Source organism: Gekko japonicus, unplaced genomic scaffold, assembly GCF_001447785.1.
Source record: "Gekko japonicus isolate JY-2015 unplaced genomic scaffold, Gekko_japonicus_V1.1 scaffold299, whole genome shotgun sequence".
Lineage (NCBI taxonomy): Eukaryota > Metazoa > Chordata > Lepidosauria > Squamata > Gekkonidae > Gekko > Gekko japonicus.
Genome location: NW_015170896.1, coordinates 953,493 through 1,023,861, shown reverse-complemented (window position 1 = coordinate 1,023,861; position 70,369 = coordinate 953,493). Strand labels below are relative to the sequence as shown.

General features: G+C 49.3%; 2 protein-coding genes across 2 annotated transcripts in view; both read right to left on the bottom strand.

Annotated features, from left to right (window-relative positions):
- LOC107116602 (trans-1,2-dihydrobenzene-1,2-diol dehydrogenase-like) overlaps positions 1-1,026 on the bottom strand; it is a 9,987-nt gene extending 8,961 nt beyond the window's left edge. The window contains exon 1 of the mRNA XM_015418542.1: positions 934-1,026. Within this exon, the coding sequence (XP_015274028.1) occupies positions 934-1,026 (93 nt within the window). The remainder of the gene's footprint in view (positions 1-933) is intronic.
- An 8,840-nt stretch (positions 1,027-9,866) lies between these two features.
- SLC17A7 (solute carrier family 17 (vesicular glutamate transporter), member 7) lies at positions 9,867-41,457 on the bottom strand (the record flags this gene model as incomplete). The annotated part of the gene is made up of 12 exons (XM_015418548.1): positions 9,867-10,223; positions 18,012-18,139; positions 19,494-19,604; positions 21,717-21,849; positions 22,876-23,025; positions 23,174-23,316; positions 23,442-23,528; positions 26,168-26,255; positions 26,476-26,590; positions 27,963-28,081; positions 33,918-34,177; positions 41,409-41,457. Coding segments are annotated over 12 exons (1,740 nt in total), but the record flags the coding sequence as incomplete, so codon positions are not given.
- Positions 41,458-70,369: the final 28,912 nt, after the last annotated feature.

Below are 70,369 nucleotides of genomic sequence, written 5' to 3'. Positions count from 1 at the left end.
GCAGGGGTCATTTCCTGCAGGAGCGCACAGGAGCGGAGCTCCGGCAGTATAGAGCCCAGGGGGCGGGCATATGCAGCAAGCCCCACCCCCTGCTCCCAGCAGCCCTCAGTCAGAGCAAGAAGCAGCCAGGTAAGTTGCAGAGCTCCCCCTGGCCCCACCCGATCCAAAACAGTCCAGTGGCACCTGTAAGACCAAGTTTTTTTCAGGTACAAGCTCTCCCTCCTCTAGGAGGGCAGATCTGCACGTTCCCCCCCCCCCAATAGCTAGCAATCCAAAGCAGTCCAGTGGAGCCAGAGCAGTGGGTGTTGCCTTCTGACACACTTTCGGTGATGTCAGGGGGTGTGGCATATGCAAATGAGTTGTGCTAATGAGTTATGCTAATGAGCTCCTGCACTTCTTTTTCTACGAAATGATCCCTGCATGGCACCAAAGCTCTGGAACTGTCTCCCCAGGTAGATTCGTCTGTGACCTTCTGTTGCCGTCTTCCGCCAGAGGGTGAAGCCTTTTTTTGTTTCATTTGGCATCCCCTCAGCTGTTTTATGTCTTGGTTCATATTTTAGCCATTCTCATTTGTTTTAATGATGTGTGTTCGGGGTATATGTGTGATTTTAATGGCTTTAAAATGTGATTTTATCTTGTGTGTTTTATATTTTTAGCTTCCTTGATGACTGTTGTGAGGGCAGAAAGGTGGGATATAAATTTTGTTGATAGGGAGGCCAGCCTCCAGGTGGGACCTGGGGATCCCCCAGAATTGCAGCTCGTCTCCAAACTACAGAGGTCAGTTCCCCTGGAGAAGATGGATGCTTTGGAGGGTGGACTCTGTGGCCTTGTACCCCACTGAGGTCCCTGTCCTCCCCAGGCTCCATCCCCAAATCTCCAAGAGTTTCCCAACCTGGATCTGGCTACCCTATCAGATAACAACAACAACAATACCTTATGATCCTCAGGTGGCAGAGTCTTCAGGACCACTAGGAAATCGTGGCTGATCTTCCCGGCAGAGCAGATCCCCCAGCGTGTGGCCCCCATGAGAGAAGGGAATAGAGAGTGCCGCTGCCTGCTCGGAAGTCACAGTTCGTCAGAAGCAGCCGTCTCTGCTTTGGACTTTGAACCTGGACATCAAGCCTTTTTTATAGGGGAAGAGAACTGGCTGTAGGCAGTGAAGCCTCAGGGACGAGGAATGGAATCATGTACCGAGGGTACGCAGGTATGTGGCTCTCACTCACCTTGTCATAAGAACATAAGAGACGCCAATGTTGGATCAAGCCAAAGGCCCATCCAGTCCAACACTGTCACACAGTGGCCAAAAATACCAGGTGCCATCAGGAGGTCCACCAGTGGGGCCAGGACACTAGAGGCTCTCCCACTGTTGACCCCCCCCCAAGCACCAAGAATACAATGCATCACTTGCCCCACCTTGTCCTCTCCTGCCAGTGGGGCCAGGATATTAGAAGCCCTCCCACTGTTGACCCCCCTCCAAGCACCAAGATGACAGAGCATCACTTGCCCCACCTTGTCCTCTCCTGCCTCCACCAGCTAGTAATCTATGGGGCAGAGATCTAAGAACATAGAAAAGGGATTGGGATCCACCTGGTTCAATTCATAGGTTCAATCTGAGCAAGGGAGAAAAAAACAGGGGTCATCAAGAACAAAGAACAGGGCTGCAAAATCAGTTACTCATTTATCCCTAACCTATGGCCACAATTATTGGGGGTGGGGACAATCCCTACTGTCTGGCACCCAGTGGAGGGGTTTTTCTCCCAGGTCAGCTACGTCGACTTCAGCATCACTCGGCTTCTGGCTCCTTTCTGGCGGTCTTTCAGTGGCGGATCGGTCGGGCCCTTCTGTCGCGCAGCATGCTCCGGCTCGGCCTTGGCTCAGTCCTCGAGGTCCACCAGTGGGGCCAGGACACTAGAGGCTCTCCCACTGTTGACCCCCCCCCAAGCACCAAGAATACAATGCATCACTTGCCCCACCTTGTCCTCTCCTGCCTCCACCAGCTAGTAATCTATGGGGCAGAGATCTAAGAACATAGAAAAGGGATTGGGATCCACCTGGTTCAATTCATAGGTTCAATCTGAACAGGGGAGAAAAAAACAGGGGTGATCAAGAACAAAGAACAGGGCTGCAAAATCTGGTAGCATCCCTGGGATTAACTAGGCACACTCCTTATTTTCCATCAGTACAATTAAGTTTTTTCCGGCAGGGAAAATCGTGGTTCTCCAGGGCAGTTTCAGGTCCGGAAAATGGCATGGGTAGAAGCCTTACTCCCTTCTCCCTGTGCACTGAAGCCCTGATCCAAATTGGGGGCCTGAGCTCCTGCGCATTAAGTTCTGAGCACAGAACTCTCAGGGTTGCCAGGGCCCCTGCTAGTATGGTATGTGGTAAAACCATAGAGTTTCTGCTGAATCCCAGAGTGGCGGGACATCACTTCTGGGTTCACACTGGAAATGACATCACACCGTCAATGCAACAGTTCCCCCCATGTTACTGTCCCCTCATCAACTGCTGGGTGCCAGCCACTGGCTGTCAATCCTACTCCCAGACTACATCAGTCAACTGGAACAAGGGACAGGCCCTAGAGAAACATATTGTGTAGTCTCAGAGGCCACAATCTGTCTTTGAGATGCCTACATGACTACAAAGAATGTCGCCCAGAAGGATGCAGTCCGCCCTAAAGCTGCCCATTCTGACAGCAAATGTTGCAGAATGTACTAGTTTTAAAGGCCTTGTCTAATAAGTACCAACCGATCTATTATAAGACTAAAGGGTGGATTAAGTACTTAGGATATTTTCAAACACAATTCACCGTCTGGACTGTTTACTAACAATTTCTGCTTCGGTGCAGGAGTGATGATTGTAGGGTCCAGGAACAGAGAGTTCTGCTGCTGAAAAAGAGCCTTGGGTGACATGCAAAGAAGGGTGTGGCTCAGGAGTAATCCTCGGTGTAAGATGTGTTCCAATTATAGACACATTCTGGTTTTCATCTGTGAAATGTTGGAATGTATGTATAGGAGTTACATTCTGAACTGCTGTGAAAACTGATTCAGGTGGGTAGCTCTGTTGGTCTGAAGCAAGTCCCCCCCCTCCACAGGTACTACCCAAATCTCCTGGAATTTCCCAGGCCAGAGTTGGCAACCCTGGTCACTCACACAACCCTATCCCACTGATCTCCAGATCCCGTTCCTTCCCCATGGGTCCTTGGCTCCCAGGTAGATATAGTGCCAGGCTTTGCTATGGCAAACATCTTCATAAACACCAACACAGCAGAAACTGCAGTGCCCCTGAGAAACTGTGGGTCTGGAAGAGGGGGAGGCCCAGTGACTGAGAGGGACCGAGGGGCCACGCCACAGATTTACGCATTCCCCAGTACTTCCTTTTGTTTCTCTGATCCGCCCTCCCGATAATCCTTGAGCCAACTGTCTATTCCGGGCTTAATCCCGCTGCAGCTGGCCAGGCCACGTGCAAAGCCGGCTCCCCCGCCACACCCAGGCTGCCTGCTTAGGGAGGGCTATCAGGGACCGGTAGTCTTCTCCCTGAATTAAATGTTGAGTTTTAGGAAGCCCTCGTGGTAATCACACATACACACACATTAGGGTGGCCAAGTTTTTCTTGTATTTTGCATTGTGTGTGCACCCACGTGCATATGTGTGTGTGTGTGCCCGTGCCTGGAAGTCATGGCGACCTCTGGTGACTCCTATTGGGGCCCGGAGGACATTAAGAGAAGTGGCTGGATCGCCTGCCTCTGGCCTCCCGGCCCTGGTATTCTCCAGAGGTCTCTCCTCTAAGTACTTGCCAGGGTCAGCCCTGCTTTTCTTTCGAGATCTGATGAGATGGGGCTTGCCTGGGCTATCCAAGCCAGGACCTGGTTGCCAAGTTTCGAATCAGTTCCCGTAATTGTCCTTCCAGAAGTGCTTTGGTTGGCAGCAATCAGCACGTGGCTCCAAGGCACTAAAAACTTCCTCTCTGCATATCGATGCATGGGACCAAGCCACTGGTCTTGGTATTCCCTGGTCCTTTGGCCACCCTGTCTACTATTGCATTTCCTGATCCTTCCCTCTCCCCCTCGCCAGATCAACAAAGAAGTGTGGTTGCTTTGTTCATTCTTCTGTGTAGTGATGTTTGGAACAAAACGAGCACGTTGTGTGTTTAGCAGAGGCCAGCCCTTGCTTGGATCCTGAGGCAAATCTCCACTGACAGAAGCGGGGCCAGCCCAAAGATTTTTGGCCTCCTCCCTAGGTGAATGACTTCGCTGCCTCCCCCCCAGAACTGTGGGGAAGCCACCACCTGCCCTTCTACTTCACCACGCTGTAGAAAAACCACCACTGCCGCTCTCATCCCCAGGGCTTATGGTTGCCAGCTCCAGGTTGGCAAATCCCTGACGATTTGGGGATGGAGCCTGGGGAGGGTAGTGGGAGGGGCCTCAAAAGGCTATAATCCTGTGCTCCCCCTTAATGGTGGAGAAGCTGCTCCCACTCACTCACTGGGGGCAGGGCTTTGGTTTGCCACAGTGCCTTGCCTCCTAACAGGGTCAGACCAGGAGGGGAAAATATAGGGTATTGTCCTGCAAACATTTTTAGAGCCTGCGGCTAATGCTGTGGTGTCTTCAAAGGGTCAGTCAGATTCAGGATGCTTATTTGGGGAGTAGAGCATTCACAGGTACACGTTACCTCCCCAAGGCTATTCTATGTTCTCATCTAGCCATGTAAACCAAACAGGCAAAGGGGGGGGGGAACTGATGTTGAAACTGACCAGACTTTCTTTTGAAACTGACAAGTAACTATGCTGACCACTAGGGGATTCTCTGTTGTGTTGCTGATCACTGAAAAATGAGAGTCACACGCTCTCATAATATGGGGGAATATGCTGAGTGTACAATGCACGGTAGAACACACTGACACTGGCATTGCAAGCTGTAATTGTTAGCCGTGTGCGTGCCTGTGCCTGTGCAACATCCACTGCAACTCCACCAGCCTTTTCACAGGGGTACAGTTTGTATTGGGAGCTGCGGTGGCTCAAGGGAATAAGAAGCTGAACTGCAGGCTGTGGTAGGTCAGTAGTTCAACAGTTCGAGACCTGGGTGCCGCATGATGGAGTGAGCTCCCATTTCTAGTTCCAGCCCCTGCCAACCTAGCAGTTTAAAAGCAAGAAATTGCAAGTAGATAAATAGGTACCACTTTGGTGGGAAGGTAACAGCGTTCCGTGCGCCTTGGTGTTTAGTCATGCCGGCCACATGACCACGGAAATGTCTTCGGACAGCGCTGGCTCTTCGGCTTTGAAACGGAGATGAGCACCGCAACCCTAGAGTCGGATTCGACTGGCTATCGAGCAAGGGAACCTTTACCTTTTACTTTACAGTTTGTATGGGGGAGGAGTCCTCTAGTAGAAGCTCTAAAGAGCTTCTTTAGTCTTGTGGCACTAAATTGAAAAAAAATGGGGGCAGGTATTTTCACCAGTGTCTAGCACAGCTACATATTAACACTAATTCCCTGCCCTTCCTTGCAAATTTGCATGGTTTTCTCTTTGTGATTCTCTAATTTGATCTTGCACACTGGTTGTGATGTTGGCAGCTTTTTAGAGTCTGTCCTGTGCAGATTGCCCTCTTCTTCCAAATGGATCAATCCCAAGCGATTCTTAAGTTCAGTGGTTTGCAGAAGGTCCATGTAGCTCAGCTGCCATTTTAATGTTAGGCTTCCAGAGAAAGCCAAAATGGTTCCTTTGTTCACTAAAGCATTAAAGGAGAAAATGCTTTCCAAGCCTTTGGCTTCCCATCCCAGTGTCTCTCTCTCATGTCAATTTCAATCTGCACTGACAATTCCCCCCCCCCTCAAATTTGTTTGCTTGCAGCACTGAAATCCTTTTTTCTTTTTGCACTGGGGACGCTGCCATTTGCCTCCTCTCCGATCCCCCTTTCAAGTCAATACCAGCAGGGAACGAAAACCTCGCACAGCTCCTTTTACACTCCCCCCCCCCTATTTTAATTTTTTTATTCAGCGATCCAAGACAAGGGGGAAATGGAGCTTGTACATCGATGAAGGGGGGAGGGTGGCAGAAGGTGCAGAGTGGGCCGAACGACCTTGATGTGGGCAAGGGAGTGACCTTTGAGGGGCGGCAAAAGGGCAGGGGGGGGGATCCGAGGGAATCTGTACGCTTCTGAATTACCTCCAGCTTGGAAGTGAAACAAGGGGGAAATCGGCACAAAATCACTCTCAGAAAACCTGGGAAAACAGTAACCAGAAAGCAAACTGAGCACTGAGGGGAGGGAAATCAATGCAGCATGGCAAAGAAAACTCGACAGACATGCACGGTGGAAGCGAGGGAAAACACCCGCGCATAATTGGCCAAAGGCAGATGATTGCTTAGCCCCCAGCTCCATGCCCCTTCCCAAGGCTGACAAACCATGTTTGGTTTCATATATAATATTTATATTTATATATTTACACAAGAACAGGGTCTTTATTCCAACTGTTGGGGTAATCCAAGGAGGGAGGTTACATGAACAGAGCAAACGCCAGACAGACCAACCAACCCACGGAGGGAACTATTGGGAGGGAACCACTGAGAGGGTAGGGCTAACGGGAAAGTCCCTCCATAGTTGGGGGCTTGCCCCACCATTCGATCGCTATTGTCGGAGGGAAGGTTCCATGAGTTTTGAGGGCGAGACCGCAGACTCTGGCTGTGGGGATAAAGGGGTGCTCTGGAACAATCCAAACCACTCATACCCAGTTTATATCAGGCAAGCTGATTTCTGATATAAAAGCTGTATGTCAGTGTGTGTACATGTGTGCATATTGTGGAGCAGTGTAATCAGAAACAGTTCCATAGACCCAGGCATTGCCGTTACCATGATTAATCATTCGCTTTAACTGTGCAGAGTGCTTTACAATCCTATTGCATTCATCCTCACAACAACCCTATGAGGTAGGCCACTATCATTCCATTTTCTTTTCTTCTTTTTTTTTACAACTGAGGGAACTGAATTCCTGAAAGCAATTTACGCAAGGACTCCCAGAGCATCCTTGCCTAAAAAAACACAAAGCCCCTCAGTTCCTAGAACAACATTCTTATGTCCACTGGGTAATGCGTGCTGGGCTGCCAGTTTCTGAGCAGACCTCTTATAGCTCTTTCTTTAAGAGTAGTTTTGATCTGCAGCAAATAGCAGATTAAAATGTTTTCAATCCATGTTATGAGAAACTGAGATTTTGGCATCTCAGGCTTCCATTCAATAGGCTGGAGTATGCCAGGGCTGATTTTATTCTAGGAATTTGGCACCCTAACACTGACTCATGTTAAGATTTAAAAATCAAAGCTGTGTCCACACTAGAGCCATTAAAGCACTTTAAATATCTTGTGGATTTAAAAAACAACAACTAATTCGTTAAAACTTTTTTTTTTGCCGCCAAATCACAGCTTGTTAAAACCGATTGGGTTTTCAAGGCAAGCGATGTTTGGAGACGGTTTGCTATTGCCTGCCTCAGCATCACGACACTGGTATTCTCTGGAGGTCTCCCCTATCAAATACTAACCAGGGCTGAACCTGCTTAGCAGCCCAGATTTCATCACATTGGGCTAGCCTGGGCAGTCCAGGTCAGGACTTAAAACATGTTTAGCTGATATGATTCTTAAAACAAAGATATCTTGAAACTGATTTAATCAGGAATTAGGGATTCTTTTTAAGCACCCACCCCCCCAAGAAAAACCCTATAATTCCCAGGATTCTTGAAAAGCTGCTAGAACAGCTAAAAGTGGTTTCTACAAGCTTTAAATCTGCAGTGTAGATGTGACCATGGTTCAAAATGTTTTAGGGACATTCAAAACAGCAGTTTAAAGTGCTTTAACAGACACCATTATAAGGACAGTGTGAAAACTTAACACATTTTAAATATGAAAGGCTTTGCTTTCAGGCCTCACAGACAAAAGTTTCCATGGACCATAGGCCTATATTGTGTTTGGATAGCCAAAAGCCACCTCCTGATGCCACATGTAGGAAAAGTTTGAATTCTTACTACTTTGGTTTCAATTTAAAGTGTTTGAAATAATTTTGAAGCACTGTATATGAAAAACCAATGAGTGTGATAACACACCAACAGGTTTCTTTCTTGTTTTCGGGGTTGGAGGGAGTGATTTCCAAAAGCGCCAGTGGCGTGTATTTTGGAGGCACGGGACACTCCCACGTAGATTGTGGCTTGTCAGGTGAAAATATCTACCCACAAAGCGTTTGTGCCTCAGAACTGTCCTTCAGAGTGAAAAACACAGACAGAGTATTTAGAAACTGTCAGGGAGCGGCTGTACTTTTAAGGAGCAGCTTGAGTTCTGACGCCGAGCTTGGAAACAGGAAGCCTGTGGTATTTCGCAGCGTGCAAGCGAGCCTTACAACTGAGGAGAGACACCCTCCCCCCCCTGCAGCGCAGGCTGATTTTGGTGCTTAGATGCCGGGGGTATTAAGATCTCCCTGCCCCTCACTTGTCACACCTCCCAGTTACATTCCCAGGAGGAAAGGGTTACTTATTTCTGTGGGCCAAACTAGAGGTTATGAGGGGCACAAGTCAGGACAAGGGTACCTGACTCGCTATCACATGTAAAGACTTGTATAAAGCGGATTTACTCACCTAAAAAGGGTTCTGTTGTTCCTAGGGTGGAATGTGGAGCCAGAGAAAGGGGGTAGGGAAACGGAAAGATCCTCCTCCCCTCTCACAGGGCTCCAGAAAGCAACACGGTGCTCTTTAGGTGAGTAAATCTACTTCCTACAAGTTGTTGCATGTAACACCGAGCCAGGTCAGACACCCGTGTCCCGACTCACGTCACTCGTAACATCTCGTCGGTCTTTGGCTTTGAGCCAAAAGGGGTATCTAAGGTGCAAAAGTTATGAGATGCGGGATGGAGCTGTTGAAAGGTTCGTTTAGCTGTTATAATTTTGGCGCGCCAACCTCATGTGCTGGGAAAGTGTGCTACCTGCAGTCCTCCCGATGCACACATTTTGTGGCAATGAGCATATTTCCCAGCTTTGGTACACACAGCTGGAAATCCAGAGCTTTGAAGGTATGCATTCACACATATCAAAGCTGGAAAATGCATGCATTGGCCTGTTCACACAAAAAGGAGACCGTGCGTGTCGGGAGGATCACAGGTAACGCATTCTCCTGTAATGAAGGTTGGAATATCAAAATCATAATGACATAATGGGATCCCATAAGGGACAAAACAGGTGAATTTAGCACCACCCCCTGCCTTACACTGAGTCAGATCCATCAGTCCATCAGATCTAAGTTGGTCTACCTGAATTAATTTGGGACCAGCTCTCCAAGGCCTCTGGCTTGGGTTTTTCCCAGTTCTGCTGCTTGAGATCCTTGAACCTGAGATGCCAGGGATTGAATCTGGGACTTCTGTGCATACAACGCATGGGCTCTACTGTTGAGCTGCATCCCCTAACAATCTGTAGTCAACAAGTCACGCTACAGCACTGTAGTGGCATGGAGGGAGCGATTCCTCTGGGCCAGGGAAGTCCTTTAAGTCCGCCCCTTGGTTCCAGGGGCCATACCAGTGCACTACAGCTGGAAGGATAAGAGCAGATGGTGAGTGAGGCCTGCTTGCTGTCATGGCAACGCACTGAAGCGTGTGGGAAAGGAAAGAGGAGGGCTTGGAGTATGGGGGGCTCGGACATATCAACTCAGTAGGAGGCTGGGGTGGGGAGGGCAATTTTCTGTGGGTCCAAACAGTTGTACCAATGCACCAGAACTGAGGTGGGAGGGGAGGAAAGGTTACGTGAAGAAGGTGGGGAGAAGCAATCTGAATGTAGGCCTTTCCCCCTCGCTCCAGTGGATTGATCCAAGGCCCCCACATCCCGCAAGGGAGGAGGAATGAGGACAACTCTATGATAAGTCCCGTTCTCCTGCCTTTCCATACAGGTATGGATCTTTGCCGGGCTCTTGTACATATTCTTCCTTTTTGTCCCAATCAGCTGTCCAGCCCCCGTTGGCAAAACTGGTGCTCTTGGTGGCGCCGTAGCCACCGCCTCCCCCGACGCCTGCTCCCGTCGCCATGCGGGCCGCTTCGTCCTCCTCATCGGCCAGTTCGTCCTCGTTGATAAAGCCGCATTTCTCCTCGTGCAGTTCTTCAGGCTCGGCCCACGGCTGCTTCTCACCAGAGGCAAAGATCCCATAGAAGACGACGCCACCGTAATGCACCATCGAGGCGATAAGGAAGACATATTGCCACTCCTCTCGCGTCTGTGAAAAAGGTACGGGAAGAGGCAAGAGGGAAAACTGGGTCATTCAGAACGTATCTTGAGGGCAGGATGGAGCCCCCATTCGCCAAAACAGACCATTGGCTCAAACACTAAGCAAAGGGATTATGGGAAATCTGCACGGTATTTCATTTTCTGAGGAGCGCTGGTTCACAGCCTAAAAAGGTCAAGGTCATGGTTGTATCTGCAGCTGTAGCAAACATATGTTGCTTTTATTCCAGTTTAACTATCCCTGCTTCTCTCAAAGAATTTTGGGAATTGTAGTTTGGTGAGGGAATTCAGAAGTCCCTCTCATAGAACTACAATTTCCAGGGTTTCCCTGGAATTCACACAAGACAAAGCCTTCACAAATGCCACAAGCACCTTGTATCACATACGCAATGGGAGTTCTGTGTCTACGTAGGGTTGCCAACTTCAGGTTGGGAAATTCCTGGAGGATTGGGGGGTGGAGTTTTGAGAGGGGAGGTTGCTCAGCAGAGATGTGATACCATACAGTCCACCCTCCAAAGCCACCATTTTCTTCAGGGGACCTGATCTCTGTAGTCAGCTGTAAGTCTGGGAGAACTCTAACCCCCACGTAGAGTTTGGCAACTCTACCAGGCATGTAGGAAACATATTCTCGCTGCTGAAAAATGTTGCATGTAAGTTTGAAAATAGAACCAGCAGCGGCTCCCTGGGGCCATTTCAGTTCACAAAAATGGTGCAGGGGGCGATTCTCCATAGGTACCACATGGTCACAATTGGAATATAGCCTCTGTGGACCTGAGAGGCATGCAGATATGATTGGTGCATGACAGAATGACTATTAAATAGGCTTGCCCATCTCCCGGAAATCCAAATGGTCTCCAGGTTACAGAGATCCAGGGCTATTTTGGGGCAGGAACGGAGTTCTGGCTGGCTCCCAAGTTGGCCATGCCCATTTTTAGGAACACATTAGCATAATAGGCCACACCCAACAGCAGAAACTCATTAGGATTGGTTACATTAGGGGTGTGTGGCCTAACATGCAAAGGAGTTCCTGCTACAAAAAAAGGCCCTGGGTTTTGACCACAAACAAGGTCAACAGAATAAGAAGCAAAAGGTGGGTGTGGCTAGATAACTACACTTCTGGTAACATGGGGGTGTGACCTAATATGCTAATGAGCTGTGCTGTCAGGGCTGTGGCCTAATATGCTAATGAGTTCCTGCTGTTGGGTGTGGCCTATTATGCTAATGAGTTCCTGCTGGGCTTTTTCGACAAAAAAAGCCCTGCGAGAGATCAGTTCCCTTGGAGAAAATGGATGCTTTGGAAGATGGACTCAATGGCATTATACCCCGCTGAGGTCCCTCCCCTCCCCAAACCTGCCCTCCCCAGGCTCCACCTCCCCTCCAAATCTCCAAGAATTTCCCAACCCAGAGCTGGCAACCCTATTAAATCAATTTTAATTGGTAGTGACATGTGAAAACATCTCCGCCCAGTGCACACCTGCTCAGCTTGTGATTCCTGCCCCTAAAACCAGGCCTGCGCTGTGATCGCTTGTTCTCACAATGAGAATAGGAATGCAGAACTGGGGCTCAGCATCTCTGGTCTTCATTGTCTGAAGACCACACGTTTCCCAACCCAGAGCTGGCAACCCTATACTATTAAATCAATTTTAATTGGTAGTGTGACATGTGAAAACATCTCCGCCCAGTGCACACCTGCTCAGCTCATGATTCCTGCCCCTAAAACCAGGCCTACGCTGTGATCGCTTGTTCTCACAATTAGAATAGGAATGCAGAAATGGGGCTCAGCATCTCTGGTCTTCACTGTCTGAAGACCACACGTTCGGTTTACATTGCCTCTCTAGGGAAGGAAATCTTTTCCAGTGGAGGTCCTCTCAAGAATCCTCGTACAACCCAAACAAAACCTGAAACGGTGATCCTAAATAAGAAAGGAACTAGAAGAGGCACTAGCGCAGTGTTCCCTATAAGCTGAGTTAGTGTGAGCTAGCTCACAGAGTTTTATCCTCCAGCTCACACAATTTTCGTCTTAGCTCAGGAAGGATGGCTCCAGAGCAATGTTCCCTCTAAGCTGTGGAGTCTTCTGAGCAAAAATTCTACTTTGTCAGCTGCTGGCATTAAACTTATGAGCGAGCGATTTGGCTACTGCATAAATTAGTTTGCTCTTGAGCCCTCCTTCCTGAGCGAAGACAAAAATGTGTGAGCCAGAGGCTAATAAACTGTGAGCTAGCTCACACTAACTCAGCTTAGAGGGGACACCGCTCCAGAGCAAACTAACTTATGCTGTAGCCAAATTGCTCGCTCACAACTTTAATGCCAGTAGCTCACAAAGTAGAAGTTTTGCTCATAAGACTCCACAGCTTAGAGGGAGCACTGGTTTAAATGAGATCCCAGACTTTTTTTTTTTTTTTAGGCCGGGCTCTGATTCAGTTCAGGACTGTGGCAAGGGGTGTCAGGGTCTACAGAAAGGCTCTAAAACTAGGAAATGTTTTGTTATGAACTGTGGAGCTTGCATCAGTGACCCTGTTTAGGATTAAAGTAGCAGCAAGACTCTAGTTCGGGAAAAACCCTTAGGAGAGATAAGCAGAAAGTTCTGTGCCCAGGACAGAATCTGAGCTGATAATCAGCAGAGAAAGACAATGAGCCACCGATCCAATAGCCAAAAGCATCAAGAAGGGGACAATATTTGGGCTGGATCCAGACTCTATTTTCCAATGGCAGGATGGAGTTTTCCTGCCTCCCCCATCCCACTGCAGCCCACTGATCTCCACAAAATGCTTCCTCTGGGGGATAGGGATTCATGAGGAATTACATGGGGGTTTTCCTGCAGGAAGAAGGGATTGTCAGAAATTTCCAGTTTAGTCTGGCTCCAATAGAGTTGCCATCCCTGGTGGGGGCAAGGTTTTCCCTGATTTCAGAGGCTCCACTCCGCCACTGGCCAGCTGGCCAGTGGGGGAAGCCTCACCCCCGAACAGCCCCCTTCCTCGTCGGTATCCCAGGTGCAATGTCACCTGGAAGTGACGTCATCGTGTTGCCGATGTTAGGGGGTGACACTCTAGTTTTGGGCCAAACTATGGTTTTGAGGGCAAAAAACCATAGAGTTTTGCCAAAAAAACTAGAGGATCACACACCCCCTCTGAAGTGCGCACAGCAGAATATCCCAACAAGGAGCCAGGAGCCCCCCCGGGATCAGAGAGAGGACCTGGCAATCCTAGGACCCAGCCCTTTGTGTGCTAATTAATTATCGTATGGCAGTAGGTGCAGTATAAGCCAGGAGATCCGAAGATTGTCTGGAAGCCTGAAACTCTAGCTCTTTTTGTGGCGAGCTAGGTTTATTTTGTGGGCTGAGAGGACTGTGACTGACCCAAGGTCACCCAGCTGGCTTTAAGTGGAGGAGTGGGGAATCGAACCCGGTTCTCCAGATTAGAGTCTGCTGCTGTTAATCACTGCACCAAACTGGTGTGCTAAGAGTGGCTGAGATCCTACACCTTGTTTCTGCTTGCACCTCTCTTAGTCTGTGGTGGGGATAGTCCTCCTCTTCTGAGCGCATTCCTCCAGCTCTAGACACTTTTCAGCTCACTGAAAGACACCAACCTTGCATGAGCAGTTGCTCCTGGCACCAGAGGAACATTCTCTGCAAGCAGAAGGCTGCCCCCGCAACAGAAAACGGAAGCAAAGGTTGCCACACAAGCCAGTATATGAATACTTAAAGACTCAGGGACAAAATTAAGGGCAAACTAGCTGCTTGTATTTACCCAGAGACTACCGTCTTCATATATGAAATGTGTGTATGTGGCGGTCAGTTTTCACACGAAAAGCAGCATTTACCTCTGACTGAGGGGGAGTGGAAACATCCCGTTCCCCTCCCCGCTTCATCTTACCTCATGGTGCTCTGTTACCTCATGCTCTTTCCTGCCCAGCCTGGCTCATTCAGAGTATCAGAGCTGGGCTGGAGGAAAAAGTGGTTGAAACAGAGGAGAAATGGGAGGCAGCCCGAGCAAAGTGAGTGGGGGAAGTTGAGCTCCCCCCAGCCAGACCTTTCTCCTCAGGTAAAAAACAAACCCCCCCCCCCGCCTCTGCTTTATATGGGAATATGGGAATGGTTGCCCTGTCACATTGTCTGGACTACAGGTATGTCTATCCGAAACCTGGGAGAACGGTGATCAATAGCACTTGTGTTCCTAAAATATACTTAATGGGCCAGAAACAGTATTGTGACACCTTAAAGACTAACAGTTTTGGGGCGAGGGGTCAGAGCCCGATTTGTCAAACCACATGACAGATTTTCAGTGGCAAATACACACGCAAGCTGGGAAGGAATCACAGGAAGAGGTACACAATTTGGAAACCCTATCCCCCCCCCCTCTCTTAGCTTTCAGGGCTCTGAGCGGGTTGGCTTCTCTTTCCTTTTTTACTTCTAGCTGACTCCCATCTGCTCTCAACATGCTGTCCCTTCAGGAGCATTTTCAGACTTTGTCAGGCCATTTGAAAGCATCCCCCCCACCCCCATTTTGGTTAATTGACAGTCATATTTTCCTGCATACCTGGGGAGTCCCCATGTAGGTGAAGACCCCTACCTTGTCTGTGGGTGTCCCCATTATGTGGCTTTCCTCATCCACACAGGGGCCAGCCAGTTTACTGTGAGGCAGAGTGCCAAGCTGGGAGCCACATGGGGAATTGTGGGAAGGGAGAACAATCAGGAAATCTTCTGTACACCCCCCCCCAAAAAAAATCTCCCCTTCTGGGATTCCAGAAGTTTCAGCAGGCTGATTCCCGCCCCCGCCAATTCTCCCTTAATTCCACTATTTCAACAACTTCCCTTCTCAACATTTCATGATCCTGATGCGTATTTTGTCCTCACTGGGTGATTCCCCCTCCCCCTTTTGCTAAATTTACAAAGTTATATTTTTTTCTGCATACCTGGGAAGCTCACTGAGTAAGGCGAGACCCCTGCATCATCTGCAGGTGGTCCTTTTGTGTTGCTTTCCTCATTCTCACAAGGGCCAGCCAGTTTACTATTAGATTGCATGTGCAATTATTAAATACACCCTACTGTAAGAGGGATGAAGTCATGGTGGAATGTGATTACTAAGGGAGGTCAGAATGCCCAGCAATAGGTACCAAGCAGATTGCAAGAGCAAACAAGGACAGGAGGTTGCGCTGGCAGTGGCACTCTTGGTAAATGGAACATTCTGAACAATAAATTAGAAACCTCAGCCACAGAATCACAGCAGGGAGGGAAAAAAAGCAGGGGTCATTTCCTCCAGGAGCGCACAGGAGTGGAGCTCCGGCAGTAAAGAGCCCAGGGGGGGGGCACATGCAACAAGCCCCACCCCCTGCTCCCAGCAGCCCTCAGTCAGAGCAAGAAGCAGCCAGGTAAGCTGCAGAGCCCCCCCCCCAGCCCCCCAGTCCAAAACAGTCCAGTGGCACCTTTAAGACCAAGTTTTATTCAGGTACAAGCTCTCCCTCCTCTGCGAGGACAGATCTGCACGTCCCCCCCCAATAGCTAGCAATCCAAAACAGTCCAATGGAGCCTGAGCGATGGGTGTTGCCTTCTGACACACTTCCGGTGATGTCAGAGGGTGTGGCATATGCAAATAAGTTGTGCTAATGAGCTCCTGCACCTCTTTCTCTACAAAATGACCCCTGAAAAAAAGTATTCTATCAGTCTGTAAAGGGTAGATTATATTAATAAACCTGAGTGGATCTTGAAGGGTTAAATTGCTTCTTCCTTTCTGATGTGTCCTTGGTCCAAATCACAGCTGCACACATGTACAATTTACATTTTACAGACTGATGTGAGATCTGTAATCTCCATCCTGTCTGGTTTCACCCTCAGTGAGCTTCGTGGTTGAATTCCTGCTTTCCTGTTAAAGACTCTGGCCACCACACCATACTGGCTTTTATCAGTCAGGGACATATCTACTGGCACAGCAGAATGCCACCTACTATCCAATCCTGAATGTGAAACTGCTGAACTTTTTAAAAAGTAACTTATTAAAATTCATTCACCAGAATATTGGAAGACAGCCATTTTAACATATTTTTAAAGGATCTGGGAAACTCTTGAAATATCAGCTTCTGTCCGTGGTAAACTGGAAGAAAGCATTTGTTAATGACAGAACGTAAGAATAAGCCTTGCTGAGAAAGAATCAGCATGGCTTCTGCAACAGGAAGTCCTGCCTTACCAACCTTTTAGATTCTTTGAGAGTGTCAACAAGGGGGAATCTGCCAGATACTATATGAACTGTACTTCCAAAAAGGTTTTGGCAGTCCTTCACCAAAGGCTCCAGTAAATTTAGTCATGACCATCAGAGAGGGCGCATCCTCTTATGGAGCAGTAAGTGATTAAAGAACAGGATGCAGAGGGCTGAAGGAAACTGATACTTTGTGCGATGGAAGGAAGCAAGCAGTAGTCAGGGGCAGTGTTCCCTCTAAGCTGAGTTAGAGAGAGCTAGCTCACAGTTTTTTAGCCTCTGGCTCACACATTTTTATCTCAGCTCAGGAATGATGGCTCCAGAGCAAACTAATTTATGCAGCAGCCAAATTGCTCGCTCACAACTTTAATGCCAGCAGCTCACAAAGTAGAATTTTTGCTCACAAGACTCCACAGCTTAGAGGGAACATTGGTCAGGGGTCTGCAGGTTTTTCCAGTTAAAGAGCCAAACGCAAAATGCAGAGCAAGAGATCAGATCAACAAAGAGCCAGTATAAAAAAAATCCATTTGCATAACTGAAACTACTTGAAAATTATCACTTTCTTGAGTTTTCAGTTACTCTTGTCCGATGAGAGTCCACACAAGACCTTTGCAACAGAGACACACCTACTGACACATCTGAAACTATACAGCTTTTAACATTACATCGACTGATTGATTAATAATCCATAAAGTTTCCGCAATTCAAATACTGGCTGTTGCGAGCCCTTTATTAGGAAGTGGCACACGCATGGTCAAACAACAAAGTGATAAACACACACAGGAGCACCCAAGACAATTTTTTAAGGGTGCTGGCATAAGCCTGGACCAAACCCCCCCTAAACCTAAGCATATATCTGCTGATGGGTGAGCCTGTGCCGCTCATTGGTCCTTTCTGCATTTGCCTGCCACTCTGGATTTTCTCAGTGTTCGAGTCAAGGCAATTTAAGTCCATAGTAAAATAGCATCCAAATAACCTGGGGCAACAGCAGGCTGAAACTGGGCTGACCACTGAAGGGAGGTAACGTAATGCGGAATGGGGCAAAAACCCAGAATAAAAAGAAGGCTGAACTCGATTTTAGTGAAGAATGGGGGGGGGGGCACCATGGTTCAGGATGAATTTGATTTTAGTGCAGATTTGCTTGGAGGGACACCACAGTAACCATGGATTAAAAGGAGAGGGCAGAAAGGGCCATTGTCACTGCTGGCTGGGTCTGAGCTAAGCATCCCTGTGGAATTGCCAGCACAGCACAAAAGTCACTTGTTCAGCTGGCACCTGAGTCATTTTAATGTACTAATCTATACCTGCCCTCAACAACAAAAACAACGAAACAGGAATTATGGAGACAAAATATGCTCAGGGACGCACGAAGCAGCCTTATACTGAGTCTGTCAAGGTCAGTGTTTCTACTCTTGACTGGCCACAGCTCTCTAGGCTAGAAGGTAAAGGGTCTCTCGGATCACACACTGCCCAATCCTTTAAACCGGAGGTGTCGGGGGTTGAACTTGGGACCTTCTGCATGCAAAGCAAATGCTCTGTCCCCCAAGCCACAAGTACAAGCATTCCTCACTTTCCGGACCTCTGGTTCCTACCTTGTGTTTTGTCATAGCTCCAACGATGAGCGGGCACACCATCCCTGACAAGGTCCCCACGCCATTGGAGATCCCCATGAGAATGCTGGCATATCGGGGGGCAATGTCTAAGTGGTTGACATTAAACCCTAGAAGGGAGGCCCAATAAAAAGAGAGAGAGAGAGAGAGAGATCTGCTTGGTTTGTTTCTTATATTTCCATCCTGCCTTTCAGACAACACTGGCTCTCACAACAACTAAAATTACTGTTTTCATTTGCACAATGACATGGGCTTTTTCTACAAAAAGAGCCATGAAAATTACTATTTTCATTTGCACAATGCTCCAGGTGGGACATTGGACAGAAATGAAAACAAAGGCCAAATTAGATACTATGGCACTCGTGGGTCTGACCCTTGGATGCCAACACCATTTTAGAGAAGAATTCAGCCACTTAAAAATGCTGCAAGGGCCAATCCTGATCAGGCCCATGGCACAGCAGGATAAGGTGATGTCCCTCCACCACCACACCACCCCCGACGCATCTTTTCAAGTGCTGAAACAGTGGAAGAAAAAAAGGATAGGAAAATAACGGGGCTTTTTCTTAAAGGGCTGATAACTGTACTGGGTGTGGGTGAATGATGAATGAAACTGTGCAAGAATGGAAAAGTTTAACCCTTTTTCTTTCCATGCTGTAATCCTAATCCAGACTGAACCCCTGTGCAGCTGCCGTGGTCCTTTAAAGATCAATGGGAAGAGCCCAGGATTAGTCTACCAGCATCTCAGCTATTCTGACCTTTATACTACCCTTATTGGAATTGTGCATTCTCCCCAGTTGTTTTCTAGCAGTCCAGGTGTGTCATCTAGCCCACTAAATTCTTTCCACACATGATTCCTGTCGGTTTGGGCACAGCTGCCCTAGGTGAGTAAAACTCCAGGATACTGGGCAAGTCATTAAATTTGCTTTCATGTTGCATTTTGGGTCAGGCAGCTCAGGTCTGGATGGTGAAAGTGGGGGGCAGAGGAAACATTCACCTAGAACTGCGGTTCTCAGCTTAGTTAAGTTTTTGCAAAGAATACTGTACCTTTATGTTCAATTCCCCTGAAAAGCTCTTGTTTTAGCTATTATGGTCACAAGCATGACAAAGAGAATAGTGGGAATCAGTGATAACTCAAGGAAGTCTATTATTTATTTAAAGTAGTATTGTTAATGATAAAGTAGGCAAAAGGTTCCCGTTGTAAAAGTAATTGATCTTACTCATCTTAAACCTGTTTCATGCTGAGAAGCCACAGACACTAAAGTGCATAGAGACACCTGGAGCTTGGCAGCTACAGAAGACTATTACTCGTGAGGAAATCATTAATTTCTTTAAGGCTCCATCTGGTGAGGAAGGGCTGTCTATGAGCTTGCTAGAGCCCTGGGGTCTGCTTTGGGGAGGAAAGAGGGAATTTTTGTCTGTAGTGCTACCATGCCTGAACATCAACCTAGTGGCTTGAGAACTCACCCGAAATAGCAAAGCCACTGAAGCCGACAGCCATGACGAGGAACGAGATCGCGACACCTTTGCTATGGGAATAACCAACCACTAAGAGCAGCGTGGCTTCCATGCCAAACCCTGGTAAAGCAGCAATGGAGAAAGAGGTCTCAGAAATGCAGGCGCCAACCTGTTTTGCCACAACCACCATTTTCATGCTTCTAACCACATTCATGCCACAGGAGGACTAGAGCAGGGTAGCGTAGGTCCATCGAGGCCGTATTTCCACTGGGGTGTAACAGGTCTGTTGAACTAGGACTCAGAAAGCCTGGATTCAAATCTCCTCTCTGGGCCTAACTACCAGCTATGTTTTTCTTCCATTCTGTCCCGGTCTGCCCAGGTTCTGAGATTCAGTTGTATGCTGTTTCCCAGGCACGTGAGGGCCCAATCCAGGTCAGGAACATGGAAGGAGAGAGAGGCGTAAGTCTTCATCCCTGTGCCATTTTCCCAAACTGGGAGTCACCATTTGCTCCACTGGGGAAGCTTACCTATAGTCAGGGCTATTTTTGGGCAGGAACGCACAGGAACGGAGTTCCGGCTGGCTCCCGAGTTGGCCACGCCCAGCAGGAACTCATTAGCATAATAGGCCACACCCAACAGCAGAAACGCATTAGGATTGGCTACATTAGGGGTGTGTGGCCTAACATGCAAAGGAGTTCCTGCTACAAAAAAAGCCCTGGTTTTGACCACAAACAAGGTAAACAGAATAAGAAGCAAAAGGTGGGTATGGCTGGATGACCACACTTCTGGCAACACGGGTCTGCGGCCTAATATGCTAATGAGCTGTGGTGTCAGGGTGTGGCATAATATGCTAATGAGTTCCAGCTGTTGGGTGTGGCCTATTATGCTAATGAGTTCCTGCTGGGCTTTTTGTACAAAAAAAGCCCTGCTTATAGTACACTTGTAGTCATCTGTACACATGAAGTTTCCTCACCAGGGCAAATGGGGGCTCCCTGGGGACATTTCAGGTCAGGAAAGTGGTGTGGGGAAAAGCTTCGCCCCTCTCCCTATACTCCACAAGCCCCCATAAGACTCAGGCTCTCTCTGAGCAGAGTTCCAAGCATTGATCTTGCACATCTGACCACCAGCACCTCGGTCAGGTCCAGGCAGGACACAAGGATCCTCAGCTGATTGGATGACCTGGAGCCAGGAGCTCTCAGCCTCACCCACCTTATAAGGTTGGTGTGAGGATAAAGTGGAGGAGGGAAGAACCACGCACACTGACCAAGGCTCCTCAGAGGAACAGTGGAATAAAAATATGATACTTCTGGTCTATTGTTGGGAGGAGGGAAGACAGAAACAGGGGGAAGCTTGGATTCTTATGCCCTTGCTGTGGACCTTCTGGGACATCTAGTTGGTCACTGTGAGAAACAGGATACTGGACTAACCAAACTATCGGTCTGATCCATCAGGACTCTTTTTATGTTCTTAGAGTACACATAAAAGAAGTTTGTATGGGTGATGCTGAAATCTTTTCTGGAGGGATTAGGAAGATCTTGAGATTTCCTGGGAAGATGTCGGAGGAGACATCCCCGAAGGAAAGGAGCTATCACAATCCATGGGCATAGGAAATGGATCTCTGACAGATGAAGGTTTTCGCACCCAGGCTATTGGAAATTCCGCTCCAAAGCCAACCTTGACATTTTGTACTATAGTCCTCTTTTCTATTTGGGATGTGCTACTTTCCCTCCATTTTCATAGTACTTGTTATTATTCTCATAACTTTCATAACCATTGGTTTCAATGAGAAAATCTCTGAGGTCAGTTTCATATCTCCTGCTCTCTCCTCTGGCTTCCTCTTGAACCTTTTCTGTTGCAACATGTGTTTGACTATATTGGTCGGAGACCTTCAATGTCAGTTCCATATCTCCCACTGTCTCTTAACTCTGTTCCCATCCTGCCTCTCTCTGACCTCCTTGAACTCTGAGCAGGTTGTGAGGCACCAGGAAACGAATCACTGGATGAAATCAGTTCATTCCCATTTTCATTTCCCTAACGAATTAGGATTTTTTGGTTTGTTTTGTCAGTTGTTTTGAAATGAATGCACAGTCCAAATGTCTATACAGATTTTGAGAACTGTTTACTACCAGACCAGGCTTTAGACTCTCATCCCAGTTATGATGTCATTGAATTCCAGCCTTCATCCCTGCATCATAGCTCTTATTATGTCCCCCAACTTTCTTTCTTTCTCACCCCCGCAGTTCATCATCTTGCGGACATTTGTGGTAGACATGATCCTCCGTGATCGCAGAAAGTCAGCAATTTGGCCCCCAATAGGTACGATGATTGTCATGACCAGGTGAGGTAAGGCTGAAAGCATACCAACCTGCGCAGAAGAAAAAGAATGTAAATAGGCACTGAGGAGACCCAAATATTGGGGGGGGGGGGCGTTAAATAAAAAGCAGTCTAGCTAATTTTGAGAAGGGGAACATTTAAGGAAGAGACCGAAGTTCTATCTCCTCATTGCAATTTGTCCTTTACAAGATGTCAAAATTATTTCTGAGTCAGAAACCTGTTTCCCAGAGGATCTTGGGTTGGATCCAAAGATTCTGTCCCACTAAGGGTGGAATCTTTCTCCAGGGCAAGCAGCCTGACTGCTGGAATGCCCATCTTCCTTTGGACATGGCCTCTTTGTACCCAAGGAAGGCTCTATCCTTAGCGGAATAGAACCATTTGCATTCAGCACTGTGGTTTTCAGTGATCTTGTTTAGTTTAGTTTTGGAATGTTTGGATTTGGTTCTTCACAATTACAATGTTCTTCATTTTTACTCTTTCAGAGTTCAGTATCGGAAATTACCCTGACCTGGATAGCCCAGGCAAGCTCGATCTCGTCAGATCTCGGAAGCTAAGCAGGGCTGACCCCGGCAAGTACTTGGAAGGGAGACCTCCAAGGAATACCAGGACTGGGATACAGAGGCAGGCGATCAAGCCACCTCTCTGAAATGTCCAAGTCCCACTAGGGGTCACCGGGAGTCAACCATAACTTCCAGGCGCATGCGCATGCACGCGCACACACACACAGGCACACACAAAAAGTTCTGTATTGGAAATTTTGGGTTTGAGGCCCCCTTTCACAGAAAGAGTCTTCGGATCCAGTCTTTTGATTTCTGCTATCCACTTGACAGTTTGGTTTTTTTTTTAAGTTTTCAGATTTGGGGAGCCTGAATTCTTTGGGCTAAGATTTCCATCAACCCTGACTCAAGTGATGCAGGAGGCAACTTCGTGCATGCCTAGAGACACTCTTCTTTCCAACCAATATAGCAGTACCAAATAAGGCAGTCTCTGCTACTGAATGGTAGGAAAGATTCCCCCAGAGTCTTAGCCAAACACAGATAGAAACACCATTTCTTACCTTACTGATTTCAAATCCAAAAACTTCTTCAAAATAGGCTGGTTGGCTGATTAAGAGCAAATAGAAGGTCCAGCTCCGGCAAAAATTGGCCACTATGATGGCATAGACAGGCATGGACGTGAAAAACTTGCGCCATGGGGCTTTGAATTTCTGCCAGAAGGGAGCAAGAAAGCAGCTGTGAATATTTCCACGGGCCCCCCCCCCCCCCCGTGTTTGCAGGACTCCCCTCTAGCAGTGGGCCAGAGAAGCAGTCCAAAGTCCTCTGGAGTGAGCTTCTCTGTTGCTCCAAGTCTCTTACCACAAGTGGATTCATAAGACTGCAGCCTTCACCAATGGTTTCTTCGATGTATTTCCTCTCTTCTTCTGAGATGGTCGGGTGCTGTGCAGGACTTTCGTAGGAAACCAGCAGCCAAAATATGTACCAGAAGATACCAAAACTGCCTGCCAAGGAACAGAACGAAGGATGCATTGAGGGCGGGGAGGAATCTTTGTTACAATCCAACAAGGCTTGGACAGGGGAGAGACCTGTCATCAAAGTTAGGTTGACTGGTCTCCAGTTTTCTTACCGTAAACATAAAACACAGAGCTCCACCCAGTATACTGGACTAGAATCCCAGCCAGGGGCATGGCCACCACAGCCCCCGCATAGGACCCTGCAAAGATACATCAAAAAGGTTAGCCAAGTATAAAAGCAGAAGACCCCAGCATCCTTTGCTCTAAGTTGACTTTCTCAGCGGATTTGGGCAGTCATTCTCAAACTGTGGACTGGGACCCAAAATGGGTTGTGTGATTCTAGCATGGATGGGACTCATGAGGCAGGGGATGAGGAGGTGAGAGAGGAGGTTCTGGGAAGGTCAATGGCAAATTAGGGTTAGCCTCTACATAATGTGTGAAATGGCCATGGAGTACAACTGCAATGCTTGATAATGCTCTGGGTTTGGATACTGTGGATAGGTTCCATGTGTGCTAGATGGCCTCTGTCATGGAATATGCTTCCTGTTCTGTGCTCACTCACTGAAAACCTTCAATCTTGCACAAATGGAACTGCTAGGGGAAGAAGAAGGAGTGTGCAGCATGCATGGAATATGTCCCTAAGCATTATTGAGCATGAAAAGGTATTTCATGGCCATTTCACATACTATGCAGAGGCCAACCCAAATTTGCCATTGGGCTTCCCAGACCTCATTGATGGGATCCAAGCCTTACTATTCATATTAAGTATTTACAAGCGGGGTCCCGCAAGACTCACAGGGGGGATCCTATCCTCCCACTCCGTGCCCACTGAGCCCAGGTGCACCTCCCTTCCAACCCCCAACCCCCCGTCCACCATTGCCAAGCCCAGCTTGGCTCCAGGCTTTTGCAGCTGCCTCCGCCCCAGAGTGGTTCTTGGACAGACCTGCCATCATGGCCTGGCCCAGAGTTCTTCCAGGACACTGCGCCGGAGTGGCTCCTGGACTCCACTGCAGCTGTGCTGGGAGTGGCTCCCAGACTCTACCCTGGCCGCTTCTCCAGGACACAGGTAAGTTTGTTGTCTCTATTTTGAGCAAATTTAAGCCCCCCCCTGTAATATTTGTAGGGTTTCAGGTTTTTCTGCACACTTAGGGAGTCCCCCAAGTTTGCCTGTCTATTTATGTCACTGTGCCCTGATCCGTAGATTTGAGTATCCACAGATTAGGCCACACTTGACTATTAGATATAATATAAATCTGGAAAATAAAATATATACTTGTTCACTGATGCGCGATCCCTGCATTCTTCAAAAGGGCAGGGGGAAAGTGATGTCCTGTTACTTTGCAAATGAGTCCCCAGAAATACAATAAGTTTAGAGGTGGATTCCACTTAAATTTGAGACTCACTTGGCTCAACTGGTCATGATAGGTCCAGACTGTGAGTTACCCAATCTCTGTTCAACTCACTTACTAAAAAAAAAAAAAAAGGTCAAGATGTGACTCTAAAGTAGAGTTCTGGACTCCGTTGGACAAGAACAGAAGATTCAATTGGGGGAAAACGTGGCAGCTTGATTGCCAGCCAGGATAAGGACCATTTACAGTGCAATCCTAAACAGAGTTTCTCCTTTCTAAGTCTACTGAAGTCACTGCTAAGCCTTCCATATGAACCTGCATAGCAGTTAAGGTCCTTGTCAAAGGTCCTGCACTTTGTGTCTCCGTCATTTGAGGTAAAGAGGATTGCTACCAAAGGCAGGGCCTTCTCTACAGGAGCACCCTGACTTTGGACCTTCCTTCCCTCAGCTACTCACCTAGTGCTTAGTCCCAAGAACCTCAGGTGCCATGTTAAACTTTTCTCATTTTTTTCAGGCCTTGTGTTCGTTCTTTTCCTCCTCTTCCCCTTCCCATTAATTGAACTAGGTTCCCATTCACGTTTAATCGCTACAACCTGCCTTTAAAAGAGATCTAGCTCCATTCTTGATTGTATTACCTTAGAGCTGGTCTCTTTCTTCAGGATATTGCGGCCAGCCCAAAGTTAGGGCACCCAAACAGCCCGCCCCGTGGCAGGGCTGGTTGCCACCCTCCATCACTGACTCCCTAGGCAATTGCCTAGGGCCACCTAGTGGACAGGATGGCCCTCTACTTATATTATAATACTGTTAATTGTTATTTGGAAGCAGTCTTGTCATGAGCCTTCACAGGGGTCGTTTCGTAGAAAAAGAGCTAGGGGAACTCATTAGCATATGCCACACCCCCTGACATCAGGGGCCCGGCGGTGGACCTGCAAGGCCGACGGGAATGCGAGGAAGCCCCGCCAAGGCCCTCCCTGGCCCCAAACGGGCAGGGGTGGGGAGAGGCGGGGAGGAAGCAACTTACCCTCCCTTTTCTTCTGCCTCCTCCTGGCCGAATGAGGGCTGGAAGCAGGGGGCGGGGCTTCGTCGTGTGCACCTCACCCGGGGGAACTGCGATCCCCCGCGAACCCCCCCCCCGAAATGACCTCTGAGCCTTCAGAGTGGAGAGTGTTGAAGATGAACATTTCAGCAAATCAATAAATAAGATCCGGTGTGCCAGGAGTCCTCAGGGACAACTGTTTGGCCGCTGTGTGAAACAGAATGCTGGACTAGATGAACTACTGGCCTGACCCTTCTTATGTTCTTATATTCTCTTATATGTCCTGCGATTCCCTTAAGAGTTAAATCAACTTGTATCAAGCGCAAGTTCTTCTATTCCTTATATGTTAAGTCAACTTGTATCAAGTTCAAGACACGGGACAGAGCTTGATGAGGTTTATCCCTCAGACTCCTCCATCTGACACAGTTTCCTTCCCTGACGAAGGGTTACCTTACCGCAGAAGGCCGTTGTTGCCAGGCGGCTACGTTCCAATGGGGGCGCCCATTTGCTCCAGATACCATGGCATGCTGGGTATGTGACCCCCTGGAGGGAGGAGGGCACAGGGTATTACATAAAGACCAGAGCAACATTTCATCCGGAGAAGAAGATGCAGGGCCGTAAACCTCTGACCCATAACTCTGACCCACCTTCCCTAGGAGAGGGTTATGTGGCCGGAGAGTGGGGGTACCGTGCCAAAGGAAGAGGGACAGGGGTTAACTGCTAGATATGGTGGGGTGTCCAGGGATCACGACCCAGGGCTTACCTCCACAAGGCCTTGCAGGATCCTCACAAAGATGACACAGCCGTAGTGGACTCGGGCAGCTGATGGGATGAGCATATTCAGGGTGGACGTTGCCACGATAGCAAAGCCAAAGACCCTGTGAGCCGGAAAGCGGGTGTTAATAGGAACTACAAGACTAGTACTCATTAGCCCCGTCTCTCCTCATTGAGAAGCATCCATCTTGTTTGGCAAATGGGAACTCATGTTGTGTAAGTGACCAAGCTGTGAAACAGGAAGGTCTTGGTTCACATCTCCCTTGTGTACAGACAGGCCTAGAAACAGAAGCCAGCATAGTTAATTTATAAATATATAAATACATACTTAAATGGCTAATCAGATGCCTTGGGAAAGTCTACAAGCAGGGTATGACGGCCAGGCCTGCCACAACTGATATCTAGAAGTACTAGGGTTACCAACCTCCAGGTGGGGCCTCAAGATCTCCTGGAATTACAACTGACCTCCAGACTCCAGGGATCAGTTCCCCTGGAGAAAATGGCTGTTTTGGAGGGTGGGCTGTATGGAATCATATCTCGCTGAGGTTCCTTCCTCTCCCTGAAACCTCAGCTTAGCCTGTTCTTCTGCTTTTAACCGTGTGCCGAAATTGGTCTGCAAAGCTTTTCATGGGCCTACATTTAAATATAGTCACCAGCTACGCCTTGCTGTTGAAACCACTCTGTCCACTCTGTGGGAAAAAAGTACATCAATTGTGTTCATGACTCCCAACCAATTCCAACTGTCACCCACGAAATCCATTATTTGTGGTGGGAAAAAATTAACGGTCCATGATACCCAAACTGCGGACCCAAAATATTATACAACCAACATCAACTGTAAAAGGTAACAAGTATCATTATTAATAACTGACATATTTGGTATTTGTCGAGTCATTCTACCTCAAAAACATGTCTGTCTCTGGTGAGGTAAATGTTCTCTATTATAGCAATGCAATACACTGGGCTGGGGTAAAAAGGCTCCTTGGTAGAGCAGTACACAGATTTCTGGAATTGTTTTATGTTCACAGAAAGAAATCTGCAAGTGTGCCCCCAGCTTGGGGAGATTATTTACCTAATCTGTAAAAAGGTAAAGGTTCCCTTGCTTGAAAGCCAGTCGAATCCGACTCTAGGGTTGCGGTACTCATCTCTGTTTCAAAGCCAAAGAGCCAGCGCTGTCTGAAGACGTTTCCATGGTCATGTGGCCGGCATGACTAAACACCGAGGCGCACGGAATATTACCGTCCCACGGAAGTAGTACCTATTTATCTACTTGCAATCTCTTGCTTTTGAACTGCTAGGTTGGCAGGAGCTGGAACTAGAGACGGGAGCTCACTCCGTCACGCGGCACACTCGGGTCTCAAACTGCTGAACTACTGACCTTCCACAGCCTGCAGTTCAGCGTCTTAATCACTTGAGCCACCGCAGCTTCCACCTGTAGGTGAGCCATAAATTACAACACCCCCACTTAGTTCTTACCTGTTAGCTGCAAATTTCTGTGCTATGAATCCGCCGGGGATCTGGGTGACAATGTAACCCCAGAAGAAGGACCCATGAATCATGCCCACTGTCTCTGGATCCCAGCTGAACTCAGCTTTCTGAAAGGAAGGGAAAGGAGGAACAATATCGGTAGAGAAGGGCAGCGAGCAGAGCCAACATCCCCAGGGGAGAAACTAGGACTTAATTTGAGAATCCCGGTCCTGTGTCAATTACTCTGGAATGTGTGAAGTAATAATCAAGCAGAGAGTATCTAAGGATATGCAAAGTTCATAGCCTTCCACAGTACATTTGGAGTAAGAGAGGAGAGTTTCCAGGTCAACGGTCAGGCCCCCAAGTGCTTCCGGGAAAGCTCAGCATTCCATTATCTGCACAAGCTGTTTTGAACCAGCCATGCCTGACTTGGAGGGCTGGCAGCTACCTGGAAGGGGGGGGGGGATGTCCTGTCCCTTTAAAGAAGGTTTCATGCGCAGGTTTTCATGGCATGGAGGTAAGCAACATCATTTGGAGAATAACAGCCCATTAAACCTCTGTTTCCTCCAGGCTGTTGGCAACTTTATGCCCGAGACACTTGGTCTGCCACAACTTTCATGGACAAAAGGTCAGTAACGTTAACCAGCATAAATGCAACAGGTGAAGCTTTCTTCCGTCTACTGTATCTCTGTGTCACTAAATGGTCTGAGATTAGGGTATCTGAAAGACCTCCTCCTTCCATAGAAATGGGACTGTGTACTCAGACTCCACGGGAATTTTTGCCTGCCCTTTAGGAATCCCTGCCTGGGACAGGCCCTTTCCCGTGAAGCTGTCCCACCAGTAAAACCCATCTCGATGGCTTTCTATTTTATTTGTTGTCTGTACTGTTTTTGCAACCGGAGTCACAAACAGCAAACCCTCGTCCCACAATAAACCTTCTTCCGCTGGAAAACAAGGAAGAATTTAAAGGTTGCTACTGCAAAAGTCGTTATGTGATTAAAGATGCCGAGCTTACTCATATAAAGGACCTGCCCCCTGCTGAGAATGAGTCTCGACAAAACACCTTGAAATAGATTTGCCCTCTAAAACAGAGGTGTTGAACTCATTTGTTACGAGGGCTGGATCTGACATAAATGTCACGTTGTCGGACCAGGCCGTGTGTGCCAGAAAACATAATGCCAGGTACCAGAGATAGAAACTGTATAAAGGACAGCAGCTGGTAAGCTTCGAGTTGTATCCTCACCGCAAGTCCCCATGGGCTGGGAGGGGGCTACAAAGGAAAACCCACACGGGCAGACTGGAAAGCCAGCGGTGCAGCACTAGGCAGACACTCCCACGCTGCTTGACTGCTGCAGATGAGGCTGTTCTGCCATGCTGAAGCCACAATTGGAGTGGCCCACTCCCCCCCCCTTGCACTAGTGGCTTGTGGGTCACATAAGAGCCCTGGATGGGCCAGTTCTGGCCCCCGGGCCTTGTGTTTGACACCCCTGCTCTAATACCATCAATACCGAAAGGGAATGGTCACTTGAACCCATTTTAGCAACACTACTTCATGGAACAGGCCACGATCCTTCAACCTTCATCCAAAGTTAATGAGTTTGATCCCGATGCCACCCCATTTGAGAAGAGGAATGCCTGACTCAGTGTCAGCATGTGGAAACTGAAATTCCTCTCTCATGGAATATGGGAGGATGTGGAAACAGAGTAGGATCCCAAGAAACCAAGAAGTTCCTACCTAACTATGACCAGGGCTATTTTTGGGCAGGAACGCGCAGGAACGGAGTTCCAGCTGGCTTCCAAGTTGGCCACACCCAGCAGGGACTCATTATCATAATAGGCCACACTCAACAGCAGGAACTCATTAGGATTGGCTACATTAGGGGTGTGTGGCCTAACATGCAAAGGAGTTCCTGCTACAAAAAAGGCCCTGGGTTTTGACAACAAACAAGGTAAACGGAATAAGAAGCAAAAGGTGGGTGTGGCTGGATGAGCACACTTCTGGTAACATGGGGGTGTGGCCTATAATGCCAATGAGCTGTGCTGTCAGGGGTGTGGCCTAATATGCTAATGAGTTTCTGCTGTTGGGTGTGGCCTATTATGCTAATGAGTTCCTGCTGGGCTTTTTCCACAAAAAAAGCCCTGACTATGACATAGTCTTGCTTCAGGAAACTTGGCAGCTTAGTAAAGTCTATCTTTCTGGCTTCACCACTTATTCTCTTGAGGCTTTTGAAAGAAATAAACTAAGTCGCCCCTCTGCAGGAATTGCTTGCTTGATCTCTACTGGTCTACTGGTCAATGTTACAGTGCTATCGAGCGAACCGCCTTATGTGATTGTTTTACTCCTGCAGTTTCGTAACTTCTCTTTTATACTGATTAGCACATATATTCCTCCAACCGCATATAAATCAGCACTGACGTACCACTGGGGCAGACTGAACACCTGTATACAGAAAATTGGAGATATGTATCCATCAGTTCCGCTTACGCTGGTTGGTGATCTTAACGCTCGGATTTGTGCAGCCTATGAGGAGCTCTTCCTTAAAAGCTTTAAAGACCAGTCAGTAAATAACTTTTGCTTGGAGCCAAGAAGATCTAAAGACATTAAGATCAACAGTGCCTGGAAAAGGCTGGCTTCTCTAGTTATTAACAACTAGAAATAATGCCCGTTGCGGAAATAAATACAACGGGATCTAGAAAGAGGCTCTGGGAGAGTGCTCTGGCTTTGGGCAAACAGTGTCAGTTTCCTGTGGCGACCTCAGCAGGGTTTAATGACAGAGTCCACTGTTTTCTCCAGAGGGACTGATCTCTGCTACCTGAAGAGCATTTGTATGTTTGAGTTATCTGTAGCCCTCACCTGGAGAGTGGTAACCATTGTTACCCATTCTCCTCTCCCCTATGAGGTATGTTATGCAACTGAAAATTCCAACTGCCTTGCGGGGGGGGGGGGAGTTTGAGGTGTGGAATGGACTGAAGTCCAATCAGCTTCCATATGCAAAAGACCAGGTTGTCGCAGCAGTTGTGGTGTGGGCGGGACCCGGGCTTTGCCTTCTGATTGGTGGCGATATATGCTGAGGAGCAGTGCCATCAGCCATACACTAAGGGAGTGCATTTTAGAATTAGAACTTTGGCACCCACTATTCAATTATATATAAGGAGAGATGGGCTCCTAATCGTTAATGGCTGCTCGAGGGTTGATAGCAAGAGAGACTTTCGATTGCTTTTTGAAAGATTAGAATTGTGTCCCATTTATTCCGCTCCTGGTTTCAATTGTGGGGGGGGGGTTCTGTAATTTTTTCTTTACATTCTTAATCTGTTGGAGCCTTTCTCAGAGATCATTTTGAGTGTAGTGGCTTGGTGTAGTGGTTAAGAGCACAGACTCTGATGTTGGAGGGCAGTGCTGACTACGTAGCAAACCCGCACGAGGGCACTGGTCTCCTGGCTGTTCTCCTGGAAAGGTTGGGAACCTAAGTATTAAGCTAATTGCTCTAGGCAGAAAACATCCGCTGCGTTCATCGTGAGAAGCTACCTTGGCAGGGTGACAAGAGATAAGGAGCTGTAAGGTTGAGATCAACACATTCCATGCCATGAACGTATTCCTGTAAAATTCCCTGACGAAGAGAGGAATAAAGGAGGGGGACGGGGGAATTATTTTCCATACATATCTCTGCTCAAGCCTGGCGAGACACAGAGTTTCCAGCAGCCGTTTGTGTCCTGTCGTCTTTGCATCGCGTGCACCCCTGCACCCCAAGAAGAGTGACCCCACACTCTGATCTGGGAGAACCAGGTTTGATTCCCCACGCCTCCACATGCAGCTGCTGGTGTGACCTTGGGTCAGTCATAAGTTCTTTCAGAGCTGTTCTCTCACGAGCAGTTCTCAAAAGAGCTCTCTCAGCCCCACCTACCTCACAGGGTGTCTGTTGTGGGGAGGGGAAGGGAAAGGAGATTGTAAGCCCCTCGGAGACTCCTTCAGGTAGGGCCGGGTATAAATCCAATCTCCTCCTCCTCCTCCTTCCTCTTCCAAAGGCGGGTTATAACAGTGCAATCATAAACAGAGTTACAGCCTTCTAAGCCCACTGATTTGATTTCAGTGGACTTAGAAAGGTGTAACTATGTTTAGGACAGCACTGTAAATCTCCCCAAGGAATTAAGGAAGCTCTCGTCTCCATCGAAATTTTGTAAGGGCTGCCAAACTGAGCTTTGAGGACCCGTGATGCCTATACAGTCTGTTGGGTCTTTTGCGGCAGGGATCAATGAATGGAGGTTATTTATTAGGTTTTACTGGCTGTTTCAATTGTTGTATTTTTGTGATTTTTAAATGGTATTGGTTTTGTAACCTGCCTTGGGTCCCATTGCCAGTGGGAGAAAGCAAGCATATACATATTTTAAATAAATACATAAAATATAATCAGATCATAAAAGATATGTTCCATTTTTTTTTTGAGTTACGCCTGCTGTATTCCACCACAGTCTTTGGGAGCTCTGTCCATAAGCAGCACCCTAAATGAGTCAAGCTCTGACCTGTATGGCCCAGGCTAGCCCGATTTCATCAGATCTCAGAAGCTAAGCAGGGTCAGCCCTGGCTAGCATTTGGATGTGTGGCGTCCTTGCTTATAGGGGAAATGGTTTTACCAGGGCTTTTTTTGTAGAAAAAGCCCAGCAGGAACTCATTAGCATAATAGGCCACACCCAACAACAGAAACTCATTAGCATATCCAGCCACACCCATGAGAGCATAGCTCATTAGCATATTAGGGCACACCCCCATGTTACCAGAAGTATAGTCATCCAGCCACACCCACCTTTTGCTTCTTATTCTGTTTACCTTGTTTGTTGTCAATACCTAAGGCTTTTTTTGTAGCAGGAACTCCTTTGCATGTTAGGCCACACCCCTAATGTAGCCCTAATGTAATCCTAATGAGTTTCTGCTGTTGGATGTGGCCTATTATGCTAATGATTTCCTGCTGGGCGTGGTCAACTTGGGAGCCAGCCGGAACTCCGTTCCTGTGGTTCCTGCCCAAAAATAGCCCTGGGTTTTACCTTTAAACACTCTCTCTGTGTATAAACTTGGTAGTCTTCTTCTGCCACCAGGAATTAAAATTCCAATTATCTCTCTTTTGGTAGTCTGACCCTGGGTCTGGGCACTTCAGAGGACTATGTGGCCCTGAGGAAGATTTCTGGGATAAGTTTAAACAAAAATTGATTTATTTAATAAAGAACAAAATAGGTTTCTGGTTATTTTGAACAGCTGCTGAAGAAAGGAACTTGTAAATGCAACTGGCAAAGCTTGGTGCCATAAACAGTCTCTCAAACTCCAAACTCCACTCTGACAGGCTTATACATTCAGTATAATCTCTCTCTAACTCTCATCTATATAGATACATATCGCCACACAGGCTAGTCTCTTTGTTTTATTCACGCAGAATAAGATCAACTCTCTTAGTCACACAGACTAAACTGTTGGTCTTATTCATTCGGAAATAGACTCCAAATCCTATAATCCCACAGACTATGTTCACTCTTCAGACTTCACACACAGAATCCTTCATAACTCTCAGAGTCACATAGACTCTCTTCAAAACTCTTCCATACTTGTCTCTCTCATCACAGAATCTCCTCATAGACACACACACAGAATCCTGTCAGACACCCCTCCTCCCACACTCTCAGTTAGCAGCCAATCAAATCACAGTTGTCACCCTCTATCACTCTTCTCATATTACTGCAGTCAAACTAAACATTTAAAGGAACACACGCACCAAAACATGGAATCATTACAAGATGGGAGACCACCAAGGAAATCTAGGGTTGCTATGCAGGGGCAGTCAATGGCAAACCACCTCTGTTTCTCTCTCACCATGAAAACCCTACAGGGTCACCATAAGTCAGCTCTGACTTGATGGAACTTTCCATCACCAAATGGGTCAAAGCTAGCATTGCATTGAAGGACACAGGACTTGTCCTTACCTGCATAACGACTTTGTTCCCATGATAGACGGTATTATTGTTGACCATGCTGACGATGGCCACGCCCAGGTTGCAGCGGATGCCAAAGCTGATGCAAAAGCCCAAGCCGCAGAGGATGGCGATGATGTAGCGGCGGGGGAGGCCAAAGCATGTGCAGTCAACCACCGGCTGGTGCTTCTCGGACACCTCTACTGGCCGTCCCTCTGCGGTCAGCTCGATGATCTCCCCACCTGGCTGTTTTCGCTCAAGGATCCTGTGTGGAAGAGATCATACACGGTAGTAGACGAGCAAGGGTAGAAGCCCATAAAATAGACAGTCTAAGTTATCAGCGGCTGGTAACCCCTGTGGCAAATCTGAGATATGGCAACAGGCCATCCAGTGGTCAAATTAGAGGTAGATCAAGAGAAGGCAAAGTGGCTTCAGTGGTAACCAACTTTGGCAGCAGGCCCCTGGATCAGCAAATGGGAGCTGAGGCCCTCTGTATGAGACTGAGCATCCATCAATCGCTTCTCAAAGTGGCCATCCAGGAACACAAATAGCTTGCCTGGGAACCATGCTCTGCCCTAGACCTCACTGGAAAAGCTGGAGTTGATGGAGTGTACCTTTTTAGTCAATTAATTTATCAAATGTGCATCTTGATACAACAATAGTTTAGAAGAAAAACACTAAGTTCCTTTGTTCTTTGGCAACTCGCACCACAGCAGGCACCATCTTAGAAGGGGCATTCCATTCTCCAAGTGGCTGCTGGCCTCCTGCCGTTTTTATAAGTACTTACAACAACTAACTATTTTTAGAGTGCTGCCCAAGCTAATCAGGGGTGTTTTTAGTCCATCAAAAGGCTTCGAATTAGTTCAGGGCTGCAGCCTCATTCTGCATGATAAATATCCAAATGGTGTACCAAAGGGACCCACAACCTCTGCGCCAAGAAATGATGTGGCTTGTAATCAGCACGGTTTTGCTTACATCGCACAATCTATACAGCTCAATCTACATGTTTACTCAAAAAGTTGTCCCACTGAGCTCAATGGGATTTCCTTCCAAGAAAGCATGCTTTGCATTTCAGTTTTATACTGCTGCTGGCCAATCCCTCCATACTACCCCCCAGCCATCCCATAAAGCCTTGTAACCCACCTAATACAATACAACATTAATTATTATTAATATTATTGACACGAATAACACGACCCTTTGGAATGTTCAGAGGGCTTCATATACACTATTTTGTGATTCTTATAACAAACGCCTTTAAGGTAAACCAAGATTAAGATAATTCATACCATAGTATTCCCCGTTAGTATGTATAGGTGTGAAAATTGGAAAATGTAGAGCCAACTTGGTATAGTGGTTAAGAGTGGTGGACTCTAATCTGGAGAACCAGGCAGGTTCAATTCCCTACTTCCCCACTTGAAGCCAACTGGGCTACCTTGGGCCAGTCACAGCACTCTCAGCCTAAAAAGAAGCATAGCTCACCACCTAGTGGTGCCAAAAGAGAACTACAGCTTCAGGCAGCCAATGAGTCCTTTGGGATCTCCTGCCATATAAGATATTTTTTTTTAGTTGGAAAATGAAAAAAGCCGCTAGGATGAAAGTTGATTCCTTTGAAATGTGGCGTTGGAGGAGAGTTTTACAGATATCACGGACCACCCAAAAGACAAATCCGTGGGTTCTAGATCAAATCAAGGCTGAGCTCTCCCTAGAAGCTAAACTGACTAAATTGAGGCTATTGTACTTTGGTCACATCATGAAAAGACAGCAGTCACTGGACAAGGCAATAAGGCTAGGAAATATTGAAAGCAGCAGGAACAGAGAAAGACCCAACACAAGATGGATTGACAGTCAAGAAAGCCACAGCCCTCCGTTGGCAAGACCTGAGCAAGGCTGTTAACAATAGGACGTTTTGGGGGTCATTCATTAATTCATTCATTAATTAATTCATTCATTCATTCATAGGGTCGCCATAAATGAGAAGAGACTTGATGGTACTTCACACAGAGACACACACACAAACACACACACATACATGGTAGAGAGAAGAGAAGAAGTGATTGGATTTATACCCTGCCCTTTACTACCCCAAAGGTGTCTCAGAGCAACTTACAAACTCCTTTTCCTTCCCCTCCCCACAACAGACACCCTGAGAGGTAGTTGGGGCTGAGAGAGCCTCTGACAGAAACTGCTCTTTTTCAAGAACAGCTCTTATCAGAACCACGGCTTGCCCAAGGTCATCCAGCAGGTGCAAATGGAGGAGTGGGGAATCAAACCCAGCTCTCTTAGATTAGAGTCCGCACACTTAACCACTATACCAAACTGGCTCTCAGTAGATGATAGAAGAAGAGATTGGATATATACCCCGCCCTTCACTACCCAAAGGTGTCTCAGAGCAGCTTACAAACTCCTTTCCCTTCCCCTCCCCACAACAGACACCCTGAGAGGTAGTTGGGGCTGAGAGAGCCTCTGACAGAAACTGCTCTTTTTCAAGAACAGCTCTTATCAGAACCACAGCTTGCCCAAAGTCATCCAGCAGGTGCAAATGGAGGAGTGGGGAATCAAACCCAGCTCTCCCAGATTAGAGTCCGCACACTTAACCACTACACCAAACTGGCTCTCAGTAGATGATAGAAGAAGAAGAGATTGGATATATACCCCGCCCTTCACTACCCAAAGGTGTCTCAGAGCAGCTTACAAACTCCTTTCCCTTCCCTTCCCCTCCCCACAACACACCCTGTGAGGTAGGCGGGGCTGAGAGAACAGCTCTGACAGAAACTGCTCTTTTTCAAGAACAGCGGTGCCAGAACTACGGCTTGCCCAAGGTCATCCAGCAGCTGAAAGTGGAGGAGTGGGGAATCAAACCCGGTTCTCCCAGATTAAAGTCTACTCACTTAACCACTACACCAAACTGGTCGATATTAGTATTTTTTAGGTTTGCTGTTCAATTGCTGGGAAAGGGGAGAGAGAGAAAGGGAGGGAGAGATGTTGCTTTTTGAGGGCAGAAAGAATTTCCGTGTACAACATTTTACAGCTTCCAAGATGATTCAGGAAGCTGTCTGGAGACTGGTTATTTTAGTTGGAACCCCACACAAAAGATCATATAGTGTCCCAAACCACACTGGGACAGATAATCAATGTCTGCTCTCCCCCTGAAAATATGAAAGGTTATTCAGATCTGTCTCTAGCCATAATCAGAGCACCCATAAAGCAGAGAGCGGAAGCACAGAAAAAACAGGGCAGTCTGGAAACCTGGGACAGAGTCCTAGGTCCAGAGTCAATGGAAGCCAAATCAGGCAGCATCACCTAATGGTCAGAGGGCACATCTCTCCACGCCGCCCCCCCCCCCACTGCTTTAATTGGAATCTCATCATTTTAATGGTCTGCACCAGCCTGACAACTCCCGGTAGATCCACCAACCAGGCCAGCGTGCCCAGAGGCTGTGATAAGCTGTGCGGAAGGCACCCTCCTGCCAGAGATTCTCTTAGCCAATTTTTAATTTGCTCCCTCTAGCTGTCCCTTTAATATCAAATTGATCTGCAGCAAGCTTGGGGTGCTGTCACTTCAGCTCCCATGCCACGGAAAAGTTTCAATTGCCCGTGTATTCTGCATCTCAGCCCTCTTCTCAAGAGACAGGCCTTCTTTTTCCTGGCCAGTTGGCAACCTTAGATTCTAGGGGTCTTGGAGCACCCCCAAGTCTTCATCCGTCATCGCCCCCTTCCTGCTCTTACAGAGTATCTCGTCAGCCTGGTAGGGAGGCGGCGGCAGCCCACGCAGAAGCTGTTCCGATCGGAGCCAGTGCAGATGGGCTCTTAGCTCAGACTCGGCACTTGGCCCAAAAACCTCCTCTCGCTTAGCAACCGAAGTGACAGGGCCTTCTTCTCTCCAAGTCTGATTCTCCTCCCTTTCTTCCATGAATCTTCTGAGCCCTTAAAAGTTTCCACCTCTCCTGCAACAGTGGCCTTGCTCTCTTGCACAAGAGGTCTCAAAAGTTTAGTCTGTTAATGTTAAGAGCATAAGAAGAGCCCAGTGCGCTATCTAGTCCAGCATCCTGTACCACACAGTTGTCAACCAGTGGAGGAGAGGAGGACATTGGATTTATACCCCGCCCTTCACTACCGAAAGGAGTCTCAGAGCAGCTTCCAAACTCCTTTCCCTTCCCCTCCCCACAACAGACGCCCTGTGAGGTAGGTGGGGCTGAGCGAGCTCTCTCGAGAACTGTCCTTGAGAGAACAGCTCTGACAGAACTACAGCTTGCCCAAGCTCATCCAGCAGGTGCAAGTGGAGGAGTGGGGAATCAAACCCGGTTCTCCCAGATTAGAGTTCGCACACTTAGCCACTGCACCAAACTGGCTCCAGTGCCCCTGGAGGGCCAACAAACAGGGCACAGAGGCCAAGCCCCAGGCCTCCACAATGCCTCCGAGCACGGGGATTCAGAGGTTGACGGCCTCTGTATATGCAGGTTCCCTTTTGTTGGGTGATAGTGAGATATTGAAAAAATGGTATTTAGCAGAGATAAAATAGTCCAGCAGAGCCGGAGTAAAATAATTCAGACTGAGAGTCCATGTGTGATTAAAATATAAAGTTTTTACTAAATTCTAGCATTGGAAGGGTAACTGGGATGAAAATAACAACAGAGCATAATCGGCTACATCGTTACACTACAAAGACAAAACTAGAAGAGAGAGATTATGGTTGCTCTTCTTCTTCCAGAACACCAGACAGACGGGAAGAGAAGCCATAAAATGGTAATACACCTTGACACTTTAGTCCCAGTCGAATCCCTAGATCAGGGAGAAAATTCCCGGGCTTCCTACATCTAAAGAACATTGGTTACATGAGAAACATGTGACTTCCTGTGAGCAACATAAACAAACATTTAACCCCAGATATACTGAGTGTTTTCAACTTGTAATACCCAACACCTTTGCTCACAATGGCTAGTAGCCATTGATGGACCTCTCCTCCATGAATCTGGCTGACCTCCACTCGTGGCCATCACGACGTTCTCTAGCAGCGAGGTGCACAGTTGAATGACTTGTCGGGGACTGAAGTGTTCCCTTCTGTCTGTCCTGAACCTCTTGTTTGTCAACTTCATTGGGTGCCCCCCCCCCCAGCTCTGGTATTACGGGAGAAGGAGAAAACGCTCCTTCTTTTCACTTTCTCCACCCCATGCAGAATTCGATAAACGTCTATCATGTCCCCCCCCCCCATTTTGCAGGTGGGGCCTGGGGATCTCCTGGGATTCCAACCGATCACCAGACTACAGAAATCCGTTCCCCTGGAGAACATGTTTGCCTCAGAGAGCGGATGCTATGGCATTACACCCCGCTGAGGTCCCTCACCTTCCCAAACCCCACCGTCTCCGGGCTGCACCCCCGAAATCTCCAGGAATTGCAGAGTCAGCAACCCTAAGCCTAGTCCCTCTTTTCCAAACTGCAGAGTCTCAGACTCTTCAGCCCTCCCCCACCCAAAAGGTGCTCCGGCCTCTTCGGCATCTTGGTTGTGGTCTTCTTCCAGTTCGCGAGTGCGACCTCCTTCCTGAAACATGGGAGATGGGAATGGTGTTGATCTCCAAGCACGAACTGAAGCCAACAGGTGGCCGCCCTCCAGAACTCCCCATCTGCTCAAAATGGGCCTGGCGTCCCAAATCCAACCAGCTGCTACAAGTATATGGCCACCGAGGGGGGCCATCAACCCACCCATGGTCAGAGTTGTTGGGTGATAGTGGGATATTGAAAAAAATGGTATTTAGCAGAGATAAGATAGTCCAGCAGTGCCAGAGTACAATAATTCAGACTGAGAGTCCGTGTGTGATTAAAATATAAAGTTTTTACTAAATTCTAGCATGGGAAGGGTAAAAAGTAAAGGTAAAGGTTCCCTTGCTTGAAAGCCAGTTGAATCCGACTCTAGGGTTGCGGTGCTCATCTCGGTTTCAAAGCCAAAGAGCCAGCACTGTCCGAAGACGTTTCCGTGGTCATGTGGCCAGCATGACTAAACACCAAGGCGCACGGAACTCTGTTACCTTCCCACCGAAGTGGTCCCTATTTATCTACTTGCAATTTCTTGCTTTCGAACTGCTAGGTTGGCAGGAGCTGGAACCAGAGACGGGAGCTCACTCCGTCATGTGGCACCCGGGTCTCGAACTGCTGAACTACTGACCTGGGAGCATGGGAAGGGTAACTGGGATGAAAATAACAAAAGAGCATAAATCGGCTACATCCTCACACTACAAAGACAAAACTAGAAGAGAGAATGGCTGCTCTCCTTCTTCAAAACACCAAAACAAAGACAGGAAGAGAAGCCATATAATGGTAATACACCTTGACACTTTAGTCCCAATCAAATCCCTAGATCAGGGAGAAAATTCCCGGGCTTCCTACACCTAAAGAACATTGGTTACATGAGAAAACATGTGACTTCCTGTGAGTAACGTAAACAAACATTTAACCCCAGATATACTGAGTGTTTTCAACTTGCAATACCCAACAAGAGTTCCTATGGAAGGAGAGACACAAATTTCTCTACCCGTCCCCCCCACTCCTGCCCCTAGTCCACCTTCTGCATCCCCATTGCCAGCCTCCAGGTGGTGGCTGCAGATCTCCTGGAATTCCAAATGGTCCCCAGGTTACAGGGATCAGTTCCCCTGGAGAAAACGGCTGCTTTGGAAGGTGGACTCAATGGCATTTTACCCCACTGAGGTCCCTCCCCAGGTTGCACCCCTGAAATCTCCAGGAATTTCCCAACCCAGAGTTGGCAACCCTATGACCATGGCCCAAGAATGCTACTCCTGCACACTGATTGACAGAGCTGGGGGAGGCATCTTGGTTTCCAGACGATTCTTTTACTGATTCTGATCCTGTACCTTTAACAGTAGCCAGGCAGGCAGAAGGTTTGCCTTTTCCACCAGGGAAACGTTCACTTACTGAACTTCTTGCATGTCCGAGCCAAGAACAAAGGCGGCAACTCCCAAGGCAAAAAGTACGCTGGTGAAGAACAGTAACAAAGGGCCAAGTTCTCCTCTTCCTGTCCTCTGTTCCAGTTCTGGGTTGGGGAAGTTGCTGGGGATTTGGGGGTGGATCCTTGGAGAGGGTGGGGTTTGGGGAGGGGTGGGAGCTCAGCCGGGAATAAAGCCATTGAGTCCACCTTCTGAAGATGACATTCCTTCCAGGGGACCTCATCTCTATGGTCTGGAGGTCAGTTGTAATCTGAGATCTCCAGGCCTCACCAGGAGGCTGGCCACCTTCGTTCCATGCCTCCTGAGAGACACAGCCCCGGTAAGAGAAACTGAATTTGTTTTCACCCCAAGCTACCCAATTTTCCTCAGAAATGTCACAGAAATCTGTCAAAAGTGTCATTGGAGAGGGCACATTTGCAGCACACAATGGCTTTCTCCTAAACAGTGAACCTAGTGTCTGAGGCCACAGGGTTCAAAGTGGTCAGGGCACTGGGAGAAGGATATTACGGGGCATTTTAATTTTTTTTTTTAAATTTATACCCCGCCTTTCTTCCCAATGGAGACGCAAGGCAGCTTACACCATTCTCCTCTCCTCCATTTTATCCGCACAACAACCCAGTCAGGTAGGTTAGGCTGAGAGTGGGTGACTGGCCCAAGGTCACCCAGCGAGCTTCTGTGGCACGAGTGGGGATTTGAACCTGGGTCTCCCAAATACCAGTCTGACACTCTTAACCACTACGCCACACTGGCTCTCACACTGGTGGCATGGCAGAGTGATTTAGCTCTGCCTCTAGGAGAGGATGGAGTAAGAACATAAGAGAAGCCATGGCCCATTCTGCATCTAGCATTTGCTCCGTCGTTTTACCAAACCCACGTTGGAACAGAAATTCCCCTCTGCATTGCACGTCAGGTTCACTTTGATTGATTGTTGGATTTTATGGTAGCCCCCACACTGCATGCTGCTTTCACTTCCTTTGATCTCGGTTTTATGGTAACTGTCTGCATAGATTTATGGCCGTTTTATGGCCATTCAGGGGTGATTCTGCAGTCAGTACGGTGGCCCCTTCTGCATCTAGCATTTGCTCCGTTGTTATACCAAACCCACACTGGAACAGGAAAAGATGCGGCTCAAGGGGCCAATGCTGTACTGACTGCAGAGTCACCCCAGAACGGCCATAAAATGGCCATAAATCTATGAGGACAGTACCATAAAACTGAGAGATCAAAGGAAGTGAAAGCGGCATGCAGTGTGGACACTCCCATAAAATCCGACAATCAATCAAAGTGAAAGTGGCATGCAATGCAGAGGGGGATTTCTGTTCCAGGCCGCGGTCACACGGACCTCTTACCACGCTAGTTTTCCCACAGTTCTTCTATCCGCGTCATTTTATATCGCTTGGAGGTGGTCAGACGGTCCCTCTGTCTTCTGCTTCACTCGCGCGAAGTACTGATCACACAACGTGCTGTCCCCGCGGCGGCGTGGGTTTTTTTTTTTTTTTTTTAAACCCTGTGCATGCGCTTGTCTTCCCATGCGTTTGGGCATACATACAAACTAAAAAAGTCCAAAATAAAAGCAAGTGCCTGTTTGCACATGCGCATAACTTAAACCGGAAACACAAAAAAGGGGGGGGAGGTAGCGCGGTCACGGCGGATTACTGTCCAGATACCAAAACCGCAGATACAAAGCGCGAGATATCGGAAAACACCTGTTCCAACGAGTGTCAGAAAATGCGGATAAAAAGAGCGGAAACCGCGGGACTCAGCCCGCTTCAGTGCGGGAGGCGGGTTTGCCAATATGAACAGGAAACTTTAATGCACGAGGGATCAGCAGCGAAGCCCGCACTAAATGTCCGTGTGACCTGACCCCCAGTGTGGGTTTGGTAGAGTATCAGAGCAAATGCTAGATGCAGAATGGGCCTGAGTTGGCCCAGGGGGTATTTGAATGTGGTTTTGAGCCGCATCTTTTTCTGTTCCAGTGTGGCTTTGATAAAACAACGGAGCAAATGCTAGATGCAGAACGGGCCCATGTTGGATCAGGCCAACGGCCCATCCAGTCCAACATTCTGTGTCACACAGTGGCCAGAAACCAGGTGCCATCAGGAGGTCCACCAGTGGGGCCAGATTCCCTGGTCTGTCTCTGGCGAAGAGCAGAGGTCGTACCATTTAGACTGACTCCTGGAAAAGGGCAAGCTGGTGTGGGTGGGATCCTGTGTGGGGGTGAGAGGATCCAACCTAGTGGCTAGGAATTTGCCCCATCAGCCCAATGATGATCCTCCTCCTAGGCTGGAATCAGGTACTCTTGAGGGATATAAAACCTCCCTGACTGGGTGACTCCCCCCAGTGTGGGCAACCTGTTGCAACGAGGGGGTGAAGGAGGAGGAATTTTGGCTTTCCTCTGTAGCATGTAGGAGCTGCGGTGGCTCAAGTGGTTGAGATGCTGAACTGCAGGCTGTGGAAGGTCAGTAGTTCAGCAGTTCGAGACCCGAGTGTGCCACATGACGGAGTGAGCTCCCGTCTCTAGTTCCAGCTCCTGCCAACCTAGCAGTTCGAAAGCAAGAAATTGCAAGTAGATAAATAGGTACCACTTTGGTGGGAAGGTAACAGCGTTCCATGCGCCTTGGTGTTTAGTCATGCCGGCCACATGACCACGGAAACGTCTTCGGACAGCGCTGGCTCTTCGGCTTTGAAACGGAGATGAGCACCGCACCCCTAGAGTCGGACTCGACTGGCTTTCGAGCAAGGGAACCTTTACCTTTACTTTACTGTAGCATCAGGCATTTGGCAGGCAGGGCCTTGTATACGGGTCTCCCTTGTGCTCCCAAAATGTCTCTGCACAAGCTCAAGTTTTAGTGGAGCGTGTACTTGACAAGGGGTTGGTTTCCAGGAAGCCTTCAGTCCTGACCTCTGACACGCCAGCTAGCTCTCCTTCCCTGGGCAGTCCCTCTTTTCTACTGCTGCCCTTTATATCACGTTCCTGTCTTGCTTTATGGAGAGACTGTGGAGAAATCCCTTTGACTGAGGTGTAGTGGCCCGTTTGGTGTGGTGGTTAAAAAGAGCGTGGGCTCTAATCTGGGAGAACCGGGTTTGATCCCCCACTCTTCCGCATGCAGCTGCTGGTGTGGCCTTGTGTCAGTCATAAGTTCTCTCAGAGCTGTTCTGTCAAGAGCTGTCCTTGAAAGACTCTCTCAGCCCCACCTACCTCACAGGATGTCTGTTGTGGGGAAAGGAAGGAGATTATAAACCGCTTTGAGACTCCAAGTGAAGGGCAGGGTATAAATCCAATCCCAGTGGGCGGACATACACAACCTGGGGTTGCCAACTCTGACTTGGAAAATTCCTGGAGATTTGAGGGTGGAGCCTCGGGGACAGGAGGGGCCTCGAAGGAGGGGTATAATGCAATAGATTCCACCCACCAAAGCAGCTATTTTCTCCAAGGGAACTGAGGTATCCCTTAGGTCCCTGTCCTCCCCAGGCTCCACCCCCAAATCTCCAGGAGTTCCCCAATGTGGAACTTGCAACCTTGCCCCCCCATCCCCTGTTGGTGGCCAGGGGCGATCTGGCACCCCTAGAACTTCTGAGGACTGTGACCTGAATTCACCAATAGCCACACAGGGTGGCTGATTTACAAAGGTATTTCATCCTTGAGCTTGTTGGAAAGACCAGATTAAAATGTATATATAAGTACTTTTTCCCCAAGTAAGCCGCCTTGCTTTTTTATTTATTTTATTTTTTTGCAATTTGATTTTTGGTCTAAATGAATGCAGGATACATCCGGCAGAGGACTACATCCAATAAAGCGTAATGAAGGGCTGGGGGATTTAAACTGTGATCCCTGTGGGAACAGGAGATTTCCCAGCTCGTATGAATATTCGTATTATTTATCTGTGGAATGCTGGGGGTGGATGGTGTGTCTTGATCGGAAATTAAACGTTTATTCTACCTGTGTGTGCAGGGCTCTTTTTGTGTGGCCTATTATGCTAATAAGTTCCTGCTGGGCGTGGCCAACTTGGGAGCCAGCCGGAACTCCGTTCCTGTGTGTTCCTGCCCAAAAATAGCCCTGCTGTGTGATTGTGTGTGTGTGTGTGTGTGTGTGTGAGAGAGAGAGAGAGAGAGAGAGAGAGAGAGAGAGAGAGAGAGAGAGAGAGAGAGAGTAATCCCAAAGAGTAGGGCCATTAATAGTGGCTAAAAATGTCCATGAAAGCCGGTCAGAAACCAATCAATCAACATCCTCACTAGGAAATGCAGTGCATAGGGCTGCCAGGGATCTCTTGGGATTACCTCTGATTTCCAGGCGACAGAGATCAGTTCACCTGGAGAAAATGGCTCCTTTAGAAAGTGGACTCTTATGGCATTATATACCCCACTGAAGTCCCTCCCCTCCCCAAAACCCCGCCCTCTTCAGGCTCCACCCCCTCCAAATCGCCAGATGTTTCCCAACCTGGAGCTGGAAACCCCAGCCGTGAGGGCCTTTCAGTTTCGCCCTCTGAGGAACAGCGCCCTCCACTGGCTGGGCTACCATCCCCTCCGCAATACAACAGCCACCCGTCCAGTTCTGGATCTTGCCCAGTTTTGCACACGATCCCCTTTTGCTGACGACAGCGCTGGCAGCTTAGACGGGGAGGTTTTAAATATCCCTAGCTAAGCTGCAAACCGCCGGCAGGGTTGCAGTGACCTTGGGCATCGCTGTGAGCTTTCCAGGATCCAATTTCTGCCTCGGCTTCACCTGCGGGTTCTGGCGACCTCTATCCCAACCCATCAGATCTCAGCACTGGGAGGACAAAGGCAAAAGGGAGACCAGGTACCGCACTAGGCACAAATATCAGCTCAGACGTGGCTGGCATTTTCCTGTGCAGGCTTACTCAGAAGTAAATCCCATTGATCTCTGTGGGGCTTACTGTCTAGCCAAAGCTGGTGTGGTGTAAGTGGTTGAGAGGCTGGGCTGCAACTCAGGAACTCCTGGGTTTGACTGTGTTGGGATTCTTTTTGAGTAAGTCAGCAGAGTATTAAGAGACTGAGTCCATGGTGTGCTTTAAAATATAAAAGTTTACTATAAACCTAACATGGGGAAAAGGTACACAGGATATGAAAATAACAAAGAGCTAATATGTCTACATCCTTGCAGCTAAAAGGTAAAACGGGAAGAGACGAATGGTGTCTCCTTCTCTAGGCAGAACAAAGAACGGGAGGAGAAACCAATATGCTAAATACTTGACACCCTGGTTTCCAATCAGACTAGCAAATTAGCTCCAAAGTTCCCGAGCATCCTATTGTCTAAACAGATTGGTTACAAACAAACATGTGACTTAACAAACATCATTAACCCTGTAAATACTGAAGTATTTTGACTTGTAACACCCAACAGACTGGCACCTTGACTGTGAAATCACTAACTAGCCTTAGGATCCCTCAGCATCTGTGATCAAACTGAAACCACACATCCATCGTAAAGTTTAGGGAAGGTTGAAATATGTCCTTTCCTTCACGGGCATCCACTCATTCAGGAGCCCGGCATTCAGAACCGTCTGTTTTTCAGACAAAATAGAGTGCCCTGGGAAGTTTGTTAGGCACTGGGGATGCTTTTTGGAACAAGAGGGAGCTGTGCAAAAGAGACGGTCTCCACTTGTCCCGAGAAGGAATCAGGCTGCTGGCGCTTAAAATCAAAAAGGTGGCAGAGCAGTTTTTAAACTGAATATTGGGGGGAAGCCGAGAGGAGATGAAAAGTCTCTGGTTCAGGATGGCTCATCTCAAAGAGATGAAGGGGTAGCTGTTACTTCTCTACAGGGAAATGGATTAGAATTGTCCACTGAGACTGTTCAGCCTTCTATTAGCATTCATACAGTTTTTGCTCTGGTATCCAAACCAGAGCATTCTGGCTGGTGGAGGAAATTCTGCCCCGACTGGCCCAAACGGTGCCGTAATGACATCACCCGAAGTGACGTCATCACATTGCCCACGATGGATGGGGATGTTCTGGTTTTGGGGCAAAACTCTATGGTAAAATCAGCGACCCAAAACTGTTTTGCCCCAGAACTAGAGAGTCACACACACCCCGCTGTCGGTGGTATGATGACATCACTTCCAGGATCCGATGATCCCACCTCCAGCTGCCAGGTAGAACCTGGCAACCCTACATCCAGATGACATCGTCCCCTAATCAACCACTTTTTGCGTTTCCCCCAGCTTGGCTGTGATCTCTCTCAAACCTGATTAGCTACAAACTTTTTTGGAAATATCACAATCAAAGCATTTTTGTATGCCCTGTGGATGGGGCCATATGTGCATTTTTGCAGATCCGGCACACATCTGCGTCACTTCCGTGAACATTCGCAGAAACTGTGCATGCAGAGAACCGTCGCTCTGTGGAGGCAGGCCAGACATATGATGGACAATTACACTGGAACAGTTCAATACATGGGGGGGGGTTGTTCAAGTCAGGACTTTTTTTGTAGAAAAAGCCCAGCAGGAACTCATTAGCATAACTGGCCACACCCAACAGCAGAAACGTATTATCTTATTAGGCCACACCCATGACAGCACAGGTCATTAGCATATGAGGCCACACCCCTGTGTTACCAGAAGTGTGCTCATCCAGCCACCTTTTGCTTCTTATTCTGTTTACCTTGTTTGTTGTCAAAACCCAGGGCTTTTTTTTGTAGCAGGAACTCCTTTGCATGTTAGGCCACACACCCCTAATGTAGCCAATCCTAATGAGTTTCTGCTGTTGGGTGTGTCCTATTATGCTAATGAGTTCCTGCTGGGCGTGGCCAACTCAGGAGCCAGCCAGAACTCCGCTCCTGTGTGTTCCTGCCCAAAAATAGCCCTGGTTCAAATACATCCAGGGAAACTGAGTACAGCAAAGACCACTTGGAACACAGCACACTTCCTAAATGGAAAGGCTAGCATGCAAGAGAATGGCTTTGTGCACCCCACTTCCTCTAGTGGCAGGGAGTACCATAGGCGACTGCATGCATGTTAAGACTGTGCTCCAGACGTGAAGCACATTCTGCAGACTTCTGCAGCAGGCCTGTGTGTCCAGGCATGCATGCTTTTGGACAGACCCCTTTTCCTTCCCACTGTGAATAATCACAGCCATCTCTGCCCCCGGTTTATCAAGTCACTAGCCGCATTATTATTTTCTGGAGTTCTTTAGGTAGGAAAAACACGTCTGAACTGTGGGGCCTGCAGGAACCCCAAACCCAAGGTGAAGGCCAAGACGTTGTGAGTTGCCAACCTCCAGATGGAGCCTGGAATTTTCCCAGAATGACAACTTATTGCCAGACCACAAAGACCAAGTTTCCCCAGGAAACATGGCAGCTTTGGAGGGCAGACTCTATGGCAGCGTATTCCCCCTGAGCTCCCTTCCCCCCCCGTTCTCCGCCCTCCTCAGGCACCGCCCTCAAATCTCCAGGAATTTCCCAATGACGAGCTAGCAACCCTACTCAAGAACAAACAACATATGTGTGGCACCCAAGGTTCTCTCTAATTTTTTCCCCATACTGAGTGGAGCAGTTCAAATCCTGAGCAAAATATAACTTCTGTAATTTTAAAATGGGCAATGGGCAGAGCAAGACCCCGTGCAGCTCCAGACTGCTGCCGAGCGGGGCTTCCCGTGTTAATGAGCGGCCGCTCATCCAGCTTAGAGGAAACAATGTTGGTACCATATCTGTTTTCACCTTAACTTCCTTGCTGCTTTTGACTACTGGGTCAAAATTGCTGATTTCGTATCAGGATTGCACCAATTGGATTTGGAAATGCAAACTGCCCCCCCCATCAATCACCCTCCCGCCCCCAAAGACACAGCAAATTCTTGTGCTCCCCCCCCCTCTACTACTGGCTAGCCAGCTGCAAAATTCTGACTACATATATAAACCACCTTTCTGAGTCTTCATTCAAAGCTATTTACAATTCAACATAATCACAAAACAGGGGTGATTTCCTGCAGGAGGGTACAGGAGCAGAGCTCCAGCAGTAAAGAGCCCAGTGGGCGGGCACATGCAACAAGCCTCACCCACTGCTCCCAGCAGCCCTCAGTCAGAGCAAGAAGCAGCCAGGAAAGCTGCAGAGCCCCCCTGGCCCCCTGGTCCAAAACAGTACAGTGGCACCTTTAAGACAAAGTTTTATTTTTTATTCAGGTACAAGTTCTCCCTCCTCTGCGAGGACAGATCTGCCCTGTGCCCCCCCCCCCCAATAGCTGGCAATCCAAAACAGTCCAGTGGAGCCTGAGAGGTGGGTGTTTCCTTCTGACACACTTCCGGTGATGTCAGGGTGTGTGGAATATGCAAATTAGTTATGCTAATGAGGGATGCTAATGAGCTCCTACATCTCTTTTTCTACGAAATGACCCCTGCCACAAAACATCCACAACCCTAAAAGGAATAGGAAGGGGAGAAGGAAAATAAACTCTAGTACCAAACTTCTATTTATTTATGCAGAAAAATGTATATGGCTCCTAAAGGTGGCTAACAAAATAAAAACCATATAATGAAATCATAAAAACAACACTGTAAGAATGATCAGTTATCAATAACAGGCCATAAAATGTCATTAAAAAGAAGCAGTGGTCACCATTAAAACTTAGATTAAAAGGAGATATCTTCCCCTGGGACCTAGTAAAAGATAGTGAGATAGGCACCAAGCACGTGTCAAGGAGGAGGGTGCTCCAAAAATGAGGTATCACCACTGACAAAGCCCTGTTTGGTTGCCAGCTGCCTTCCCCCTGTCGTTGGGGCACAGAGACTGGGGAAAACATTTTTATTTCTGAAATGTCAAAATGGACCGTAGCATGGCCATGGACTTCCACCCCAGGGTGGATCCCTCTCTCTAGGGTTCCGACCACCCTCCCAGTTGCCAGTGGGGTGGGGGTGGGGGTAGGATTAGTTCCAACTTGGGGAATTCCTGAAGATTCAGGGTGGGATGTCTGATCAAAACTCTCCGTTACAAAACGAAGTGGTGAAATTAGAGGCAGGGCCAGACCGCGCTAAGCCTGTCATCTGACCACAGGACGTACCCCTCTCAGACCCTAGTAAAGATCAGATCTCCATTCCTCTTCTTAGACCCTGACTTAGGCCCTAGAGTTGCCAACCTCCAGGTGGGACCTGGAAATCTCCTGGAATTACAACTGATCTCCCGAGTGCGGAGATCAGTTCCCCTGGAGAAAATGGAGGCTTTGCAGGGTTGACTCCACGGTACTGTACAGGGGTCATTTCGTAGAAAAAGAGCTAGGGGAACTCATTAGTATAACTCATTAGCATATGCCACACCCCCTGACATCACCGGAAGTGTGTCATAAGGCCACACCCCCTGACATCACCGGAAATGTGTCACAAGGCCACACCCCCCGCCCCCAACAGTCCCAGCCGCCACCGCCAGCCTTGCAGCTCCACTGCCAAGCCCCATGAGGGGCCCGGCGGTGGACCTGCAAGGCCAGCGGGAGTGCGAGGAAGCCCCGCCAAGGCCCTCCCTGGCCCCAGGCAGGTAGGGGTGGGGAGAGGCAGGGAGGAAGCAACTTACCCTCCCTCTAATGACCTCTGGTACTGTACCTTACTGAGGTCCCTGTCCTCCCCAGGCTTCACCCCCAAACCTCCAAGAGCTCCCCAACCTGGATCTGGACACCCTACTCCCCCCACACACACACTGCCCGTGGCCAAGGGGGACCTGACAACTCTACTCCCACGACCCTCCGCAGGCTCCACCCCCAAATCTCCAGGAACTTCCCAACCCATAGTTGGTAACCCTTTGTTGGGTATTACAAGTTGAAAACACTCAGTATGTCTGGGGTTAAATGTTTGTTTATGTTACTCACAGGAAGTCACATGTTTCTCATGTAACCAATGTTCTTTAGATGTGGATTGCCCGGGAATTTTCTCCCTGATCTAGGGATTTGATTGGGACTAAAGTGTCAAGGTGTATTACCATTATATGGCTTCTCTTCCCGTCTTTGTTTTGATGTTCTGAAGAAGAAGGAGAGCAGCCATTCTCTCTTCTAATTTTGTCTTTGTAGTGTAGGGATGTAACCGATTTAGCTCTGTCGTTATTTTCATCCCAGTTACCCTTTCCCATGCTAGAATTTAGTAAAAACTGTATATTTTAATCACACACGGACTCTCAGTCTGAATTATTTTACTCAGGCTCTGCTGGACCACCTTATCTCTGCTAAAAACCATTTTTTTCAACATCTCACTATCACCCAACACCCTTCTTTAAGCAGGCATCATCTGCTTCATCGAGCCATGCAGAAGCTTAAAGATGAGGTCACTTGTACCTCTAAAGGACAAGAACACACAAAAGAGGGGAAAGAGAAAAAGAAAAAAAGACTTAAGATTGCAAAGAAATGTACTCTGGATGTTTGATTGATTTGTGGTCTAAGCCACAACTACTGTAATACTTCATCCACATTTAATGAGGATTGGTTGAAACATCTTGTACAGAAGTCTCTAGTCCCTGTTCTTGAGCAACCTGGGATCATGTGATCTTGGGGCAAGTCCACAAATTACCCGTTCGTAACTCATAAGGGAATGTCTCTAGTTAAAAACTCTATCACCTGATTTACCAGGAACTGCCCCGCCCCCCTTTGGTTACCTGCCCTTCCTAGATCAATGTCCCTCTTTTGATCCCTTTTCTTGTATTTGATTTTATTTATGTATTACAATATTTACATCCCACCTTTCCTCTTGGCTCAAAGCAGTTTACAAATTACAACGTAAAACATGCAAATAAAGCCTGGGATAACCCCTCTCCCCCAATGCCTTGTTGAAAAGTTAGTGGGAATGACTGAAGTTGTCACTCTTGGAGAATCAGGCGCCCTCCCCAGCTTCTCCTATGTTTGGAAATCTCCAGGTAGGGCCTGGGGAGCTCTTGGAGAAGACGGCTGCTTTGGAGGGTGGGCTCTGTGGCACTGTACCCTACCGAGGTCCCTGCCTTTCTCAGGCTCCAGGGCTATTTTTGGGCAGGAACGCACAGGAACGGAGTTCCAGCTGGCTCCCGAGTTGGCCACGCCCAGCAGGAACTCATTAGCATAATAGGACACACCCAACAGCAGAAACTCATTAGGATTGGCTACATTAGGGGTGTGTAGCCTAACATGCAAAGGAGTTCCTGCTACAAAAAAAGCCCTGGGTTTTGACAACAAACAAGGTAAACAGAATAAGAAGCAAAAGGGGGGTGTGGCTGGATAACCACACTTCTAGTAACATGGGGGTGCGGCCTAGTATGCGAAGGATCTGTGCTATCAGGGGTGTGGCACAATATGCTAATGAGTTTCTGCTGTTGGGTGTGGCCTATTATGCTAATGAGTTCCTGCTGGGCTTTTTCTACAAAAAGAGCCCTGTCAGGCTCCATGATCCCCCAAATCACCAGGCACTTCCCAACCCAGAGCTGGAAACCCTCGCCTCTCTAGGAGTTGAGATTTCTGCACCGCGGTGGTGATGGAGGACTCTTGTCTCCAGTGCACACGCAAAGAAATGTGTGTGCATGAATATTAAGGCACCGTGCGGTGCGCAGCCAGCCATTTCACACCTCGCAAGCTGCTGAGGTAGATTTTGAACTGTGATAGCATATTGTCGGAGAATTAATTATGTGTTTCCAATATATTTGTTACCTGAAAGAAGGAATGCTACCTTGGCTTTTAAACCAGGCTATTGCAGGGTAAAGGGACGCAGCACACAGCTGAGGGTGAAACGGGACACGATAGAGGTCATAGATCTCCATTAGTGCCACGGGTTTGGCTTTCGATGGAGTCTCTGCGGGATAAGATCCTGTTCTGCTTTCTCGCGGTCTGGGCCGAAGGAGCAGCCCCCTTCTGAGCCTGTTTGGAAAAGCCTAAAATAGCTGGTGTGGTTTACACAGCAAATGGAAGAAATGGGAAGAAAAAAGAGCCGATAGCATTTTGTTTGCGGCCAGCATCTCCTGTGCTACTGTGTGGACCCGAGACTTTCCCTGGAAGCTTCTTCTCATTGGCTGGGGGGCAAGTTGGCATTTTGGGGTAAGGGGAGAGTTGAGGAAGTCTTAGTGGGGGGTATCTCAGTGGTGTCTCATCTGTCTTAGCTGCAACGTCACAACCAAAATCTCCCACCGCCCGCCTCTTTAGGGGCCGGCAGAAGGGATGCAGAGGTCCACCAGTGGAACACTCTGTCTGGGGCAAGGGATGCTCTGTATTCTTGGTGCTTGAGGGGCAACAGTGGAAGGGCTTCTGGAGCTCTGGCCCTGTGGCCAGTATCCTGTTACACCAGCACCCCAGGTAGGGTTACCAGCCTCCAGGTGGCACCTGGAGATCTCCTGGCATTACAAGTGACCTCCAGGCGACCAAGATCAGTCCCCCTGGAGAAAATGGCTGCTTTGGAAGGTGGACTGTATGGCATTAAGCCTAGCTGAGGTCCCTCCCCAAACCCCGCCCTCCCCAGGCTCCACCCCCCAAATCTCCAGGTATTTCCCAACCCAGAGCTGGCAACCCCTAACCCCAGCTCCAATCCTGATCTTGCTGGCAGCCACACTCCAACTCCCCACGTCTTCGGCTGCCCAGGACCAGCCAACCACACGACACCATGCCAAAGCAGGGCTTTTTTGGTAGAAAAAGCCCAGCAGGAACTCATTAGCATAATAGGCCATACCCAACAGCAGGAACTCATTAGCATATTAGGCCACACCCCTGACAGCACATCTCATTAGCATAATAGGCCACACCCAACGGCAGAAACTCATTAGCATATTAGGCCGCACCCCTGACAGCACAGCTCATTAGCACATTAGGCCACACCCCTGTGTTACCAGAAGTGTGCTCATCCAGCCACACCCACCTTTTGCTTCTTATTCTGTTTACCTTGTTTGTTGTCAAAACCCAGGGCTTTTTTTGGAGCAGGAACTCCTTTGCATGTTAGGCCACACACCCCTAAAGTAGCCAGCCCTAATGAGTTTCTGCTGTTGGGTGTGGCCTATTATGCTAATGAGGTCCTGCTGGGTGTGGCCAACTTGGGAGCTAGCCGGAACTCCGTTCCTGTGCGTTCCTGTTCAAAAATAGCCCTCTGCCAAAGTATGTACCTATCACAACTCAAAGTCTATTCCCAGTGATTCCTAAATAATGTGCCACAAATTAAAGAGGTCTATGAAAAGAGGAGGCCACCTGTAGCGACTCTGCACAATATACTGATCTCTCCTTGGGAAGGATGCCACATCTCCCGATCAGATATGACTGGATCCTTCCGCCACTTCTGATGCCCACAGCTCCATATTGAGAAGAGGCTGCCCACTGCGTTTCTGCGTGACTTACTGATCTGTTCTTGTCTCCTTCCAATTACGCTATGCTGAGAATAGCTAATTCTGCTCCATCTTTGCATCAAGTGCGATCGCATCACTGCATTACTGCCCAGTACTGAGACACAACAGAGTTACCTGCCCTCAGAGGAGGCTGCACATTGCACCCCTGCTTGAGTCCCTGCTCTGGGCTTGCCTCTCTCCAGTCCTCCTCACCCCATTGCTCCTCCTCCTGATCATTACCATGTCCCTCTGGCATCCTACAGTGAGGATGCAGCCCAGTTCCCACCATAGGATCGCAGTGAGCAACAGTGGGGAAAAGGAGAAAGCCACCCAGTGAACACCTTATACTTCTTTTCTTTTCTTTTTAAAAGAATGTTTATTATTTGCAGATTTTAATTAGCAGAGGAGACAACATTGACAAGAAAAGCTCCGGTAAAAGTCATCTGACAGAAGTAAAGCCAAACACGTACACAATTTGAGCTACTCATACACACCATCAGGTACACAGCTTAGAAAACAAGAGCCGAGGGCACAGTTCATACAGTTCTTTGCAAAACATCTCATCTGCCATAAAAAAGGGAAAACTTCCAATTGATTAAATTGGATAAATAATGTGTAAATAATGTGTAAATAAATCAGCCGTCTAAACTGACGGCAAGCACGTTTTAGGATGTGGGCTTTAATCTCTGTTGCAGTCAAAACCCCATGAGTAAAGGTAAAGGTTCCCTTGTTCGAAAGCCAGTCGAATCCGACTCTAGGGTTGCGGTGCTCATCTCCGTTTCAAAGCCAAAGAGCCAGCGCTGTCCGAAGACGTTTCCGTGGTCATGTGGCCGGCATGACTAAACACCGAGGCGCACGGAACGCTGTTACCTTCCCACCGAAGTGGTACCTATTTATCTACTTGCAATTTCTTGCTTTCGAACTGCTAGGTTGGCAGGAGCTGGAACTAGAGACGGGAGCTCACTCCGTCATGCGGCAACTCAGGTCTCAAACTGCTGAACTACTGACCTTCGACAGCCTGCAGTTCAGCGCCTTATACTGAGACAGACCGTTGGTGTCTCAAGGTCAGCACCGCCTCGCTTTGACTAATGGAGGCTCTCCAGAGTCTCAGGTTGAGGTCTTCCTCATCACCTGGCCCTTTCCCACCAGAGCTGCCGGGGGCTAAACACGGAGGGGGGGAGTGGCTTCTGCATGCCAAGCCACACCCCTACCTGCTTTCTCAGTTGCCAGCCCTCTCCCCACTGTTCTCAGTGGAGCAGGGTTGCCAACCTCCAGGCGGTGGCTGGCGATCTCCCGCTATTACAACTGATCTCCAGGCGACCGAGATTAGTTCACCTGGACAAAATGGCTGCTTTGAAAGTTGGACTCTATGGCATTTTGCCCCAAACCCCACTCTCCTGAGGCTCCGCCCCCCAAATCTCCAGGTATTTCCCAACCCGGAGCTGGCAACCCTACAGTGGGAGATCTTGCAAAGGGCCTCCCCGGTCCTGGAGCCGGCACTAAAGGTGCCTGAGCCCCACAGCCAGTGGCCCACCCTGGCATCTGTGTAAATGCACATCCCTTTTCAGTTGGGGAGAGGGTGGGACGAAGAACAGATCGGCTGTCAGCAGGTTAGGAGATAACGATGCAGCCCCTAGACAGAGAGCGTAGGCAGCCATGCTGGGCTCCACACAGCCATAGAGCTGTAGGTAGCTGGGTTGGCTCACAGAACAATTTAAAACCAACGCAATACCTTCTGTGGGGACCAAACTTTGCAATATCTTTCCTGTTGGGAGGCAGCAGTGTGACCAGGGGTCATTTCCTGCAGGAGTGCACAGGAGCGGAGCTCCGGCAGTAAAGAGTCCAGGGGGCAGGCACATGCAACAAGCCCCACCCCCTGCTCCCAGCAGCCCTCAGTCAGAGCAAGAAGCAGCCGGGTAAGTTGTAGAGCCCCCCCCCCCGGTCCAAAAGAGTCCAGTGGCACCTTTAAGACCAGGTTTTATTCAGGCACAAGCTCTCCCTCCTCTGCGAGGACAGATCTGCACGTTTCCCCCACCCCCCAATAGCTAGCAATCCAAAACCATCCAGTGGAGCCTGAGCGGTGGGTGTTGCCTTCTGACACACTTCCGGTGATGTCAGGGGGTGTGGCATATGCAAATAAGTTGTGCTAAAGAGTTATGCTAATGAGCTCATGCACCTCTTTTTCTACAAAATGACCCCTGAGTGTGACAGTGCCAAAACGGCCAGGACATTAGAAGCCCTCCCACTGTTGACCCCCCCCCCAAGCACCAAGAAGACAGAGCATCACTTGCCCCAGAGCCCCTAGCTATACCTTGTGGCTAATAGCCACTGATGGACCTCTGCTCCATATGCTTATCTAATTCCCTTTTGAAGCCGTCCATGCTTGTAGCACCCACCACTTCCTGTGGCAGTGAATTCCATGTGTTAATCACTCTTTGGGTGAATAAGTACTTCCTTTTATCCGTTCTAACCCGACCGCTCAGCAATTTCATGGAGTGCCCACGGGTTCTTGTATTGTGAGAAAGGGAGAAAAGTACCTCTTTCTTTACCTGCTCTTTCCCATGCATAATCTTATAAACCTCGATCATGTCACCCCTCAGTCGTCTTTTCTCCAAGCTAAAGAGCCCTAAGCGCTTTAACCTTTCCTCATAGGGAAAGTGTTCCAACCCTTTTATCATTCGAGTTGCCCTTTTCTGCACTTTTTCCAAAGCTATAATATCCTTTTTAAGGTGTGGTGCCCAGAACTGCACACAGTATTCCAAATGAAGTCGCACCACTGATTTATATAGGAGCATTATGATATCGGCTGATCTGTTTTCAATACCCTTCCTAATAATCCCCATCATAGCATTGGCCTTCTTTATTGCAGTCACACACTGTCTTGACATTTTCAGTGAGTGATCTACTACGACTCCAAGATCTCTCTCTTGATCAGTCTCTGCCAGTTCAGACCCCATCAATGTGTTCAAGCAGTTCAGACCCCTTCCTGCTTGCTGCCCTGGGACACCCCCCCTTTCTTTGGTGCTCCAATCCCCGCATCCATCAGTCCCACCCAGTAAAGATCCACAAGCCAACCAGCTGATCCATGACGGCTGGCCTTTAACCACCAGCAATCCAACAGTCACCTACCTGTCTGGAAGTTCCACCCTGTGGGAAAAGGGATATCACTCCAAGGCCACTATTGGTCCCTCGTGGGCTTGGCCGTACCCCTTTTGGGGCTTCTGGGTTGATGGAGGCCACTGGGCAGGCCCCAAGACTGGCCAGGGTCTTTAAAAGGCCTCAGGGAGTCAACCAAGAAAGAGGTGGTATCTCCCAGTGTGGTGTAGTGGTTAAAAGCAGCAGACTCTAATTGGAAAATGGGGTTTGATTTCCTCCTGGTCCACATGAAGCCTGCTGACCCTGGGTGACCTTGGGCCAGTTAGAAGAAGAAGAAGAGATTCGATTTATACCCTGCCCTTCACTTGGAGTCTCAGAGCGGCTTACAAACTCCTTTCCCTTCCCCTCCCTGCAACAGACACCCTGTGAGGTGGGTGGGGCTGAGAGAACTCTGACACAAACTGCTCTTTCAGGAACAGCTGTGCCAGAGCTTGTGACTGACCCAAGGTCACATCAGCAGGTGCAAGTGGAGGAGTGGGGAATCAAACCCGGTTCTCCCAGATTAGAGTCCGCACACTTAACCACTACACCAAACTGGCTCTAGTCATAGAGAGATTGGTTTCCCTAGAGAAAATGGCTGCTTTGGACAGTTGGCTCTATAGCACACTGTACGTCACTGAGGTAGGTGGGGCTGAGAGAGCTCTTTCGAGGACTGCTTGTGAGAGAACAGCTCTGAGAGAACTTGTGATCGCCCCAAGGCCACCCATCTGGCTACATGTGGAGGAGTGCAGAATCACACCCAGTTCTCCCAGATTAGAGTCCGCGCTGTTAACCACTACACCAGGCTCAGCCCTCTGTCCCTCTTGGTCTGAGGCTAAGGGAGGCCACTTCAGCTAAGTTGCACCCCGACATTTCCAGTGACCGTGGTTTGGGCCTGAGTCTCGTTGCCGCACATCCATAGGGGAAAGAAGAGTTATGTCTCCAGTGAAAGAGGCCACTGGGACACGCAACCGCTCCCTCCGTGGCTCTCTCAACACCGATGTTTTAATCCTCCCCCCCCCCCCTTCACAGCCTTATGGAACAGGTGCCAAATATGGCACCTTGTCAGTTTTCACGCATAAAAGTTCCAAAATAGAATGCTGAGAGGAGGATTTGTGAGAACAGTGAAGGCACGTCTCCACACACACCCCTTCCCTGCCCACAACGCAGGGCCCCCGACCACGCTCCTTGCACCCCATCCCTTCCGGCACCGTGCCCTCAGACCTTCCATTAGCCCAGCCAACAAACGCAAAAGCCCGGTGCAGTTCCGATCACAGCAAGAGGGTGTGCGAGATTGCTGGCATCGGATAACAAGGCAGCGGGGAACATATGGCGGTAGCTTCAAAGCTCAGCATTTCTTTATGCCGGCCAAAGCCTCCGCCCCCACCCTTCTCCCCTCCACACACATCTTTGTCACCTTGTTCATAAAATATGCAGCAAGGAAGCCAAGAATAACACACACACACACAAGGATGCACAGTTCCCCCCCACTCCAGAAGCCTCCTGCTCACAAGCTGTCGCTGGAAGGCATTTTACACACACCGAGGATGAAGGATTTGGGCAAAACCTTGTATCTGTGTTGTCGGTTGCGTGTGGTTACTCACTCTGGGAAGGTGAGCGAGCCAAGGAGAGAGTGGAACCAGAACTGCTCAAGTCTGTGTACTGGTACAGGAGCCTGGACTCCAAAGATTTCTTCCTTTCCTACCAATCAGATTGCCAGGTTCTTAAAAGAAAACCAGCTCCTTCCTGCGCATTTAACAGCAGAAATTAAACAGCCCAGGCTAGCCAGACCTCATCACATCTCAGAAGCTTGGGCCTGGCTAGTATTTGGACGGAACACCTCCGAGGAATAGCAGGGTTGTGATACAGAAACAAGCAATGGCAAACCACAACTGAACATCTCTTGCCTTGAAAACCTTATGGGGTTGTTGCAGCCCTGTAGCCAGAAAATCTTCCCGGGGGAGGGGGGGAGGTCACTTAGGGGCCTTCCCTTTCAGAATCGCCCTGCCATTTCTGGTCAGATTCACTCTCCTCCAATCAGCTGTTAGGAGGAAGTAGCAGGGCGGCTTCCCTGGAAGAGCCGGTGAGGCCATGGAGGGGTAAGGAGCGCTGCGCAGTGGGGGTGGGGGTCTGGTATCCTCCTGTGTGGGGCAGGGCGCATCCGTGGTGGGGCTCCATCCCCAAATGCCCCGCCATGGCTACAGGCCTGGGTTGCTGTCGGTCAGCTATGACTTGACAGCAAAAAGAAAAGAGAGAATTAAGCCTGTTTCTCCACCCCCTTTTCTCCCTGCTCAGAAATTTTTGCCTGTATTAATTTATTTATTGAAAATCTTTGTGTCCCACCTTTCCCCCAAAGAGCCTAATACAGTCTGCAAAGTATCCCCAAAGCATCAATTAAAACATTCAAGACTATCTGAAATTCCAACCTGATTACGGTGAAGGAAAAGATGTACTTTTAATGATAGGGCTAAGAATAAAATTTAGGAATAACAACTAAAAAAGGGCTCATTTTAAATCTAGAAACAAAGTAGATTAAAATACAAGCATATGTACATACTGCCTTCTTATATAAAAGCGATTTGGAGTGGCCATATTCCATGTGCTCCCTCAGCCATTGGCCCGTCAGCTGCCACTCAACAGTACTCGCGTGCCATTGGCCGGGTGCTAGGTCTGCTTCTCTTCCCCGCCCACTCCCCCTTCAGCTACCATGCCCTGTTAGAATCCCTCAGAAGACACAGAGCCCAGCTGGTGGTGGCAATGGCAGCTCCGCGGGCCTGCTGCAGCCGGGGGCATCCTGTGCGGCCTCCCCAGGTGCCTCACCCCTCGCCCAGGGGTAGGCAAGCCCAGCCCACTGTGCCGGCCTCCACCATCCTCCTCCCACTCTCCCCGCACCCAGGGCTTCCTCTGCCCCCTGCCAAGAAGGGAGGAGAGAACCAGTGGTCCCTGACTCGGGGGGGGGGGACACCCACGGCCGCCCTTGTTGGTCCAGCGAGGCCGCGGCTGCCCTCGCTGCCCTGGCTTAGGAGGAAGGGAGGTGGGAGGCCCGTGGCCACCCTCACTGGGCCTGCGACCCTTGCCCGTTGACGCCGCAGCCGACTGCACCAGGCCAGTGGGCCCTGGCTCAGGGGTGAAGGGAGGCCCGCCGCCGACCTCGCTGGCCCAGTGGGGCCTTGCCCTTTGTCTTCTTTTCCTCCCTCCCACGCCCTGCCGCCGGCCTCTGCACTGCTTCATCCAGCCCGCAGTACTCCGCGCCTCCGTGGCTCCAGGTGGGTCAGGGGCCACGGGGCACCTCTGGCGCTGGTGGTGGGTGTCGGTGGCCTTCTGTCCGACTCTCTGAGAGTCCCGATGGGGACCGGGACACGGCCAGGTCGCTATACGCAACTCCCCCCCCCAGTCACTTCCACTTCCCTTGCGGGCCCCTGGTCCGCTTCCACAAGTGCTCCACTGCACCCGGCTCTGATGCTCAGGTGCTGGTGGACTCGGAAGTGGCTGAAGATGAGGCGGCAGCAGGAGAGTGCCCCTCCTAGCCACCCTGTCGTCGTCTGGCACCACCACCACCCTTCCTCGCTGCAGACCCACTGCGGCATCAGCTGCCTCCCGCTGTCCGATCCTGGCAGCGGGAGCCGGGGTAGCAGTGGAGAGCCGCTGCTTGACCCGCTGCTGGCCCTGGGGGGTGAAGATGATGGCGGGGAAGGGACGGCCCACCTACCGTCTAACCCCATGTTCACAGATGACCCAGCCTCCCCTGGTGGTCTGGGCATCGCGCTTGCCCAGAGCTATGGGAGGGGGGCCCCCTGCGTGCTCCACGACGACACACCCACCCAGACCCTCTTCTAGAGATCGTTGCATTTATTGCCGCAACAGGCCTTTCTCCTAATACATATATATGTACAGACCGCTCCCTCCCAGATAAAACTTTGCATGACTTCCTAAGCACGGTCAGAGAGTTCCTGCTTCACTTCCGCAGGCAGGCCGTGCCCCCAAACTGGAACCTCTGTGGCAAAGGCTGTTGCTCTGGCCAGGAAGGATCATATCCTCAGGGATGAGGCAGCAAGCAAAAGCAGCGGGGACACAAGATCACATGCAGAAAAGGCTGCTCCAGCTTGATTTGTCCTCACCAGGCTGCTGTTAGAGGCACTGGAACAAGGCCATTCGAAAGGTTGGCAAGGGTGTTCTAGGGATGCTGACTTTGGGTCAGGGAATTCCTGGAGATTTGGGGTGGATCCTGGAAAGGGAAGGGAGTCCAGTGTTCCCTCTAAGCTGAGTCGGTGTGAGCTAGCTCACAGTTTTTTAGCCTCCAGCTCACACATTGTTGTCTCTGCTCAAGGAGGGCTCCAGAGCAATCTAATTCATGCATGAGCCAAATCACTCGCTCACAACTTTAATGCTAGTAGCTCACCAAGTGGGATTTTTGCTCACAGGACTCCACAGCTTAGAGGGAACATTGGGGGACCTCTGTGGAGTATATAGTACCATAGAGGCCACTCTCCAAAGCTGCTGTTTCCCTCCAGGGGAACTGATCTCCATCTCTAAACACTCCTAGGCTACCCAGTGAGTATTACGGGCTCTCGAATTGGCTGACACCCTAACCAACAATGCCAGACTGGCTCCCCAGGCAGAAGGTTCATGTTAAGTCGCTCACTTAACAAAGTAGTCGGAAAGTGGTTCAGCAAAGATTCAGCTTTATTCCACAACTCGAACACAACTCCAACACGGATCAACATCTGATAGCCAGAATAGCTTTTACATTGCAGCTGTCCTGCTTTTAAACTTTCCCGGCTAATGTAGCCACGCCTACTGTACAAATACCAACCAATAAGGTTGCATACATAAGGACCAATCACGGACGTTCCCGCTCAGGGAGCTTGTTGATGGTGATTGGTTAGGTGCTTCCTGGGCTAGCAATGTGATTGGATGTATTTGGATCCTAGCCCAGGACGAGGCTTAACATAGCATTTCAATTAGATGTTTTCATAACACATTATCCATTCAATGGCAGCTTATTGAATACATTACAGTTCACTTTCCTGAAATGGCTTCTTCTGGCCTTTTGTTACTAGTCCATGCTGACAGAGGAGGAATTTCCACAGGAAGACAGGGGAGCATGTGGGGTTCAGTGCAAGGGTTGCCAAGTTCCAGGGGGTGTCTGGAGATCTTCTGGAATTACAACTGGTCTCCAGGCAACAGAGATCAGTTGACCTGCAGAAAATGGCCGCTTTGGCACTATATGGCACTGTATACCCCGCTGAAGTCCCTCCCCTCCCCTCCCCAAACCCCTCTCTCCTCAGGCTCCACCCCCAACATCTCCAGATATTTCCCAACCCGAACCTGGCAACCGTGTTCAGTGCCTTTGTAGTTCTGGTCTTCAACTGAACATTTTGCCGACCAGGGTTTTGCCACAGACATACCGGAGATGGAGCAATGCCACTCTATGCCCTTACAAAATCATAGAGCTAGGAAATAACTTTAGCTTTCAAACTGGAAGTCCCAGCTGCGTGTGATGCTGGTTTTGCGGGATATTGGGAGGGAGGTGGGCGGGATTTGTAGACAACAGCAACCTGAGCTGCACTGCAGGTGGGGGGAGGAGGGATTAGCAGCTCTGCTTTTAATTCCAGGTCAGGAAAGGTCATGCCAGGCAGCCAAGAAGACCACCACCCAGGGGAGGCTTGGAGCCACTAGAGGAAGCCCGGCTTTAGATTCCACATCTAAGGTTGCCAACCTCCACGTTTGTCTTGGCCAGGATCTCCCAGAATTACAACCAGTGTTCCCTCTAAGATGAGTTAGTGTGAGCTAGCTCACAGTTTTTTAGCCTCCGGCTCACACATTTTTGTCTTAGCTCAGGAAGGAGGGCTCCAGAACAAACTAATTTATGCAGTAGCCAAATCACTCACTCACAACTGTAATGCCAGTAGCTCACAAAGTAGAATTTTTGCTCACAAGCAGGGATCATTTCGTAGAAAAAGAGGTGCAGGAGCTCATTAGCATAACTCATTAGCATAACTCATTTACATATGTCACACCCCCTGACATCACCGGAAGTGTGTCAGAAGGCAACACGCAGCACTCAGGCTCCACTGGACTGTTTTGGATTGCTAGCTATGGGGGGGGGACGTGCAGATCTGTCCTCGCAGAGGAGGGAGAGCTTGTACCTCAATAAAACCTGGTCTTAAAGGTGCCACTGGACTGTTTTGGACCGGGAGGGGGGGGGAGCTCTGCAACTTACCTGGCTGCTTCTTGCTCTGACTGAGGGCTGCTGGGAGCCGGGGGTGGGGCTTGTTGCATGTGCCCGCCCACTGGGCTCTTTACTGCCGGAGCTTCACTCCTGTGTGCTCCCGCAGGAAATGACCCCTGCTCACAAGACTCCACAGTTTAGAGGGAGCATTGATTACAACTGATCTCCAGATGACAGAGATCAGTTCCCCTGGAGAAAATGGCTGCTTCAGAGGGTGGCATTCATGCTAGCCTCCAGGTGGGACCTGGGGATCCCCTGGACTATAGAGATCAGTTCCCCTGGATAAAATAGATGTTTTGGAGGACGGGCTCTATGACATTGTACCCCACTGGGGTCCCTGTCCTCCCCAGGCTCCATCCTCAAGTCTCCAGGAGTTTCCTAACCTGGATCTGGCCACCCTACCCCCCCCTCATCCGCTGCCGGTGGCTGGGGGGGGGACCTGGCAACCCAACTTCCATGGCACTATACCGTTAAGGTCCCTCCCCAAACCCCACCCTTTCCAGACTCCACCCTCAACATCTCCAGGCATTTTCCAACCCAGAGTTGGGAACCTTGAGGGTTGGCAAAGGTGGTAAGGAGGATACAGGCTTGGCGGGAGGGGGGTATTCACATGTTCACTTGGGATTGCCAGCAACCCAGGAGGGGGGAGGATGTCCTGTCCCTTTAATAGAGGCTTAATGTGTAGAAATGGGCAGCTGAAGCTTTTCACGGCATGGAGATGCATAACATCACAAGGTAAATAATATCCTATTAAAGGTAAAGGTTCCCTTGCTCGAAAGCCAGTCGAGTCCGACTCTAGGGTTGCGGTGCTCATCTCCGTTTCAAAGCCGAAGAGCCAGCGCTGTCCGAAGACGTTTCCGTGGTCATGTGGCCGGCATGACTAAACAACAAGGCGCACGGAACGCTGTTACCTTCCCACCAAAGTGGTACCTATTTATCTACTTGCAATTTCTTGCTTTCGAACTGCTAGGTTGGCAGGAGCTGGAACTAGAGACGGGAGCTCACTCCATCATGCGGCACCCGGGTCTCGAACTGCTGAACTACCGACCTTCCACAGCCTGCAGTTCAGCGTCTTAACCACTTGAGCCACCGCAGCTCCATATCCCATTAGCCCTCTATTAAAGGAACATGATAACTTTCTTCCAGGCTGTCGGCAGCCGTATGTTGACTACACTGAGCTCTTTGGAGGAGAGGTGATGTCAAAATCTAGTCATCGGTAGGTTCAAACATCTCCGATTTTTCTGTTTCGCGCTGATTTATATTGCCCCATTCCAGTGTAACCTCAAGTGCCTTCACTGTCACACTTCTGGCTGCAGGCCAGCCTGCACACTTTGGTCTAATCCCCGCCCTCCGCCCGCCTTTGGCATAGCCCCCCTGGAGTCCTGACAGCTACAGCAGGCAGAGAAGAAGAATAGGTGAGAGAAGCCGTGCATGCGTCACCCATGTATTTAAAGGTACAGACAGCATCCGTGGGTTGCAACTCGGCACCCCGGCGGAGAGAGGTGAGCCTGCCTGTGTGATCTCACCCCAAGTTCATCACAGGCCACGGCGGCAGCTTTCAGTCACGCGCTGAAGAATCGAAAGCACCTGTAGCACCACCCAGCTCATACTAACGCTGCAGGGGGCTTTTTGAAATTTCAGGTCTTTGCAGGGCTTTTTTTGTAGAAAAAGTCCAACAGGAACTCATTAGCATATTAGGCCACACCCCTTGACTGCACCACTCATTAGCATATTAGGCCGCATTCCCATGTTACCAGAAGCGTTGTTATCCAGCCACACCACCTTTTGCTTCTTATTCTGTTTACCTTGTTTGTTGTCAAAACCCAGGACCTTTTTTTGTTGCAGGAACTCCTTTGCATGTTAGGCCACACACCCCTAATGTAGCCAATTCTAATGAGTTCCTGCTGTTGGGTGTGGCCTATTATGCTAATGAGTTCCTGCTGGGTGTGGGCAACTTGGGAGCCAGCCGGAACTCCGTTCCTGTGCGTTCCTGCCCAAAAATAGCCCTGGGTCTTTGCTTTCGAGTTCTGGCTTTCGGAGGGCAATACTTTTAAAGAAACTTCACCCTCAAATCTCAAAGAAATCCCCAACCTAGAACTGGCAACCCTACCAGACAATGCTCCTGCAAGCTCCCGGAGAGAGCCACCTCACACCAAGTCAGACCAATGGCCCATCTGACTCCATGTGGTCGCCTCCAGTAGTCAGCAGTTCCCCAGGCCTTCAAACAGAGGCATTTCCCCCACTCTGTGTCAGGCGAGGGATCCTTTAACGGGAAGGGCCAGAGACTGAACTTTAACCTTACACGTGCAAACTTAGCGCTCTGCCACTGGTTGTAATGTCACTTCCCAGTCGGGGTGGTTTTAGCCATAGAGCAACTGGGGTCCATATCAGGAGGAGGTGAGGATGCTGAGAGGCTCACAGTGGCCGGCAAACAGCTGTAGGATAGTGGGAGAGGCCACCCAGCTCCTACTATTAGATCCTTTCCAGCAGGGCTCTTTTGGTAGAAAAAGCCCAACAGGAACTCATTAGCATAACAGGCCACACCCAACAGCAGAAACGTATTAGCATGTTAGGCCACATCTCTGACAGCACAGCTCATTAGCCTATTAGGCCACCCCCCCATGTCACCAGAAGTGTGGTCATCCAGCCACACCCACCTTTTGCTTCTTATTCTGTTCACCTTGTTTGTTGTCAAAACGGCTTTTTTTGTAGCAGGAACTCCTTTGCATGTTAGGCCACACACCCCTAATGTAGCTGTTGGGTGTGGCTTATTATGCTAATGAGTTCCTGCTGGGCGTGGCCAACTTGGGAGCCAGCCGGAACTCCGTTCCTGTGCGTTCCTGCCCCAAAATAGCCCTGCTTTCCAGTCTGGCTTTCGTTTGGGCCATGGCACGGAGACAGGACTGGTTGCCCTCAAGGACGGTCTCCAAAGACATCTGGATTGAGGTGGGATGGCAGTGCTGTTCTGGTTAGACCTGTCGGCTGCGTTCCACACGGTCGACCATCAGTTACTGGTCCACCGCCTTGCTGGCGCTGGAGTCCAGGGGCTCACCCTACAATGGCTTGCCTGCTTTCTCCAGGGCCGGGGGGGAAGGGTGGCGTTTGGGGAAGAACTATCCCAAAGGCACCCACTGACGTGTGGAGTGCCTCAAGGGGCGGTTCTATCCCCACTGTTATTTAACATCTATATGCGCCCCCTTGCCCAGACAGCTCGGAGCTACGAACTGGGTTGTCACCAGTATGCTGATGACACCCAGCTGTATCTGTTGTTGGGTGACCAGTCAGACTCTGGGCTGGAAGATCTGGACCTGGCGTTACAAGCGGTGGCTGGATGGCTTCGACTGAGTCGGTTAAAACTGAATCCGATGAAGACGGAGGTTCTATGCCTAAGTTGTGCGGTCCGGGGCTAGGGATCTCACTCCCAATCTTTGATGGGGCGCCTTTGGTGCCAGTGCCAGAGGTTAGGAGTTTAGGAGTGCTCTTAGATGCCTCCTTAACGATGGAGGTCCAGGTAGCAGCCACTGCCAAGTCAGCCTTTTACCATCTTTGGCTGATAAGGCACTTGGTTCCCTTCCTCGAACATAGGTGCTGGTGCTTACCTATAAAACCCTTTATGGTGAGGCACCAGCATACCTGAGGGACCGCCTTACCCCACATGTTCCCCAGAGAGCACTGCGTTCAGGGACACAAAACCTGCTGTAACCAGGGCTTTTTTTGTAGAAAAAGCCCAGCAGGAACTCATTAGCATAATAGGCCACACCCAACAGCAGAAACTCATTAGCATATTAGGCCACACCCCTGACTGCACCACTCATTAGCATATTAAGCCGCATTCCCATGTTACCAGAAGTGTGGTTATCCAGCCACACCCACCTTTTGTTTGTTATTCGGTTTACCTTGTTTGTTGTCCAAACCCAGGGCCTTTTTTTGTAGCAGGAACTCCTTTGCATGTTAGGCCACACACCCCTAATGTAGCCAATCCTAATGAGTTTCTGCTGTTGGGTGTGGCCTATTATGCTAATGAGTTCCTGCTGGGCGTGGTCAACTCAGGAGCCAGCCGGAACTCCGTTCCTGTTCATTCCTGCCCAAAAATAGCCCTGCTCCTCGTGCTCCCTGGCCCTAAAGAGGCAAGACTGGCCATCAGCAGGGCTAGGGCCTTCTCCGTGGCAGCTCCGCGCTGGTGGAACGAGCTCCCTGAGGACACCAGGACCCTGCGGAACTTACTTCAATTCCACGGGGCCTGCAAGACGGAGCTCTTCCACCAGGCATTTGACCACATATAGCATCTTGACATGATTTGGAGCCTCCCTGGGATCTTTTTTATCATCTAAGCCTGTACAAATTGACTCGTGTCACGAAAATATTGGGCTAAGTTTTCCATCGCATCGGAATGTATGTGTGTGTTGCACTTTAGATTTTACGTGTTTTTAAACGGTTTTTAAAACTTTCATGTAAGCCACCCTGAGCCTGCTTTGGTGGGGAGGGCAAGGTATAAATCCAATGAATAAATAAATTGCTTGCTGCCTCTTTAGGGTTGCCAAGTCAAAAAAACTCACCGGCAGGGGAGCCTCACCGGGCTCCGGGAGCCGTCCCGGATGTGCGCGACGTCGACCATGTTGAGATCGTGGCCCCGATCGTCGGAGGGAAAACCTCTGGTGACGCAGCCACGCTGCGCTTCGGGGGGCGGAGTTCCCCCTGGGGCCCAATTCCGTGGCGGCGGAAATCGGGCCTCCAAAGCGGGGGTTTACCCGCCCCCCTGCCCCCACTTGGCAGCCCTATGCCTCTTAGACAGCACTGGTGACATAGGGTTGCCAGCTCTGGGTTGGGAAATTCCAGGAGACTTGTGGGTGGAGCCTGGGGAGGGTGGGATTAAAGGAGGGGAAGGACCTCAGTAGGTTGTCATGTTATCGAGCAGCCTCCAAAGCGGCCATTTTCTCCGAGGGAACTCACCTCTGTAGGCTGGCGATCAGGTGTCATTCCAGAAGATCTCCAGTCCCCACCTGGAGGTTCACAGCCCTATTTGAGTGGCAGCAATGAGCTAGGCAGAAAATGTGGCAGGTCTGCTGCGCCCTGCCCTCCCCCAGTGATTCTGGGGCCCCGATCTTGCATTTTTCCTGGGGGCCCAGAATCACTGCCCGTGTTTACTGCCCCTTACCCTGTCTTACCTCCAGGCAGAGGTCGATTCGGGGGGGATCGCAGTTCCCCCGGGTGAGGTGCAGGGGGGCGGGGCACACTACGAAGCCCCGCCCCTTCTTCCAGCCGCCCCCTGCTTCCAGCCTCATTCTGTTGCAGAAGGAGGGAGAAGCAGGAGGGTAAGTTGGCATCCTCCCCCTCTGCCTGGCTGAGGCCACTCCACGTGGCCTCCGCAAGGACTCCCAGCCCCATCCAGGAGCTTCCCCTAGGTAGCTGTGTTAGTCTGTTGCTGCAAAATAGTCCAAGAGTTCAAATAGCACCTTTAGGACTAACAAATAGCACCTTTAAGACTAACCTTTAAGACTAAGACTAACTGAGTGGTGGGTGTGGCCTTATGACACACTTCCGGTGATGGCAGGGGGTGTGGCCTTATGACACACTTCCGGTGATGTCAGGGGTGTGGCATATGCTAATGAGTTATGCTAATGAGTTCCCCTAGCTCTTTTTCTACAAAACGTCCCCTATCTTTCTTCTTAGCCGGCCTGCTTGTATTTCACCTTCCTGCCAATTCCTTTCAATTCCTCCAGTTCCTAGACCAGTGATGGCGAACCTTTTAGAGATCGAGTGCCCAAACCGCGACCCAAAACCCACTTATTGATCGCTGACTGCCAACACGGCAATTGAACCTGAATACTGAGGTTTTACTTTAGAAAAAACAACTCATACATTAACTTAAGATGATCCAAACAAAGTAAGGAAAGCAATCCCAAATGCTTTCATTTACTTAAAATTATTTGGCAGAGAATTCGACACTTTAGTGACGGTCTGGGCCTGGCTGGGGCGATGGCACGCGTGCCCACAGAGAGGGCTCTGAGTGCCACCTCTGGCACCCGTGCCGTAGGTTCGCCACCACTGCCCTAGACCATGTGTGGAGCTTTCCTCTGCCCAAACTGACCTTTCACTTCCCTGACAGAAACGGTGTTGTTTTTCAGCGGGCTATTATCGGCAGCTTTTCCCAGGCGCAACCCGAGTATGCCATGACATCACAGCAGATCAACCAATGGCTGAGGTCATGGGTATTTTGATGGCTTGCAAGCAATAGGAAGGGGACGTATGATGGGAGCATTGATGTCACTGGAGGCATCAGTGTTTTTACCGGGTGAGCTAAAGGCATCGGGATGGATCGATTTCCAGTCGCGGTGCTCTGTGCCTGAGTACGAGAGATGCAGCCCCCTCGCCTCCCAGCCTTTCCTGTCATGCTGAGCAGCCAAGGTGGCTGAGGACGGCGGGAATGCTCACGCAGGAGGCCTTTTAAATCTGCTCCAGAGTCTGTGAATAATTCATCTCGCTGTGTAGCACTAAATGCTTCCTCCTTCATCTATATTTCATGTAATTAAACTTTGCTTGGGCTTTTCCCCCTTCTTTCTTTCGTATAAAAAAGGGCAGCGTGTTTAAGTCTCCTGTGTTTCTTTCCCGGGTGGTGGTGGAAAGGTCATAAGGACTAGAGCCTTAGATCCCGTGGAGAGGAGACCGGAAGGGGAGCTCTCTCTATCCTGCCCTGCTTATGGGCTTCGCGGGGGCATCTGGTTGACCCCGTTTGGAGACAGGCACAGACTCGACGGCGATCGATCATTTTTATGGATCATTTTAAGGAGAAGCTTGCAAAAAAAAATCCAGAATTGCTCAGTCAAAGGAGCAGCCGTGACGTTGGCTCCTTGTGCTAATCTAGCTTACTAGTTAGGATCAATTTGGCAAGACGTC